The sequence below is a fragment of the Hordeum vulgare genome, chromosome 3H (assembly GCF_904849725.1).
Source record: "Hordeum vulgare subsp. vulgare chromosome 3H, MorexV3_pseudomolecules_assembly, whole genome shotgun sequence".
NCBI lineage: Eukaryota > Viridiplantae > Streptophyta > Magnoliopsida > Poales > Poaceae > Hordeum > Hordeum vulgare.
In genome coordinates, this window is record NC_058520.1 from 249,917,869 (window position 1) to 249,989,957 (window position 72,089).

The following is a 72,089-nucleotide window of genomic DNA, read 5'->3' on the forward strand; positions in this document are numbered from 1 at the left end:
CTGCTGCAAACACTCTTCGGCTCGCTGCCGATTGCCTGTGATGGTGATCACACCCTTCCGGCCTGGCATCTTCAGCTTCAGGTATACGTAAGATGGACGGGCCATGAAACGTGCATACGCTGGGCGGCCCAGAATTGCGTGATAAGCGCTCTGGAAGTCGACCACTTCGAACGTCAGCTTTTCCTTGCGGAAGTTCTTGTCGGAGCCGAAGACGACGTCCAACGCGATCTAGCCGAGTGACTTGGCCTTCTGTCCACGGACGACTCCATGGAACTGCATGCTGCTCTCGCTGAGTTTGGACATCGGGATGCCCATCCCTTGAGTGTGTCGGCGTACATGATGTTCAAGCCGCTGCCGCCATCCATGAGGACTTTGCGCAGTCGGACTCCTTCCACCACCGGGTCGACGACCAGAGCCTGTCTCCTCGGGGTGGGTATATGTGCCGGATGATCCGACTGGTCGAAGGTGATCGCAGTCTGAGACCATTTGAGGAACTTGGGGTTGGTAGGGGTGGCCATGTTCACCTCTCTGTTCACCAGCTTTAGTCGACTCTTGCTCTCGACTTCAGCAAAAATCATCAGGGTTGCATGGACTTGGGGGAACGGATCCTCCTTATCCTCCTCATCCTGTTCATGGTCCTTCTCACTCGGTTGCCCTTTGCTGAACCCCTGGATCAAGAGGCAACACTGTCGAGTGGTATGCTTCGCATATATGGGGTTGCCCTCTTCATCCATCTTCGTATGAACCGGACACGGCTGGTCCAGGATGGGGTTATTGAACTGCTTCTTCTTGGCGGTGAACTGAGCCTTCCCTTTGCCCTTGAACTTGGCATTGGTTACAGCTGCAGCTTCTGCTTGCGGAGCAGTCGGAGCTTTCTGCTTCTGCTTCCGAGTGTTGCCCCCATCCCCGTCAGCGACTGTTTTGTGCTTGCCGCTTCGGATGCGGTCCTCTTATTCGCCATTTGCATAGCGTGTTGCTATCTCCATCATCTTGCTCATGGAGATGTCGCCTGTTCGGCCGAACTTCAGGTACAGATCTCTATACCACACGCCTGCCTTGAAGGCGCAGACTGCTTGATACTCGGTGACGTTCTCCACCGTGTGGTAGAGAGTTGTCCAATGCTGAATGAAGTTTCGCAGGGGCTCATTCTGCTTCTGGACGCAGTGCTGGAGCTCCACGAGGCCAGCAGGGCGCTTGCACGTCCCTTCGAAGGTCCTGATGAACACTCGGGCCAGATCTGCCCAGCTGTAGATGCTTGAGGGGGCCAACTGGTTCAGCCACGCCCGTGCCGAGCCGTCGAGCATCAGAGGGAGGTGCTTCATGGCGACATGGTCGTCCCCTCCTCCGATCAGGACTGCCACTCGGTAGTCATCCAGCCACGTTTCTGGCTTGGACTCCCGTGTAAACTTGCTAATTCCCGTCGCCAATCGGAAGTTGGGAGGGATGTCAGGCGAACGGATGGCTCGGCCGAAACACTCGGGACCAGAAACGATGGCCCTGCTTCCACTCGGACGGTCAATATCTTAACCATCGCGGTGGGCTCGGCCCCTGTCGACCCTCCGCTGGGTGATATGCCCTCTTGCGTCGGGCCTTGGGTCGTAAGTGCCGCCGACTGAACGCCGATCATCATGATGTCGGGGCCCGTAGGGCCCACCCCGCGGAGGGGTGCGTGAACGGCGGCAATCTACGTGATTTATGGAACGGCTGCCTCCTCTGTGCCGCTGATGGGAACCAGGGCTGTGAACCGACCGATGCGTATTCGCATGAACGGAACTATTTTGGATCCTGTTATGCGACTGGGAGACTGCCGAATTCTGCTGCTGCGCCGTGTGCAACAGGGCTCGGATCTGATCGATTCCCCTACCAGCCTCTGAATCAGTCGGCTGGAGGGAATCGGCTATCTTGGCAGCCGCAGCTAAGTTGAGGAGGGGTGTGCGGAACAACTCCATGTTGCTACGCCGAGTGTGCCGACTGGCAGAACGGCGAGGCGGACGACGCGCGCCGGACGTTTCGCCGATCTCGTGCTCGTTCCGGCCAGCTTGACGGGGATCTTCATGGGAGTTGGCCATGTGTACTTCTGCTGCAGACCCGCGACCCGCGTACTCGGAAGGAAACTCAGTCGGAACCGAGCCCGAGCACTGGGACGGCGGGGCAACCACAACTGACTCTAGAACCGCCACTTGTGAAGACGCGTTCTGGCGCGCCTGGGCATGTTGCACCCAACGCTAGAGCCGCGGACGGCGAGACCGCTTGCTGTGGCGCATGACGGCGGTGTAGGTCGACACCGGAGCCGACTGCTGGAGAAGAAGAATGCCGCGGGCGCTGGCACGGAAGTGCGTAGCCCCGCAACGGGGAAGCGCCTCGACATCGAGAGGAGCATCCCGGAGCTACGCCGAATCGTCGACGATGAAGGAGAGAGCGCCGAAGAAGATCTGATGACCCATGCTCGAATCTCCACCGGATGACATGACGAAAGGAAGAAGTCACAAACTCGCCGGAAGTCGCTTAGACGCCTGCCCCACGGGGGGCGCCAACTGTCGTGGGTATAAGCCTGACAGTAGATGTGTAGGGTACAAAAAGGATGGGCAGAGTCCTAGCTACGACGAGGTTGTATGAGTTCAGGCCCCTCTGCGGTGGAGGTAATAGCCCTACGTCTCAGTGCTCAGGGAGTTTGTTGTCGAGTGGAAATATGGAATACAATGAGTTGCTAACCCCTCTGCCAGCGGGGGAGGGTGGCTTATATAGAGTGCGCTGCCCTCCACAACAGTTCCGGTACACGGGTGGAGTAGTGGCGATTGAATGCGTACGTTACAGGTAACGTACGCCCTAAATGCTAATAAATGCACCTGGAAACGTACGACCGTTTCCCTCCAGGGGGGTTATGATGTACCGAGTGGTAGCCAGTCGGTTAGCTTGATATCCTCCGAATGCTAGTCTCCGACTGGATGACTGAGGACCTGTTACCGACTGGATGATGGGGACTCCTTAATTCAGTCGGAGCTGACTAAGGGCCTTGTCCTTTGTGAGGGGTAGTCCTTGGGTAGGACCTATAGGGCAGGCCTATGACCCTACCCTAGGACTATAACCCCATCACTCGCCTTTATATACAGGTTGAGGCTTTAGAGGTTACAAAGTCCTGGCCTTATTACAAATCGTGGCCTTCCATATCTCTAAGTCGCCGTGTTGGCCAAGCGAGGAAACCTCCCTCACGTCTTATCTTCTCCATCAATCCTGAACCGCCATCTGGCTCATGGGCCTGGCAGCCCACCGATGAAGATCTCCCTACACGGCTCAGGCCCGAACCAAGGCTTCTACTAATCATGTATATATGAATCGCCGCTTTCCTGACCCGGCCCAACAGGGCGGGTCATACGGCAGGTAATATCCCCAACATTAGGCCCCAGTTTGACTTGAATTTATTCACGCCAACAAACCTTTATGCTTATCTTCGGTGACTCATATTACCTTCGTCCTTTCTTTAATAAGTGAAAAGCCGCCAACTTCCTCAATTTTCTTGAGTCGCCAGGTCATTTGTTGGTGACATTACCTTCTCCACTATTCCCTGGATTTTGGCGACATCACTTTCCAACGGATCTTTTTTGTCTTTATCCTGTCATCCTGAAAATCTAGGCATCATCATTTTCGGTTTTCGATTTGTCGCCTCGATTCCCGCACCTGCCATTTCGTCCTTGCCCTAGGCCTTTAAATAGCCGTAAGGGAATGGGGGGGGGGGCAGCACCACCTACCCCCATTCCATCTCTTTGGTCGCATCGTCTTCCTCAAGCTCGCGCCTCGACCACCTCGCCATCACCGACGCTCTATCGCAGGTCGTCATGGTCCAGCCTTTTCCCAGGCCAATTGGGGGTGCGGTCGCCGTCGCGGAACCTCCGCAACCTTCTTCCGGCATCTCCTTCCTTCTTCAGGTAAGTTCTCCTCCTCCATTAGGGATAGATCTCGAACCCCCGTATTTCTTGGGGCAACATCGGAATTCCATGAATGCCATATCCTCTTACCTATTAATCCGTCCGAGTACAACATTGTAGATCCTTCCACGTAGTAATAACCGCGGTAGTTCCGTCATGTTCCCGAGCGAGATGTATTCCTCCTCCATTGCTTATAGATCCACACACTGTTTTTCGTGGTGTTCTTAGCACCTGAATTTTTGGCCAACATTATTTTCTCAATTTGAACTACCAGTAGATCCGTAAATTATCTCTCGATGCTGGAAACATGTTTGTCCCCAATTAAGAATATTCTTAAGGAAACTTTTAGAGCCACATCCCACCCCTTTTGCTAGGGCGAGTACAACATCTTTGTAGATATGCTTCCCAATCGTTAGCCGACGAGTTACCATTCCGTACATCCTGACAACCCGCCAATCTCTTTCTTTTGTAGTTATGGGTACCATCTCGAAATGTAACTCGCTGCCAACAGAGGTCAATGACGCTTATCTTGATAAATTTGTAAAAGTGGGTAACCCTGATCCCAAGGAAGTCATTGGGTGGCGGACTCCCTTCGGGGAAACAATCCCTCAACCCGCTGAAGGGGAGGTATTCGTATTTGCTGATCACCTTGAGCGAGGCTTCAAGCTGCCCGGCTAAAAGTTTATTAGACACGCCTTGCACTTCTTCAACCTTCATCCCCAAGACTTGGGGCCAAATTCCATCAGTAACCTTTCTCAGTTCCAAGTGTTTTGTGAGGCTTATCTGCAAGTAGAGCCGAGTGTATTGTTGTTCCAGAAGTTTTTCTATCTGAACCGCCAAACCGAGTTTGCCAACGGGCCTAGCTTAGAGCTAGGGGGAGTCAATATCAAGCGGTGTCGTGAATGCGGGTTTCCGGCCCTTACATTGCCTAGTCATCCCAAAGGTCGGGTGAAGACTTGGTTCTACTGCCATGACGCCTCTCCATCCAATGAGAACCCTTTACCAGGGTTCAGGGAAGAACGCCTACCCATGGACTTCAAGTTGTCAGAAAAGATAACTGAAGAAGAGGAAGCCACATTTTTGTCCCTATCTTTGCAAAGCTCAAGGCCCTCACTGTCAATGGTCTTACCGGGATCGAATTGATCCACTGCTGGGTAGAGTGGAGAATTCTACCCTTAAGCCACCGAGATGGCCTGATGTGTGAATATAATGGCGACTTGGACGCCCTCATTGCTTTTACAATGTGAGGCTTTTGGAAGAAGACATTGTTGATATTGTGAAGAAACTATGTGGCGAGCCTATTGAGAATTGCTCCAAAATTGGGCTTAAACCTTTTTTGCGTCACCAACCCGGCTCTAAAGGTAAACAAACCGGGCCGCCCTTCTAACTTTTCCATATACTCATTCATGTTTCTGATCTTGAGCTTTTCATCATGTTTAATCAAAGGGATTCAGCGTTTTGGACCCGAAGACCCAAGACAGTTGTCAAGAAAACAACCAAACCCGCCCCCAAGACTAAGAAGAAGAGCAAAGGCAAAGCTGCAACAAAAGTGTCATCCGTCGTTGGCGAGTCTTGGGCCGCCGAAGAACAGTCAAAGGTAAAATTTCTCTTGTCTTTATTGCTTCATTCTGACTTCCACTTATGCTTTACTGCCTTTGTTTATAGGATGATGACTTTGAGAGCCATGATGAATACGTCGAGGTAATTTCCATTTCTTCTGACTCAACTTCTTCTCTCCCCAAGCTGGCCAGGCGAATTTGTAGAAAGTTCCCATGTCTCACCCAGATACTCATCTGGATCCCAATTTCCTTTTGAAGAAGGCGAGTTATACACCTAATGTCACACTCGAAGCCATTCTGGAGACCTAGTGTCCGGCTTGCCTGAGAGAACAACTAGTCGCAAACGGCAGAATGAGGTATGTTAACGCAAGCATCTTTTCGTTCTTGTGTAAGATATTCTCGTGATTTACCCAAGCTTTGAATCCTTGTCCATCAGGTTTCACCTCCTTCATCTGGCGACTTAGCAATGTCGACTCTCCCCCAATGTTTCGTCTTCAGGGGTAAGTTCCTTTACTAACATGTTCTTTCAAATGTCAATGTCTTTGTCCCAACATTGGTGCCGTTATTTCTCAGAGCGCAAGCAAAGAAAAGGAAAACTGACGACTCATCTTCTGCTCCCAAAGCGGCTGAAGCGTCTGGTATGGGTACCTCCGTCCCAGAGGCTCCAGCAGAACTAGTTGAAGTTCACGACAATATTTTTGATGATGTTCCTCATATCCGGGTCAACCCTTCAAGCCCTCAAAAGGAGGTTACTGAAAACATCAACCCGCCTGGTCCTTCTAAGGCGCCTGAAGACCCAGACTCAATCATCGTTACTGGTACTGGTTATTCTAAACCTGCAACCGCGGTGTTAACCAAACACACGCCAAAAGATGCCCAAATATTTGCAGAGAAGGATATCACCAAGCTGAAGCTTCATCATTATGAAAAATTGGAGTTCGAGGAACTACATTCTGGTTTTGTGAGCCGCCTCGAGAAAAGCCGCGAGATGGAAAAAAGCTTGGCCAACCTGATGCGGATAAAACATGAGGTATGACATCTTTTATCATTATTGATATATCCTCCCATTAGCCCTCAAAAGGACGGGTCATCCATGACGAATTGTGCATTTTTATCATCTTTCAATGTGTAGCCCCCAAGGGTCGGGTCATCTTTGTAAACATGATCTGGGTCTTGAACTTGTAATTGAAAAAATTGCTTGAACCTGTAGCCCCCAAGGGCCGGGTCATCTTCCTAAAGATGAGCTGGGTCTTGAACTTATAATTGGAAAATTTTCTTCAACCTGTAGCCCCCAAGGGGCGAGTCATATTTTGAAAAATGAGCCGGGTCTTTGAACTTATAATTTGAACAAAAAACTTCTTCAACCTGTAGCCCCCATGGGCCAGGTCAACTTTGTAAAGATGAGCCGGGTCTTGAACTTGTAATTGGAAAAATTTCTTCAACCAGTAGCCCCCAAGGGCCGGGTCATCTTTGTAAAGATGAGCCGGGTCTTTAACTTATAGTTGAACAAAAAATTCCTTCAACCTGTAGCCCCCAAGGGCCGGGTCATCTTTTGAAAGATGAGCCAGGTCTTGTTTGAAGGTACGACCTTAGAAGAATTGAGTCATACATTAGCCCCCAAGTGTCACGGGTGTTGCTTGCAATGGTCCTGAAACTTGCTTCCCAATGTTTCTTGCAGGAATCCTTAACTCAGGCCGACTCAACCGCGGCCGGCTTGAAGGAAAGCTTAGCTGAGCAGCAGGACGCTTGGGCTAAGTTTGAAGAAAAGTTTCGTCTTGCCCTTATTAACATGGAAAAAATGAAAGCTGAGCACAAAAGGTTTGAAGATAAAGCCCATGCTGAGCAAGCCGCCATTTTGAAATGGGCGGAACAAGACAAAGAGAAGCGGAAAGCCTCCTTGCAAGAACTTTCTGGCTTGAAGTGTCACATCTCCAACATGACCCAAGCCATATTTGGTAAGGGTCAATTACCTTCTTCTAAGAAGTGCTATGTACAATATTGCAACCATTAATTATCTTGTTTTTCCACCTGTAGGTGCAGGAGCTACCACCCTGCAGAATGACTGTGTTCCGAAGCTAAAAGCAATCTATACTTTGACAGAGCAACTATATACTGGCGGTATGATGACTATGAAGGATGTTATGGGAAACAGGGAACCCATAAAATCCATCAAGCATATGCTGGGTTGCTTGTCAACACTGCCACCCCAGATAGAGGAGCTAAAAAGGTCAGCCGCCCGTAAAGGAGTGCTAGCCACCCTAAGTCGGTGTTTGGCCTATGCTCTAGTACTTAAGCCGAAAGAGTTGGATGGTGGATTTCCAGAGCTGAAGGATGATGCGTGAGATTTCACTGAGGAAGACTACCACCATTGTGTCAAAGAGTCTCGCTTTGGGGCGACTCAGCTAGCGACCGGCCACACAGCTTATGATGAACACATCAAAAGGGTGACTCCCCCTTCGTATGAAGTCACTAGCCTGACTGTGCGATGCCATAAGAATCATTTCGATTTTGATGTTGATCTGACCACCGTCTTGACTGATGAAGATGAGTTCCTCGCCTTGACCAATTGCAATTGGAAATTGGGCGACTTATACATCGAAGATGGCGATAGCTCGAGCAGGATAATCCGGAGGTGGCTTGAGCCAAACTAACATGAAGTTGATACATAAAGAATACTTTGATCCTTTATGGCCGGGTTATGTTTCCTGGTATGGCCTCCTGAGCCATGTAATAGTCTAGGATTTTTGAAAACAGCATGGTAATTGTACCTTATGACGGTGTTGAAGGTTTCAGCCTTCATTAATATGAATCGCCTTTCCTAATGCTTTGCCATATTGGACAAGAAAGATCTTTGCCCTGTTTATCGGAGAAAAAATAATTGGCCGACTCAATGAGTCGCGGCGGGTTATAATAGAGTTTTATGAAACCTTCGGGTTGTGCCACAAAGATAGTCATAAAGTTCCTCGGCTCAATGAGTTACGACAAGATAGGACGAGTTTGCAGAACTCTAGAGCTACCCCAAGAAGGCTTTTGCAACCACCCAAGTTGTTTAGACCGGCTGATCTGGCGCGAGTCAAGATTTAGTGAAGTAGGTTCAGTGAACCCATGGTTTGTCTATTTTCCATGTGTGGGCTCCCGCTATCACCCTTCATGTTTTAACCAAGGCAAGTTCAGGGTCCAAAAAGTGGATTGACTCGCCAAGAGTACATGGGACCATAGGGCGAGTCGCCAAACACACAGTCCAGTATAAGCATTGTAATGCGTTAATTTTTGGCTAGCCAAGAGGTATTCAGGCTAAACTCAATGAGCAGAAGCCCCCAAGTGACCCATGATTAGGGAAAAGCCAGACATAGGATTGCAGAAGCGTATACACTCTTACTGAAAAACGACATGGGAGCTAGTATCCCCCAAGTAAGCTGGCTTAATTCTCAGAACCATATGGGGTGCCCATCTTTGAACCGTGCAACGTGGCAACTTTGGTCCTCTTTGGCGTATCAACATCGAGTTTTGAAATAAGCGCAGCGTGGCGACTTATGCTCTTTGATGCTGATAGCGTCCATGCTTGGACGACTTATGGAATAATAAAGATTCATGCTTTCAAGAAGCTGAAACGGTAGAACCCCGAAGTTAGTGGGCACCAGCTTTATTGCTTTATATATAAAAGGAGAGATTACAAAGAGTAAATTTTAGACATATATAAGGAGCCAGTGGCTCTAAGTATAGTATGGCCGTAAGTGGGCGATGTTCCACGGGCGGGTCGTCTTAACCTCTGTTGTTGGCCTATCCGGGCGAAGATCCGCCAGGTAGTATGAACCGTTGTGAAGAGTTTTGCTGATGACAAAAGGTCCTTCCCATGGAGGAGATAACTTATGCATACCAGTATGATCCTGAATCAACCGGAGCACTAAGTCGCCTTCTTCAAAGGCTCGGCTCTTGACTCGGCGGCTATGATAACGTCCTAAGTCATGTTGATAAATCTCCGATCGTGACGCGGCCAAGTCATGCTCTTCCTCCAGGGCATCCAACGAATCTTGACGTGCAAGCTCGTTGTCTTGTTCCACATAGGCGGCGACTCGTGGCGAGTCGTGTCTGATGTCACTTGGTAGAACTGCCTCTGCTCCATAGACCAGGAAAAAGAGCGTGTAACCGGTAGACCGATTAGGGGTGGTTCTAATGCTCCATAAAACGGAAGGCAACTCTTCAACCCAGCATCCCAGAGTACGTTCCAGAGGTACCATAAGTCGGGGCTTGATTCCCCGCAATATTTCTTGATTGGCCCTTTCTGCCTGTCCATTAGACTCGGCGTGTGCAACTGCAGAAACATTAAGCCGTATGTGCTCCTTTGCACAAAACTCTTGCATGTCGCCTTTGGATAAATTAGTACCATTATAAGTAATAATACTATGAGGATACCCGAAGCGAAAAATCAATTTCTTGAGGAACTTGATGGATGTGTCTGCATCGCAGCTACTAACCGGCTCTGCTTCAACCCACTTGGTAAAATTGTCAACTGCCACCAATAGTTGAGTCTTTTTATTGGACGACATCTTCAAGGGACCAACCATGTTCAGCCCCCCAAACCACAAAATACAATGTAATTGTAAACATCCGTAATTCCTGAGCCGGCACATGCATCTAACGCCCAAATTTTTGACAACCATCACATCTGCGTACTATATCCTTAGCATCCGCATGAGCTGTCAACCAGTAAAACCCATGCCTAAATGCTTTGGATACTAGGGAGCGTGACCCGGCGTGTTGACCACCGTCACCTGCATGTATCTCATTGACAATCTCACACCCTTCCTCAGAGGAGACACACCTTTGAAAAATTCCAGAAGTGCTTCGCTTGTGTAACTCGCCTTTATGTATGATCATGGACTTGCATCGACGGATGATTTGGCGGGCCAACAACTCATCAGTAGCTAACTCATCTCGTGCCAGATACGCCATGTAGGGGATTGCCCAATCCGGGGTAGCACGGAGAGCCACCACAAGTTGAGACTCAGGGTCAGGAACGGATAAGTCTTCCTCTGAAGGGAATTTATTGATGGGTTGTGCAATACATCCAAAAAGACGTTAGCGGGAACCGGCTTACGCTGTGAACCGAGTTGTGAAAGAGCATCAGCCGCCTCGTTGAGCCGACGGTCAATGTAATCAACCTGATAGCCATGAAAATGAGCCGCCACGTCTGACACAGCACGCCTATAAGCCGCCATCAGGGGATATCTGGAATCCCATGTGCCAGAAACTTGTTGCGCCACTAGATCTGAGTCGCCCAAGCATTTGACTCGACTTAGGTTCATCTCTTTGGCGATTCTCAACCCATGGAGCAAGGCCTCGTATTCCGCCGCATTATTGGGGAACATGAGTTGGAGGACATAACAAAACTTTTCACCTGAGGCGAAGTCAGTACCACGCCAGCCCCCTAGCCTTCCAGCTGCCTGGACCCGTTAAAATGGATAGTCCAGTACGTATGATCAGGTCTGTCTTCTGGAATTTGCAACTCGGTACAATCGTTGATGAAGTCCACTAAAGCTTCAGACTTAGTAGCTGTGCGAGGGGTATATTTCACTTGATGGGGTCCAAGCTCAATGGCCCACTTAGCAATCCGCCGAGTCGCCGGTCGGTTCTATATGATATCACCAAGTGGCGCAGAACTAACCATCGTGATAGGATGCTCTTGAAAGTAATGTTTCAATTTCTGACTCGCCATGAATACCCCAAACACTAGCTTGTGCCAATGCGGGTAGCGCTGTTTGGAGAGGGTTAGGACTCCGCTAACAAAGTAGACCAGTCTTTGAACCGGATATTCCTTCCCTTCCTCTTTGCGCTCGACGACCACTCTAATGCTTACCGCTTTAGAGTTGGAAGAAATGTACAGGAGCATAGGCTCTTTGTCAGTCGGAGCACCTAAGACACGCGGCTCAGCCAGTTGTTTCTTCAAGACTTCGAAAGCTTCATTGGTTTCATCCGTCCAAACAAAGCAATCAGTTTTCTTGAGCAGCTGATAAAGAGGGATGGCCTTCTCCCCAAGGCGACTTATGAAACGACTTAGAGTCGCAATACGACCCGCCATGCGATGAACTTGATTGACATTGGCCGCCTTGCCGAGTAAAGTGATCGCTTCAATTTTATCTGGGTTAACTTCGACGCCTCGCTCTGAAAGCAAGAAGCCCAATAAATTTCCCGCGGGAACACCAAAAACACACTTGGTAGGGTTAAGCCTCATCTGGTACACGCACAAATTGTCGAAAATTTCCTTGGGGTCCTCCAAAAGTGACACTTTCTTGTGGGAGCTGACCACTATATCGTCCACGTAAGCATGAACATTGCACCCAATCTAACTGTGTAGGCAATTCTAGATGCAGCGTTGATAAGTCGCCCCTGCGCTCTTGAGCCTGAACAGCATAGACACATAACAGAAGGCCCCAAAGGGAGATATAAATGACGTTTTCTCCTGATCCGCCAGAGCCATCTTGATCTGGTGGTTCCCCGAGTAAGCGTCCAGAAAACATAGTCGCTCGCAACCCGTCATAGAGTCAATGCGAGGGAGGGCGAAAGGGTCCTTTGGGCAGGCCCTGTTGAGGTCGGTGTAGTCAATGCACATGCGGAAAGTACCATTCTTCTTGAGTACAAAAACCGGATTAGCCAACCACTCAGGATGAAAAAGCTCAACAATGAACCCAGCGGCGAATAGTCGAGCGACTTCCTCCCCAATTGCTTTACGCCGTTCTTCGTTAAATCGACGAAGATACTGCCAAACCGGTTTTATTTTAGGGTAAATATTAAGGTGGTGCTCAGCGAATTCTCTCGGTACACCTGGCATGTTAGAAGGCTTCCATGCAAAGATGTCCCGGTTCTCACGGATGAATGCGATGAGCGCGCTTTCCTCTTTGGGATCTAGACCCGTCCCGATGGTGAACTACTTGGATGAGTCGCCAGGCGTGAAATCTATCAACTTCGTGTCATCTGTCGGTTTAAACTTGAGGGGTGGCTCTGAATCGATTGTGGGCCTCTTGAGCGGTGTCATATCTGCTGGGTCAACATTAGCTTGATGAAACTTGAGTTCCTCAGCTGCGCAAGCCGACTCAGCGTAAGCTGCATCTCCTTGCTCACATTCTTGAGCTATTTTCCTGTCACCATTGACCGTGATAGTCCCCTTAGGGCCCGACATTTTGAGGTTGAGGTAGACATAGCACGGGTGGGCCATGAAACAAGCATAAGCCGGCCTTCCGAACAACGCGTGGTAAGGACTCTTGATTTTGACCACCTCAAACATGAGGGACTCGCTCCTGTAATTAGACTCCGTGCTAGAAGCTATGTTAAGGTTGATCTGTCCAACAGGGTATGCTGACTTGCCCGGAACAATGCCGTGGAAGACCATGGAGGATGGCATCAAATCGCCCTCTCAGAAATTCATCCGCCGAAAGGTATCGAAATATAAGATATTGATGTTGCTGCCGCCATCCATAAGGACCTTGGAAAGGGTGTAGCCCCCAACCTGGGGCGCCACGACTAAAGCCAAGTCGCCAGGGTTGTCAACTCGGGGTGGGTGATCCTCCCTACTCCAAACAATTGGTTGCTCAGACCAATTGAGGTACCTCGGGAGCGCCGGCTCAATCACACTGAAGGCTCTGTGTTTTACCTTCCGGTCCCTTTTGGAAGTGCTGGTAGTGAACACATGATACTGCCCATTGTTTAACTACTTAGGATTATTCTGGAAGCCTCCATTGTCGTCCTGCCGCTGGGAGCCGCCTTGCGGAGGCGGTTGCTAAAAAATGCCATGCGCATTGTACTGCTGATTGTTCTGAACCTGGTACTGCCCTGCATTAGACAGCGACCCGCCCTGCGGGCCCGGGTTGGGAAATCCACCAAACGGGTTTCGGTGTGATCCGGGCGTGCCAAATTATTCCTGGTGTCCGCCCTGGTTGCCTCCTTGACCATTTTTGAGCGCCTCAACGCGGAACTCCTGCATCACATAGTAATCCTCCCAAGAGTGGGTAGACGGACCTTCCGCAGTGGCGTGTTGTGGGCAAGGGCCCTTGAGCATCTCATGATAGTTGCATGGTTTCTTCCCGCTGAAGCCCCTTTTCTTCTGACGCTGGTTCCCGTTGCCATCTTAGTGTTAGCGATGAAATATGTGAAGCCTTCCTGCTGCCTCCTTTTACCTTGTCCCGCGGGGTTGTGGTTGCCTCGCCCTTGGAACTGAGGGTGGCCCTTTGACGACTCGCCACCCCTGGCAGTGCTAACTTTGTTGCCATCCTCCCCAAGATCTTTATTGTCGTCTGATTCGGCATACCTGGTAAGGATGTCCATCAATTCTCCCATGTCCTGCACCTTACGTTTGAGTCGCCCAAGCTTCAGCACCAAAGGCTCGTAGTGACAATTTTTATTCATGATCAGTACGGCCTGAGCCGCCGAGATGCCATCCGATGAATGGATCACTTCCGCAACTCGCCGCATCCAGTGATGGGCCGACTCATCCGGATGTTGGACATAGTGTTGTAGGTCGAGATGGTCATCGGGCGCTTGCAAGTTCCTCTGAAATTTTTGATGAAGCGTTCCTTCAACTCAGCCCAGGTGTTGATGGAGTTGGGCGGCAGATTCTTCAACCACGTGTGCGCTGTTCCTTCGAGCATCATGGTGAAGTACTTAGCACAGACCGCCTCACTCACATCAAGCATATCCATCGCAAGCTCGTAACTCTCGATCCATGCACCTGGCTCGAGGTCCGGCGTGTAATTGGGTACCTTCCATGGTTCTTTGAAATCTTTCGGCATACGTTCGTTGCGAAGGGCGAGCACTAGAGAAGGCACCCCGATGTGCCTGCCACTTGTTTGGGCTAGCGCGGGAGAAGGCAAGGTGTAAGCCGGATAACCCTGGCCTGCCGCGGCCGCTGTTTCCATCAGGCGGGCGGCTCTCGCCGCATCCACAAGATCATGAGCCTGTGTGTCGGGCATCCCGGGCGGATTGATCCGTGGCAAACGCCGTTGCTCGCTTGTCACTGGGGGCGGGTCATCATGGCGACTCTTGGTGTGACTCGCCTGGGGCGTGGAGTGTAGCCGCTCGTGGCTATATGAATACTACGCGTGTTGCACTACCGCCGTTTTCAGCATCTCGATGGCGTTTCTCGCCTCCACTTCGGCCGGAGAGTTTCCGTGAATGGGGAGAGATTCAAGGTGGCGGGTTGCTGCTAGCATGTTGTCAATGGGGTTCGAGAAGTGACCCCGCGGTGTCTGGAAACGGGGTGCATGAGCCACCATTGGCTGAGGCAACTGTGGGTTGAGCGGTGTGCGAGCCGGATCGCCTCCTGGGGCAGCCTGGCATGGCCGATTGGGCTCCATCCCAGGGGTATGTGGGTTGTTGAAGAGCCGAGTTGGGTTTAAATCTGCCGGCACGTGGCCGTGATGCCTCCTCTGGTGGATCGCATCAGAGGCACGCTGTTGTCGCTCAAGCCGCCATCCCTTAGTATTCATCCGCTCTGTCTCTGCGGCGATCTGGGCCCCCTGTGTTGCCATCCTGGCAGCTTCTTCTTCTATGTCGCGTTGGATCTTGGCCATCTCCTCCCTTAGTTTCATCAGTTCGGCGTTGACCATTTCCTGGTTCTCCGCCATCATAGTGATCGCCATGAGTTTGGCCGTCTCTGCTACCAGATCCGCCATGGCTTGAGCCGGAGCCTTCCCCGATCTGCTGGCTTCATTGTTACCCGCCGCGTTGGGATGAGGCGGCGCTGCCCCCGCCATGTAGATGGTGACTTGACGGTGTGGACCCACAACATCCTCAGGGATTACTGCCTCCGGCAACCCCTCGAGTTGCCCTTCCTGGAGAGGGTAGATTGAATCTGTATCACCCATGGATGACTCATCATTCGAGTTGACGGGGGTGATCTCCTGGATTACCGGCTCGTCCGGTAGGTCGGTTCCCATCGTAAAACCAATGAAAGCGTGGTGTTTCCTGACCTAATGTTTGGTGGGATGGGCGTACCGGGACGGCTCGACGATGTCGGTGAAGGTGTCCGGCTCAGGTACGGGCGCCCCAATCTTGCAGATGAAAATATGGATCTTGCTGAAGGGGACCCTGTATCCAGATTTGATTGAATCGGCCTCAGGTCCCCGCTGAGAGTTGTCGATGTAGTACTTCCCACGGCGGCTCTTCGTCACGATGCTGATCGCGTAGCTTCCTGACCCTGGAAGGGCTCCCTTTCAGAATTCAACTCCACTGTGCGCAAGCCCCACAGTGGGTGCCAACCGTCGTGGTTTTGCCACGGCAGATGTCCACGTGAAAGGACTTAGTGATGGAGCCATCGCACCTTGGTGGCGACTCAAAGGGGGTGAGCGGAAGCGAGACTCAGATTTGCCTAGGTTTGGCCCCTCCTGTGGAGGTAAAAGCCTACATCCTCCTTTGTGTATATTGATGGTAGATTCGATTACAAGGAGGGTGTAACTCGCCTGACCTAGCTCTTGATGGATTCTAACTTAATCTATCTACCCTAGAGACTCGCCTTTATATACGGGTCGAGGCTCTAGAGGTTACAAAGTCGTGGCCTTACTTACAAATCGTGGCCTTCCATATCTCTAAGTTGCCGTGTTGGCCGAGCGAGGAAACCTCCCTCGCAACTTATCTTCCCCATCAATCCTGAACCGCCATCTGGCTCATGGGTCCTCGCAGCCCACCGACGAAGATCTCCCTGCACGCCTTAGGACCGAACCATGGCTTTTACTCGTCATGTATATATGAGTCGCCGCTTTCCTGACCCGGCCCAACAGTGCGGGTCATACCGCAGGTAATATCCCCAACAGCGCTCAAGCTGAATGTGAGATCGTTGCTGATGGACCTACAAGAGAATTCCATTGCATCATGGGATGACCTATGCAACGAGTTCATTGGCATTTTCATGGGTGGCCACGAGGAGCCATGACATCCAACGACATGTAGGTCCTCCTGCAGAAGGAGGGTGAAACCCTGCGAAAATAAATCCAGAGATTCAGTACAGTATACCGCAACATTCTGGAGATACACCTGCAACTGTGATTGTCGTGTTCCACTCGAACGGGCGCAACAGGAGAATGCGGGCCAAGATGAATGTCAAACTCCCAAATACAGTGAACGATCTGTACACGTTGGCGGACAAGTGTGGTCGCGCTGAAGAAGGAAGGCGACTCCCCTGAGAGGAAGCGGGAATCAAAGTCGACTACGATGAGGACAATGATGTCCCTGGATTGAAGGGGAGGAACCTCAAGTGCAATAAGAAGTGCATGGCAAGGCAGTGTTGGCCGTCGATGGCTCTCACAGTCTCATCACCGGCAAGAAGGCGAAAGCCAAGAGCCCCGACAAGGGAGCTACTTCTTGTGCTAATTGTTGGGTGGCCGCTGCGGCACAGAAGGCCGGAAGGTCTAACGGGCCATACTCTAAGATCCATCACACCAAGGGCCACAATCTCCATGAATGCCGCCAAGTCGAGCAGCTTGTTGAGAAGCAGAAGGCTGAATACGATAAGCATGACAAGGAGAAGGGACAAGATAATGCTGACGAGAAGGGCCGCGGCTACAAAGTAGGCCACCACGACAAGGCCTCGTAGCAGATAAAAAAGCCTGCCAGAGGCCAAAAGAGTAAAGAAGATGAAAACACAAGTGACGATGAAGACGATGGAGAGGATTACAGCGACATGGAGTTCCAGAAGGCAACCGATTCCATGTGTGTTGACGGGGGTGCATCCTTGCACTCCTCTAGCCACCAGCTCAAATAGTGGGTGCATGATATTAACGCCATGGAGCCAGCGGGAGAGCATCGAAGACCACTCGAGTTGTCCCGGACGCCTATCATCTTCGACGGAGAGGATCACCCTGACCGCGTTACCGTGGTCGGGTGTTTGCCGCTGTTGGTTTCCCCAATAGTTCGCAACCTCAAGGTCAGTAATATGTTAGTTGACGGTGGGGCAGGGATAAATCTTATTGCCCCCTAGGTGGTCAAGAGACTGCAGATCCCCAACAGCAAGCTCAAGCCAACGTGTTCATTCAAAGGGATCAACCACGGAGAGGCCATCTACAGGGTAAGATAACTTTTTCGGTTACATTCCATGCAGAGCTCAACTACTGGATCGAAAAGCTCATTTTTGATGTGGTCCAGCTCTCCCTGCCATACAATGGAATCCTTGGGTGCCCGACCTTGGCAAAATTCATGGCAGCATCGCACTATCCTTACAATATTTTGAAGATGTCAGGCCCCATGGGAATAATCCCCATCCCGTCTGGCAAAAAGGACGCCATTATTTGCGTATATTAGATGTACCAAGACGCGGTGGTAGCTGAAGCGGCAGGAGAATCCACTCCTGCTAGAAGCCAGAAGAAGGAGAAGAAGTCCATTGGAAGCACCGGTAAGGACCCCGAGAAGCGTGCCTCCATGGAGTGTGCTTCATCAGTCGATGACCTTCCGGAGAGCTCCGCCGATAGGAAGTCCAAGGTCTCCTACCCTACGACAATGAAGGTCCCAACAAGGGAGGATAGCTCTGATGGTACATTCACCATCAGCACCACCCTTAGTGACAAATAGGAAAGCATGCTCATTGCCTTTCTAAGGGCGAATGTCGATTTGTTTGCTTGGCAACCTTCCGACATCCTCGTTGTTCCTAGAGAGGTAATTGAGCACCACCTTGTTGTTTGCCCTCATGCCATACCCATCAAGCAAAAGGTTAGAAAGTAGACCTTGGAGAGGCAACAAATTATCACTGAGGAAATCGAGAAGGTGGAGGCGGCTGGTTTGGTCCGAGGATTATGACAACCAACGTGGTTAGCCAACCCGGTAGTGGTAGTCAAGGCGAATGGGAAATGGAGGCTTGGTGTTGATTTCATAGACTTAAACAAAGCATTCAGGAAGGACCCAGTTCCCTTGCCGCGCATCGATCAGATAGTTGACGCCACTTCCGGGTGCGACCGACTTTCCTTCCTGGACGTGTACTCCGGATATAATCAGATTTTAATGGCCAAAGAGGATGAGGCAAAGACCTTGTTCATAACCCCATGCGACACGTACTATTTTGTATGAATGCCCCTAGGGTTAAAGAGTGTTTGTTCTACCTTTTCTAGGGTTGTGCAAATTGGATTTGGACCCCAGCTACACATCAACGTGGAAGCATACATGGATGACACAGTGGTCAAGACCACGGACGAAGCTACCCTTGTGCAAGACCTAGAAGATACCTTTGCGAACCTGCGCAAGATCAACCTGAAGATCAACCCTAAGAAGTGTGTGTTTGGTGTCCCATTCGTCAAGATGCTTGGGTTCTCCATGTCTCAGCGAGGGATTATAGACAACCCAATAAGATCAAAGCTATCGAGCAAATATATGCCCCCAAGACAATGAAGGACGTGAGACGCCTGCCCGCATGTGTTGCCGCGTTGAGTAGATTCATCTCCAAATCCATCGAACGGGCCTTGCCGTTCTTCAAAATCCTGAACAAGGCTCGCCCGTTGAAGTGGACCTGGGAAGCAGACGCAGCGCTGCATGATCTGAAAACGTACCTCTCTTACGCTCCCACCTTGGTCGCTGCCAAACCGCAAGAGTCGTTGCTGCTGTACCTGGCGGCAACGAATCAAGTGGTTATCACGGCCTTGGTGGCGCAGCGGGAGATAGATAAGGATGCAACCTCCACGGCAGACGCTACCAGGGATGAAGCCAAAATATCCATGACAACGCCCAACAGTGGCTCAGAAGAAACCCCCCAGGCTAGCATTGCAAGTTCCAAGGAGTTGGCGAAGAAGAAGGTGGTGCAGCGGCCAGTGTACTTTGCCTGCTCCCTATTACAAGGGTCTAGATCAAGGTACTCTGGAGTACAAAAGCTGATCTTCGGCCTCATCATGGCATTGAGAAAGCTGTGCCACCACTTCTAAGCCCATGAGATCACGGTTGTCACCCGTTTCCCACTGCAGCGCATCTTGAGGAACCCCGAAGCTACAGGTAGGATAGTCGAGTGGGTGCTAGAGCTATCAAGATTTGGGATGAAGTACAAAAGCACGTCCACCATCCAGAGCAGAGCACTAGCGGAGTTCATTGCCTGATGGATTCACACAACAGATGAAGAAGTCCAAGAAACCACTCTCCACGATAGGGAAACACCCAAGGAATGGTTCATGTACTTTGATGGTGCCTTCTCTATCCAGGGTGCCGGGGCAGGTGTGCTCCTCATGGCCCCCACCAGAGAGCACCTCAAGTACGTGGTACGAATGCACTTTCCCGAGAAGAAGCTACCAAAAACACCGCTAACTATGAAGGGCTCCTTGCGAGACTCAGAATCATGGTGTAGTTGGGGATCAAGAAGGTGATCGTTGGAGGGGACTCCGAGCTTGTGGTGAACAAAGTCAATAAGGATTATCAAAGCCCGCTGATGGAGGCATACGTAGAGGAAGTGAGGAAGTTGGAGGAACACTTTGACGGGCTACAGGTAGAACATGAGCCGTGTGCGAAAAACAACAATGCTAATTACGTGTCAAAGTGTGTTGCTCAGAAGCTTCTTGTGGGACCAGGAGTCTTTATCCTTCACGTCACTCAACCCTCCATGTCCCCCTCGACGATGACCAAGAAGAGAAGAAAACTGAATCTGGCAAGCATTTCACGACAGAGCTGTGGGGACCCCGACTTACGAGTCGAGATCGCCGAATGTACGTGCTTAGTGATCCCAGAGATCAATGCTCATCGAACACATAGAAACTGAATAACAAGAGTCTTACATCCACACATACCATTTGATACAATAAATGACCCTTGCGGTCAAGTCTTACATATATAGGGCCTTGAAGGCCAACACACCAAACTTGACCAATAGGGGAGATATTGGTCGAAAGCGTGAACCCATGCCATCACCCTTAACCTACATGCATTTTGACTCGGAAGCGTCCTAGCTCGCAGGAATGTCACCAAGTTACTCTTCACCATTTCCTGTTCTCTCATACCTGGTCAATGAAATAACCAGTGGCAAGCCAATGAGTACTTTGAATGTACTCGCAAACAGCCCATGATGTGGAACAAGGTAATAAAGGAACATGAACTAGCATAAGAATGCAACCTTTGCGGAAAGCGGGTTTTACTTTAATTGCAGTAGCATGGTCAAGTGTAGGTATAATCATGCATCATAAGGTAGATGGTAATCATAAGAACAAGTTACATATATCAACATATCTGCCGAGGGCTGAACACGTCAGGTTCACCCTATATGCCAAGTCACCGGACTTGACAATATCATCTTTGTCAACCACACATACGCACACACTCGGTTTATGTGCAAATGACTCGACCTAGTTTAAGCAGCACCACCCAGCTGTCATTGACCATGGGCACGACTATTCGAATAGTTCTACACTTTACAGAGGTTGTACGTTGTCTCCACGAGATACGGGAAACTTCCGTGTCATCCATGACTCGTGGTATATAACATACCCGAGGTAAGTACCCGATCATTGCCTTTCCCCTGATGACATTAGACAAAGAGTCCACTCGATTGGTACCCAGCCCACATGATGTACATCTTACGAGCACCAACTCCAGACCGTATCATCCATGTGGGGACCAACGGTGTGCCCGGAACATGTAAAAATGGCATAGTCGACCTACCTGGTACGACCCCGTCAGGAGAGTGACCATATCACTCCTGCCACTAGTAATGCGAGCTCTTTGCTAGCACCGACCAAAGTAATCAACAAAGCCCCGTCTCATAAAGGTGTATTGTGGTCGCACATGTAAGGTTGGGATGGTCGACACATCATAAATCTAATACCATTTCTGAAACCACTCACACAAAACCTTTTCGGTACACCACTTCTTTCTCAAGTGGCTGTCCAGCTCAACACCATCACCCTCAGGCATTAGTGGCACCCGATGGGGTTTTTGTAACACCTTTGATATCAACTCTGTGTTACCATCATCATGCATATGCTCATCCTATGCGTAGCACTACTACTACTTGTCAACATTTATCACCGTGACCCTCATAGATGGTAGGGTCATGGTCAATGCAAGTGCTCTGGAGGAGCCATCGATAACACCCTGCCGGGGTGTACTGATTGATCTTGACTATATGCATAGGAATAAAATGATCAACGTGTCATGCATAGAACATTTTCTCAGACATGGTGAAAGGGCTGCTTGCCTTTGCTCACATAGGTCCTCGGGGTCTTCGAGGTCTTTCGGTCCAACTCCGAGTACTCCGTCTACTCATACAAATATCGTCGGAAAAAATCACAGTAAGCCACACAACAAGCAAAAACAAAAGTGCTACATAAATAGGAGTTTTATTTTTATTGGACCTCTCCGGTCATAAGAAAAATACTTGAAGCTTGCTCTAGGAGATTTGGACCATCAGGGATTTTTGAATGGACGAAAGGAGGAATAGGTGATCCTTTAAGAGGCCTACATAAGACATTCTACTAAAAATGAGTGGAGGCACTCATTTGACAGAGCATGATTTTATAAACATTTAGGAAGTTGTTTCACTAGATTTGTAGGTGGTATGAATATTCTAGAGATTTTACAATATGAAATAAATAGGAATATGCACTATCTATTTATTGCAACAGAAACAAGGCAGGGAAAAATGTTCACCTAGGCTAGGAAATTAGGGAATGATTTGATAGGCCAGTAGTTGGAATCACTCCAGTTGGAGTTAATTTGAATGCTATAGGAATTTACAAAGTGGGTTTTGAATAAATCAAATTTATGTTAGGATTTGATCTCTATAGAAAATGTTCGTGGAAAATTGTGCAAAGCAAAGATCCGGGTAGGCCTTGATTTAAGAAACCTGCAGAAACTTGAATCATCAAATTTGTAGGTCAAATAGATTAGATGTGAGTTTTTGAAGTTTCTGATATAAGGAAAAAAGCAAAAAGGGGGCTATACGAGAGAGTTAAACTATGCCCAAGGAGCTAAATAGGCCTCGGGCCAGCCCAATAGAGTAGCTCGCGTGCGAGGGGCCATGCAGGAGGTGCCTTCCATGAAATACGGCTTCGCCACGGGGTCGCGCAACCCAACAGGACCGGTGTCCACTCAAAAGGGTGGGGCCCGCCACTAGGAGGCCGACACGGGGGCCTTGCCGGTCAGGTCTTCCTCCTACCTCCCACTCGCACACAGAAGAGGCAGGGGAGGCCGACCCGACTGGTGCTCGCGCCCGCCCTGGTGGCTCCGACCATGCCCAGCAGCGCCCCGGTCACCGGTGCCCTCGTGGTGACGCATCGTGTCCTTGTAGAGCTTCGGCTCCGTCGAGGAGCGCCTAGGAAGAGGGGGCCTCGGCCGCGGCGGAGGCTGGCGACATCGGCTGCGGATAGGGCGCTCCAGTCATCGAGAGGAGGGATATGAGCCATGGGAAGAAGCCTCCGCAACTCTGGGAGGCCCTGGCGACCTCAAGGGGGGAGAAGGGGCTCGGGGCGTGCCAATTTGACAGGGGCCGCCGGCCACTGCGCTGGCCATTATTGCCACTTGAGAGATGGAAAGGGCGAGGGAGGAGGTTGAGGAGGCGATAATGCGGGAGTGGGGTGGAACAGGAGGGCTAGGGTGCTCGGGGGAGAAGGAAAACGAGGGGGAAGAGACCAGGGGAGCTCATGCTCACCTTAGATGTGCTAGCACAAGGGAGACATGCATGCCAGAGGAGTCTTGGAGGCAAGCTGGCGTCGGGGAGGGGCATGATCGGTCAAGGGGAGCTTTGTGGCGCGCTGAGACATGCTCCAACGGTCAGACACGGCCTGGAGGAAGAAGACAAGGTGCAGATCACTGTTTCTGCACGCCAGGGAGGAGGTCACCACCTCTCTACGTGTCCAAAGTCACCCCTTGGCCAGACCAAGGTGTCAAGCATGCAAGGCATGCATGCTCGAGATCACTCGTGAAGTTTGGACCCTAATGGGACTGGTTTGAATAAGTTTTGACTACATTTTAGTCTGCAACAGCAAACTTAAGGCTAACAATGAGGGCACTTACTGGAGAGATAATGGGGTGAAACCATGTCTAGTAGACTTAGGCATGGAAGGACTACGGTTCTGCAAAGTTTCAGCTCAGGGGGATGAGTTTAGCTAGCAGTTGTAGTCTAGGGCTACAATTTTGCGAGAAATCAAGTTTCACATGTGTTGCTCATTTTTCTCACATGAGCATGCTATATTTTGATTTGAAATGATGCATTAACATGCTAGAGATGCCCTGGAAGAATGTGGGGGCTTTGTCTTAAGGAGAAGTATAGCAAGAGGGGTGAAACAGTGCTGCCAGGGTAGAAATTGAGAGGTAGATACATGGATTCATCTGCCAATGATTGACCATTAGCCATGGAAAGGTTACTAGAGGTAAAAGGGAACTAGGGAAGGCTATGGTAAAAATCTAAGCCCAAGGAGATAAGTGGAAGGTGCCAATGTAGCTATTTTGGTATATGCACAGAAGGTGTTTGATGGAGGTTAGGGCTACCAGATGGATTCCAATTGATATGAAACTTAACAAGATCACATAATAGATGAAAATAAGCTTGGACACCAAATTTGGGATTTGGTGGAGAAAGTTTCCAGTGTAGACTTGAAAAACCCAGGAAATGGGCAGAAATGCCTTTCTGGTATGAGACCATGCAAATCAATTCCCACAAATCCACAACTTGGTGTGGGGGCATTATTTGAGAATTAAAGCATGCCCAAAAAGTTTGTCATCAATTGGAGAAACTTTATAATGTAAAGTTTCCCAAAGCTAGAAATCAACAGAGAAGGTTTTGAGGGGTTTGGGGCAAGTTCTCATATTCTCCTTGATGCACCACTTGGTGTGGATGCATTATAGGAGTACCAAAACATCTGCACCAAATGTGAGAACAATTGGAGACACTTGGCAATGTAGAGTTGCTCAAACTGGGATCTTGACATACACGATTTTGGAATATAACCAGGTGAAGCATATCATGCTGGATTGAGATGAAACTTGGCAAGATAATCATATATATCAAGTGCGACAAGATAGAATTTTATAGGAACTTACTGAGAATATTTCTTATAGAAACATTCCAAAAGCTTGAAATTGGCAGGAAGGGGTTTGAAGGATTTTGCCTAATATTTTGAACATGACCATGTGTTGAAACTCTTATATATGAAATATATATCTAGTGAGTTTTCCCTAAATTTTCTCAAATATTTTGAAAGCAATAAAAGTAACTTTCCTTCATAAGGGACCATTTCTGGCCTCGGAGAAAGGTATTTAAATAAAATAGTAAAATAACTTCTAAAATAATAAAATTGTGGCTTTGGGAAGTAAGTTTGATAATGATTTTTAAATAAAACATTTGGTGCATAATAACTTCCCTAATTTGAGGACTTGTAGTACAAATCCCAACTTAGGGGTTTTGAAAACCTTAAATCAAGGAAATGGTTTTGGTGAAAATAATATTTGGTAAAATAGTTTCTGGTCCTATACACATGGTATGATCATTAGGCAAGGTTTTGGGTCAAGGAGGTGAGTCTAGAGAGTAGCACGAACATTGAGAATCAAACACATGTATACAAGCAAGCAAGCAAGCAAACATCAATCACTTCAAGCATCACAAGCACTCATAATTTTTTTTAATAGGTCCTTATTTTTGAGAAAGTTTAATTAGTCAAGGGAGTTAAATACAAGGTGTTACAAACCTTACCCCTTAAGAAAATCTCGTCCTTGAGATCTCTAGGCTAGGCGTTGGAGAGACACTGAATTTCCAAGTTGGAGGCAGTCTTCACGTCCCCATGTTGCTGTTGTGGGACTTGAGGTGCTTGATGATTCAACTTCAAATTCTCTACACATCCTTGCCTGATCGTGAGTGGGGTTCTGGCAATAAGTGAGGCTTGACTGAGGGTCAAGGGTTTGGTGCTCTATATTCTCGCAAGTGTCTGACTTGCATGTGTATCCCAAGGTCGGAATACGTGGCAAGGTAACGTGCCTGGGTTGGGTTTCGTCCATGAGTCTAAGCTCATAGACTAAGTGTTTAGAACAGGTTCTACCATCTCGAAAGGTTTGTGAGGGGTCCTGGATGAGCTGGCTATCCAAGAGTATAGACCAGTCATTCACTCCCAAGGTCTATGGCTCGGCAAGCGGGTGAATCACCTTTAGCACGTGTTCACCATGATCCAATTAGGACTCTCGTCCTTAGTTTGGACCAAGAAGAAGCTCTCTGATTTCTCACGCTGTCCAAAGCCTTCATCGTCTTGAATCGTCGAGGCTTCTTGACATCGTTGATGTAGCCGGTGCAGGATCGGTGGTTGACTTCTACTACTTCTTCTTAATCGTCGTGGTTTCCCAACCATGGTGGTTCTTCGTCTTGTCTTGGGTAGGATAGACTTCCGCTGCCTTGAGGTTGCTTCGAGAAGCCCACCTTCTCGAGATAACACCTTACTTTCGAGGGGCATAGCGATCGACATTCCTGGGGCTCCTCCAAACATGATTAAGGTGCTCTTCCTCCAGTTGGATGAATAAGCATGTCATCCCCGAGGATAACAACATACTTCCCCAAGCATCACATAAGTACAGTGCTCATGAGACAGGTGAGGAGAGAGGGAACTCGCTATGGGTGGTCACTGGCCGAGGGGTTTGTGGTCCAAAATGATCTGGTACCTCATGCCCATGTTTGTCATAGACATGATGGGTGGCGGTCGGGCGGAGTACTGGCCATATTCCAACGAAACAGAGCCGTTTCCTATGGTCAAAATCCGATCACCTTATGGCTCGGTGAAGATTTGGGGTTTCAAGGAACTTAGGACGTGAGTGAACATCTATCATCTTATCCTAAGCACATTTCTTAGATGCCAATAGTCTGACCTCTCACTCTGGACAAAAATCACCCTATTTCATCAAAGATACCATCTCACATAAGTCAAATCCACACCACTCATGCTAGTCGAATCCAGGGTTGAGGGAGGGACTAAACCCAACACCACAAGTATGATATAGCATACGTTGCACATGCATTCCTATGCAAGAACCTCAAGGAGGCATACAAGCTCCTAAGCGTGAATGAAGACACCACAAATCCAAATGTCCAACTAGATCATCTAGTGGACATGGTACTGTATTCCTATATTAAGGAAACACGTAGTGTATCAATCCAAGGTCTTGTTTCCTTTCTATGAATCCGATCAAGTGGTCAATCAACTGTATCGATCATCACTCGACCCATCACTCCTACAAATCTAATATCGACGGGGTTCTACATGATCACATAGAGTCCTCGTAATCAACATATTACTACAAGGACTACATCACAGTATGTCCACTGACCTCCAATATCTTGGTCAACTAATCTCCAAGGCCATGCTTATATATGTTTGTAAATCAATTCGACAACTCCAATTACTTCTACTCATTATCCATCGAGAAACATGGTATCATGATCGAGATCGTCGGGCTAAATCCAACTTACTCCGAACCATGTGGCTTCATACAACATTGATACTCCATTAAGGTTACCTATTTAAACCTGAAACTCAAGCCCAACAAGAACTTTTACTTGTTACTCCAAGTCTTTATGGTAAAATCATCAAACCATGTCAACTACTTGATAAAGTCAATTATACCACCAAGAATTATTTCTTGTGATCATAATCGTCCAAACTTACTCTAGGAACATGTAGGTTATGCTACTTATCAACTTGTTCCACCAAGTTCACCTACCTTTATAAGGGTCTTACTATCCACCAAGATAGTCTAGCTATATCCTCAAGACACCTATCATCATCACAACAAACCATAGTTCAATATTATTATATCTGACAACGGCCCTTCTTATGGCATTGGGGTTTTGGTGCTAGCTTAAGATTGAAGGATACTTGTTCACCGTGATCACTTGTTCCATAAAGAACCCGGTGCTAAGTGGGGGTTTATCGGGGCTCAACAGGTGTTCTAGCAAATCTGTGTATTAGACAAGTGACCAAAAATTTGAGTTGGGAAGCTTGTGAGGGTTAGGTTGGTCTAGGGAGGGTCTGCCAATCTTGAGGGAGAAACATAATGCTATTGGTTGCGCCCGGTGGAATATGCTGCAGTCGGAGTCTTCAGTGTTAGTCGTCCTTCGAAGTGGATCCCTGGTTCATCTTGTCTTGCTGGTCTTGAGTTTGGAGAAAGGTGGGGAAGAGGGAGGAACATAGAGGGGAGTGCCAAAGGGGTGCTATAGTCCAGGTGCAATCAAAAAAGTGCCGCAAAGTCAACTCAAACATCAAGATGAGGCAGGTGATAACACTGCGTGCTTGTTGCCTAGAGAAAAAAGCGACTCATACCAAGGCAAAAACAACAAAAACAAGCAACACACGACATGGTTCCATCCGTACCATTCCAGAGACTCGACTTCGTATAGGGGATTCACGATTCATCCTACCCTAGGGGGTTTTAGACTCGACAGTCATTCTTTCTTTGTATCTTGGAGAGGGTCCGCTTAGTCTTCTCGATCTTCTCATGGTGTTGCCGTGTCTATTTTTGTTGTTTTCCGAAAGGACTCGGGTCGGGCTGAAAAGAGTTCTTGATGACTTCTTGTGTGGTGAGCTGCCGACCAAGGTGGTTCCTCATGGTTGTCGTTGACAGGGTCTTCTATGACTTTGCAGTTTTATCATTATCTTCCTGCCTTCTGAGGCTTCGATAGGTCCAAGTGGACAACCTTCATGTAATGACATTGGCAAGGCATGATAGAGTTCCAACCCGTCACTCATGTTGATCACAATATCGATACCTAGGGCGGGGGATGAAGAGAACCGGTTTCCTGCTCACTAGGGTGAGGTGGACCAATTGGCGAGGTTCTCATCCACCGGTGGTGGTAGACACAACATTAATATTGACATGGTCGCTCTATTAGCGATGCAGATCATGGTCTTGCACATATTACATCCTGATCATCGCAGGTGAAGGTGGCATCACTCCAGAACAGTGTCAAGGGTGTCGCCATCTTCTAGGTCTCGATGTCCTTGTCCCTCATGGAGGTACTTCTGTTGGTGTCGTCTGGTCGTAGCGTTGCCATCATTGCCTTCCAAGTACGTGGGTGATTGCTCGGAAAGTTTGCTTCCTTCCAAGTTACTGATACGTCCATTTTGCATCATGTTTTCATGTTGATATTTATCGCTTCTTTGGATGTTATTTCACTTCATGGTATAATTCTTATGCCTTTTCTCTCTTATTTTGCAAGGTTTACATGAACAAGGAGAATACTGGCAACTGGAATTCTGGCCTGAAAGTGGAGCAAAGTTGAGATACCTATTATGCGCAACTCCAAACGCTGTAAAAATTAACGAGGAATTGTTTTCCCGGTTTATCAAAAATACTGGGCCAAAGAAGTGCAAGAGGGGGGCGTGCAGGTGGCCACAAGCCTGCACGGTGCGACCACCCTCAGGCCGCGCCATGAGGGCTTGTGGGCACCCTGTAGGCCCACTTGCCCCCTCTTTTGCTATATGAAGGGTTTCGTCCAGGAAAAAATCAAGGAGGAGATTTTTCGTGGATTCGCCGCCGCCACGAGGCGGAACTTGAGGAGAACCAATCTAGAGCTCCAGCAGGACAATCCTGCCGGGGAAACTTCCCTCCCGGAGGGGGAAATCGTCGCCATCGTCATCACCAACACTCCTCTCATCGGAGGGGGCTGTTCACCATCAACATCTTCATCAACACCATCTCATCTCCAAACCCTAGTTCATCACTTGTAACCAATCTCCGTCTCGCGACTCCGATTGGTACTTGTAAGCTTGCTAGTAGTGTTGTTACTCTTTGTAGTTGATGCTCGTTGGATTATTTGGTGGAAGAGTTTATGTTCAGATCCTTGATGCTACTCATTACCTCTCTGGTCATGAATAAGATTATGCTTTGTGAGTAGTTACTTTTGTTCCTGAGGACATGGGATAAGTCATGCTAATAGTAGTCATGTGAATTTGGTATTCCTTCGGTAATTTGATATGTTGTATGTTGTTTTTCCTCTAGTGGTGTTATGTGAACGTCGACTACATAACACTTCACCATTATTTGGGCCTAGAGGAAGGCATTGGGAAGTAGTAAGTAGATGATGGGTTGCTAGAGTGACATCAGCTTAAACCCTAGTTTATGCGTTGCTTCGTAAGGGACTGATTTGGATCCACTATTTTAATGCTATGGTTAGAATTTGTCTTAATTCTTCTTTCGTAGTTGCGGATGCTTGCGAGAGGGGTTAATCATAAGTGGGATGCTTGTCCAAGTAAGGGAAGTACCCAAGCGCTGGTCCACCCACATATCAAACTATCAAAGTAACGAACGTGAATCATATGAACATGATGAAACTAGCATGACAAAAATTCCCGTGTGTCCTCGGGAGCGTTTTTCCTCCTATAAGACTTTGTCCAGGCTTGTCCCTTGCTACAAAAGGGATTGGACCACTTTTCTGCACCGTTGCTACTTTTGTTACTTGTTGCTCGCTATGAATCATCTCACCACACAATCACTTGTTACCGACAATTTCAGTGCTTGCAGATATTTCCTTGCTGAAAACCACTTGTCAGATCCTTCTGCTCCTCGTTGGGTTCGACACTCTTACTTATCAAAAGGACTACGAATGACCCCCTATACTTGTGGGTCATCAAGACTCTTTTCTGGCGCCGTTGCCGGGGAGTGAAGTGCCTTTGGTAAGTGGAACTTGGTATGGAAACATTCATATAGTGTGCTGAAATTTGTTGTCACTTGTCACTATGGATACTAATGCTTTGAGGGGCTTGTTCGGGGTATCTTCACCTCGAACGGAAGCACAAAGCGTTTCTCCTCAACCTGCTGCACCTACTGAAAATATTTGCTTTGAATTTCCTTCGGGTATGCTTGAGAAACTGCTGGCTAATCCTTTTACACGAGATGGAACATCACATCCAGACTTGCATCTGATCTATGTAGATGAAGTTTGTGGTTTATTTAAGCTTGCAGGTGTTCCCGAGGATGAGGTCAAGAAGAAGTTCTTTCCTTTATCTTTGAAGGATAAGGAGTTGACATGGTATAGGCTATGTGATGATACTGGATCATGGGACTACAATCGGTTGAAATTGGAATTTCATCAAAAGTTTTATCCTATGCATTTAGTACATCGTGATCAGAATTATATTTATAATTTTTGGCCTCGTGACAGAGAAAGCATCGCTCAAGCTTGGGGGAGGCTTAAATCAATGTTATATTCATGCCCCAATCATGAGCTCTCGAGAGAAATTATCATTCAGAACTTCTATGTTCGGCTTTCTCATGATGATCGCACCATGCTTGACACTTCTTGTACTGGTTCTTTTATGAAGAGATATATTGACTTCAAATGGAATTTATTGGAGAGAATTAAATGCAACTCTAAAGATTGGGAGCTTGAAGAAGGTAAGGAGTCAGGTATGAATTTCACGTTTGATTGCCTTAAATCCTTTGTTGAGACAAATACCTTTAGTGATTTTAGCGCTAAGTATGGACTTGACTCTGAGATAGTAGCTTCACTGTGTGAATCCTTTGCTACTCATATTGATCTCCCCAAAGAGAAGTGGTTTAAATATCCTCCTCCTTTAGAAGTCAATGTAGTTAAACCCACTCCAGTTGAAGAGAAAGTCATTGCCTATAATGATCCTGTTGTTCCCAGTGCTTACATTGAGAAACCACCTTTCCCTATTAGGATAAAGGATCATTCTAAAGCTTCAACTGTGATACATAGAGGCTATATTAGAACACCTACACCCCAAAGCAAATTAGAGTTGAACATAGCATTGCTATTATCAAAGATCTTCTGTCTGAAGAAATTGAGGGGCATAATATTCACTTCTGTGAAGATGCTGCTAGAATTGCTAAACCTCACGTTAGAGACAAACATAGGCCTGTTGTTGGCATGCCTGTGGTTTCTGTTAAGATAGGAGATCATTGTTATCATGGCTTATGTGACGTGGGTTCTAGTGTTAGTGCAATACCTCAATCCTTATACGATGAAATCAAAGATGAGATTGCACCTGTTGAGATAGAGCCTATTGATGTCACTATTCAGCTTGCCAATAGAGATACTATCTGCCCTGTGGGAGTTGTTAGGGATGTTGAAGTCTTGTGTGGTAAAACGAAGTATCCTACTGATTTGCTCGTTCTTGCTACCGCAGAAGATAGCTTTTGTCCCATCATATTTGGTAGACCTCTTCTCAATACTGTCAATGCTCATATTGATTGTGAGAAGCAAACTGTCACTATTGGCTTTGAAGGAGTGTCACATGAGTTCAATTTCTCTAAGTTTGGTAGACAACCTCATGAAAAGGAGTTGCCTAGTAGGGATGAAACTATTGCCTTAGCCTCTATTGTCGTGCCTCCTACTGATCCCTTAGAGCAATACTTGCTTGAGCATGCAAATGATATGCATATGGATGAAATGATATAGATAGAGTTGTCTTAGAACAATATCCTATCCTTAAGAATAACTTGCATGTTGAACTGCTTGGGGATCCACCCCCACCAAAGGGTGATCCTGTGTTCGAGCTTAAACAGTTGCCATAAACTATTAAGTATGCCTATCTTGATGAAAAGGAGATATATCCTGACATAATAAGTGCTAGCCTCTCAGAGCATGAAGAAAACAAGTTACTAAAACTCTAAGGAAGCACCGTGCTGCTATTGGATATACTCTTGATGATCTTAAGGGCATTAGTCCTACCCTATGCCAGCACAAGATTAAAACCGATCCTGATTTCAAACCAGTTGCTGATCATCAAAGGAGTTTGAATCCTAAGATGAAAGAAGTAGTGAGAAAAGAAATACTAAGGCTCCTGGAAGCGGGTATTATCTATCCTGTTGCTCATAGCGATTGGGTGAGTTCGGTGCATTGCGTACCTAAGAGGGCAGGCATTACCGTTGTCCCTAATGATAAGGATGAATTGATCCCACAGGGGATTATTACTGGCTATAGGATGGTGATCGATTTTAGGAAATTGATAAAGCCACTAGGAAAGATCATTACCCTTTGCCTTTTATCGACCAAATGCTAGAAAGGCTGTCCAAACACACACACTTCTGCTTTCTAGACGGTTACTCTGGTTTCTCCCAAATACCAGTTGCACAATCTAATTAGGAGAAAACCACTTTCACCTGTCCTTTTGGTACCTTTGCTTATAGACGTATGCCTTTTGGCTTATGTAATGCACCTGCCACCTTTCAAAGATGTATGATGGCTATATTCTCTGACTTTTGTGAAAAGATTGTTGAGGTTTTCATGGATGACTTTTCCGTTTACGGGTCTTCCTTTGATGATTGCCTCAGCAACCTTGATCGAGTCTTACACAGATGTAAAGACACCAATCTTGTCTTGAATTGGGGGAAGTGCCACTTTATGATTAATGAATGCATCGTCTTAGGACATCAAATTTCTGAAAGAGGTATTGAAGTCGATAAGGCTAAGGTTGATGCAATCGAGAAAATGCCATACCCCACAGATATCAAAGGTATAAGAAGTTTCCTTGGTCATGCTGGTTTCTATAGAAGGTTTATTAAAGACTTCTCTAAGATTTCTAGGCCTCTTACCAATCTCTTGCAAAAGGATATCCCTTTTGTCTTTGATGGTGATTGTGAGGAAGCCTTCGAAATAATTAAGAGGGCTTTGATAACCGCACCTATTGTTCAACCACCTGATTGGAACTTGCCTTTTGAGATCATGTGTGATGCTAGCGATTATGCTGTTGGTGCTGTTCTAGGGAAAATAGTTGATAAGAAGTTGAATGTTATTCACTATGCTTGTAAAACTCTAGACAGTGCCAGAGAAACTATGCTACTACGGAGAAGGAATTTTTAACAGTCGTGTTTGCATGTGAAAAGTTCAGGTCTTACATAATTGATTCCAAAGTCACTATTTACACTGATCATGCTGCTATTAAGTACCTCATGGAGAAGAAGGACGCTAAACCTAGACTTATCAGATGGGTTCTCTTGCTACAAGAATTTGATTTGCACGTTGTTGACAGAAAGGGTGCTGATAACCCAGTAGCAGATAACTTGTCTAGGTTGGAGAACGTTCTTGATGACCCACAACCTATTGATGATAGCTTTCCCGATGAGCAACTGAATGTCATCAATGCTTCACGTAGTGCACCGTGGTATGCTGATTATGCAAATTATATTGTTGCCAAATACATACCACCTAGTTTCACGTACCAGCAAAAGAAGAAGTTCTTCTTTGACTTAAGACACTACTTTTGGGATGATCCTCACCTTTATAAGGAAGGAGTAGATGGTGTTATTAGACATTGTGTACCTGAAGATGAACTGGGACAGATCCTACAAAAGTGTCACTCCGAGGCCGACGGAGGACACCATGCGGGAGATAGAACTGCACACAAGGTATTACAATCAGGTTTCTATTGGCCCACTCTCTTCAAGGATGCCCGTAAGTTTGTCTTGTCTTGTGACGAATGTCAAAGAATAGGTAATATTAAGAAACGTCAGGAAATGCCTATGAACTATTCACTTGTCATTGAACCATTTGATGTCTGGGCTTTGATTATATGGGGCCTTTTCCAAAATCCAACGGGTATACTCATATCCTAGTTGCTGTTGATTACGTCACTAAGTGGGTAGAAGATATCCCCACTAGTAGTGTTGATCACAACACCTCTATCAGGATGCTGAAAGAAGTTATCTTCCCTAGATTTGGAGTCCCTAGATATCTAATGACCGACGGTGGTTCACACTTCATTCATGGTGCTTTCCGTAAAACGCTTGCTAAGTACGATGTCAACCATAGAATTGCGTCTCCCTATCACCCTCAGTCCAGTGGTCAAGTAGAGCTAAGTAATAGAGAGATTAAACTAATTCTGCAAAAGACTGTCAACGGGTCTAGAAAGAATTGGTCTAAGAAGCTCGATAATGCACTGTGGGCTTATAGAACTGCCTATAAGAATCTCATGGGCATGTCTCCGTGAAAAAAGGTGTACGGTAAAGCATGTCATTTACCTCTTGAGCTAGAGCATAAAGCTTATTGGGCAATCAAAGATCTCAACTTTGATTTCAAACTTGCCGGTGAGAAGAGGTTATTTGATATTGGCTCGCTTGATGAGTGGAGAACTCAGGCATATGAGAATGCCAAGCTGTTCAAAGAGAAGGTTAAGAGGTGGCATGATAAGAGGATACAAAAGCGTGAGTTCAACGTAGGTGAATATGTATTGCTATATAACTCTCGTTTAAGATTCTTTGCAGGCAAGCTTCTCTCTAAATGAGAAGGTCCCTATGTTGTTGAGGAAGTATATCATTCCGGTGCTATCAAGATCAACAACACGGAAGGTAATTGTCCGAGAGTTGTAAATGGGCAGAGAATCAAGCATTATATCTCAGGTACTCCTATAAATGTTGAAAGCAATGTCATCAATACCATAACTCCGGAAGAATACCTAAGGGATATTTATCAGCCTGTTTCAGACTCCGAAAACGAAGAGGTATGTGATTTGGTAAGAAAACAGAGTCCAAAACTTTTCCAGTAGGAAATTTTCTCCTTTTGGAATTTTTGAAAAAAAATACAAAAATTGGAAGTAGTCCGGAAAGTGCGCGAGGAGGCGACAAGCCTGCATGGCGCGGGCCCATCCCCTGGCCGCGCCGTGAGGGCTTGTGGCCACCTCGTGCGCCTCCCGGACTCCGTTTTCGTGCGGGGCACCCCTTATGGTTTGGAAAAATCATTATATATACTTTCGTTCGGTCTGACCCCTGCATCACGCAGATTTCCTCTGTTTTTCGTTTCGAGCCTGTTTGTGTTTTAGATCTAGATCGCCATGACTTCCCCAAAAGCTCCGAAGGACAAGATCTTTGAGAAGGTGATCAATCCCTACCTCACGGTAGTGCTGCAACACCCTCAATCTATCGAGATGCGTGAGGGGATGTTGCACATCCATGATGTTGAGGGGCCTAAGAAGACCAGAAGCATGGAGACGAGGCTCGAAGCAATGGACCAACAATTCTTCAAGTGCCAAGGGATGGTGGAGCGTGGACTCAACGCCAACCACATGATGATCAAGGAGTTCATCAACAAGCACAGGATTGATGCCAATGACATTGGGAAGCACCTCTCCAGGCTCTATGACAGGATTGATCAACTCCAAGCCCATATCTATGACCTCCAGAACTAAAACTGTGAGTATGAGTATAGATTTAAATCCATAAGGTTGGCTGCAGATTTGAGGATTCCAGAGACTCGTTCATCCTTCCATGATGGAGCACCTATGCCTTGGAAGACGGAGGATCAAACTCATGTTGCAACAACTCCACCATCACCACCAAAGGAAGACAACTGAGCATTGGTATGGGCAATCCCCTTGGAATGTGCCAAGCTTGGGGGAGTTGCCCCGGTATCGTATCACCTTCACATCTTTTGCCTTTACCTTTGTTTTAGTTTTCCTTTTCAGTTTTCTCTTTCTCTAGTAGATTAAAAGTCTTAGTGTTTTAGTCTTGAGTTTTGCTTTGCGTCACCCCCGATGTATTCTTGCTCGTGAGCCATATAATAAAGAGTGTCTTAGTTGAAGGGCTTTGCCTCTTGCCATGATCAAAAGAGTGAGAATAGAACAAAAGCATGAAAGATAATATAATGATCTTATGGGAAGTGATGCCTTCACATATAAAAAGAATGAGGATTGAAACTTGGTGAGGGTAGGCAAACTTAGACCTTGGTCATGGTTGCAATTAATAGGAAGTGATAAGGAAGGAGAGGTTCACATATAAATATATCATCTCTGACACCATCTATGATTCTGAACACTCACCAAACTATTGCATGCCTAGAAGTAGATGTTGGACAAGGAAGAAAACATAATGAATTTTGTTTGCTTGGCTCTGAACAATGTTATATGACTAGCGATCCCTTAGCACGTGACGATTGCTTCCACCTCACATTAGCCAAAAAACCCCGCACCAAGTAGAGATACTACTTGTGCATCCATAAACCTTCAAACCAGTTTTGCCATGAGAGTCCACCATACCTACCGATGGAAAGATCCCTCAAGTAAGTTGTCATCGGTGCAAGCAACAAAAATTGCTCTCTAATATGTATGATCTATTAGTGTGTGGAAAATAAGCTTTATACGAACCTGTGATGAGGAAGACATAAAAGCGACAGACTGCATAATAAAGTTCTTTATCATAGGAGGCAATATAAAGTGACGTTCCTCCGCACTAAGAGGATATGCATCCAAACCTCAAAAGCGCATGACAACCTCTGCTTCCCTCTGCGAAGGGCCTATCTTGTACCTTTACTTTTTACCCTTGAAAGAGTCATGGTGATCTTCACCAATTCCCTAGTTTGCCTTTATCTTGGCTACCGTTATATGCTTGGGAAAGATCTATATTGATATGTCAACTTGGAGGTAGGCATTCATGAATTATTATTGTTGACTTTACCCTTGAGGTGAGCAGTTGGGAGGCAAAACTATAAGCCCCTATCTTTCTCTATGTCCAGCTGAAACTTTGATCTCATGAGTACCACATGAGTTGTAGCAATTGTACAAAACGAAAGAATGATTGAGTATGTGGATTTGTTTTTACAAGCTCTTATTTGACCCTTTCTGATGTTGTGATAAATTGCAATTGCTTCAGTGACTAAATGCTATCGATTATTACTTCTCGGTAAGGTTCTTGATCCATGCTTTACCTTGTGAAGGAATTATCACTTTAGCATGAGAGATTATATGTTGGTATTGTTGTTCTGATCATGATCATGATGCATGCATGTTCGTATCCTGTTTTGTCGACACCTCTCTCCCTAAACATGTGGACATATTTAGTGAGCTAGGCTTTCACTTGAGGACAAGCGAGGTCTAAGCTTGGGGGAGTTGATACGTCCATTTTGCATCATGTTTTCATGTTGATATTTATCGTTTCTTTGGCTGTTATTTCACTTCACGGTACAATTCTTATGCCTTTTCTCTCTTATTTTGCAAGGTTTACATGAAGAGGGAGAATGCCGGCAACTGGAATTCTGGCATAAAAAAGGAGCAAAGTTGAGATACCTATTCTGCACAACTCCAAACGCCGTAAAAATCAACGAGGATTTTTTTCCCGATTTATGAGAAATACTGGGCCTAAGAAGTGCCACAGTGGGGCATGCAGGTGGCCACAAGCCTACACGGTGCGGCCACCCCCCAGGCCGCGCCATGAGGGCTTGTGGGCACCCTGCAGGCCCACTTGCCCCCTCTTTTGCTATATGAAGGGTTTCGTCCAGGAAAAAAGCACGGAGGATCTTTTTCGTGGATTCGCCACCGCCACGAGGCGGAACTTGAGCAGAACCAATCTAGAGCTCTGGCAGACGATCCTGCCGGGGAAACTTCCCTCCTGGAGGGGGAAATCGTCGCCATCATCATCACCAACACTCCTCTCATCGGAGGGGACTCTTCACCATCAACATCTTCATCAACACCATCTCCTCTCCAAACCCTAGTTCATCACGTGTAACAATCTCCGTCTCGTGACTCCGATTGGTACTTGTAAGGTTGCTAGTAGTGTTGATTACTCTTTGTAGTTGATGCTAGTTCGATTATTTGGTGGAAGAGTTTATGTTTAGATCCTTGATGCTACTCATTACCTCTCTGGTCATGAAAATGATTATGCTTTGTGAGTAGTTACTTTTCTTCCTTAGGACATGGGATAAGTCATGCTAATAGTAGTCATGTGAATTTGGTATTCGTTCAGTAATTTGATATGGTGTATGTTGTTTTTCCTCCAGTGGTGTTATGTGAACGTCGACTACATAACACTTCACCATTATTTGGGCCTAGAGGAAGACATTGGGAAGTAGTAAGTAGATGATGGGTTGCTAGAGTGACAGAAGCTTAAACCCTAGTTTATGCGTTGCTTCGTAAGGGGCTGATTTGGATCCACTAGTTTAATGCTTTGGTTAGACTTTGTCTTAATTCTTCTTTCGTAGTTACGGATGCTTGCGAGAGGGGTTAATCATAAGTGGGATGCTTGTCCAAGTAAGGGCAGTACCCAAGCGCTGGTCCACCCACATATCAAACTATCAAAGTAACGAACGCGGATCATATGAACATGATGAAACTAGCATGACAGAAATTCCCGTCTGTCCTTGGGAACGTTTTTCCTCCTATAAACCTTTGTCCAGGCTTGCCTCTTCCTACAAAATGGATTGGGCCACTTTGCTGCATCGTTGCTACTTTTGTTACTTGTTGCTCGCTACGAATCATCTCACCACACAATCACTTGTTACCGACAATTTCAGTGCTTGCAGATATTTCCTTGCTGAAAACCACTTGTCAGATCCTTCTGCTCCTCGTTGGGTTCGACACTCTTACTTATCAAAAGGACTACGATTGATCTCCTATACTTGTGGGTCATCAGTTACCCACGAGGATTTTGAGTAACCCGGTGATCAGAGGGCATAAGGGTGGTAGCGACCATTTGTAGGTTTTGAAAAAGCAAACGAGGAGTGTCAAGAGAATAAGAGTGGATGTGCTAAGGAAAAAATATTGCTTCCTTTGAAATTTAGGAGAGGTGAGAAAGATACAGGTTTTGCAAGTACTTTTGAAAGTTTTGGAAAGCAGTTTTGTCCTAACTAATGTTCGTGCCAACTAAGGGCTCCCTACAGTCAGGATGGCTCTGATACCAGCTCTGTGGGGACCCCGACTTATGATTTGAGATCGCCGAATGTACGTGCTCAGTGATCCCAGAGATCAATGCTCACCGAACACATATAAACTAAATAACAAGAGTCTTACATCCAAACATATCGTCTGATACAATAAATTACCCTTGCGTTCAAGTCTTACATATATAGGGCCTTGAAGGCCAACACACCAAACTTGACCAATAGTGGAGATATTGGTCGAAAGCGTGAACCCATGCCATCAGCCTTAACCTACATGCATTCTAATTGGGAAGCGTCCTAGCTCGTAAGAACGTCACCATGTTATTCTTCACCATTTCCTGTTCTTTCACACCTGGTCAATGAAATATCCACCGGCAAGCCAATGAGTAGTTTGAATCTACTCGCAAACATCCAATGATGTGGAACAAGGTAATAATGGAACATGAACTAGCATAAAAATGCAGCCTTTGTGGTCAAGTGTACGTAGAATCGTGCATCATAAGGTTGGTGGTAATCATAATAGTAGGTTACATATATCAACATATGTGCTGACGGCTTAACACCTCAGGTTCACCCTATATGCCAAGTCACCGGACTTGACAATATCATCTTTCTCAACCACACACACACACTTGGTTTATGCGGAAACGACTAAACATAGTTTAAGTAGCACAACTCAACTGTCCTTGACCGTGGACACAGCTATTAGAATAGTTTTACACTCTACAGAAGTTGTACGATGTACCCACGAGATCCGGGAAACTTTCGTGTCATCCATGACTCGCGTTTTGTAACATACTGTCGGCGATGCTAGGTCGACACCTATGGGAATCAACATGAAGCCCTTGTGATCATAGGGCGGGGAAAGATGACGTCAAGAGGAGAGCTAACAATCAACGGTCGGCAAGCCTTTTTACCCAGGTTCGGGCCGCTTACGCGTAAAACCCTATGTCCTGCTTGTCTGATCGTGTTAAGCGTTCTGTTGTTACTTATAGTGATTAATGATAACCGTCTTCTGGACAATGTCCAAAAAGTCTAACCCTTTGTGAATGAGCTAAGGGCCTTCTTTCACAGTGAACCTAGAGTGGTGCTTATCCATCTACCGCTATGAGGTGCATTAAATTCACGTCTTGTCCTTTTTAACAACGTGCTGGTGAAGACATGTGTACAGGCGTTTCGACACGTGGATGCCGCGCTGGCGCATGCGGAATGCGCTGGAACTTGGGGGCGGTGGCACTGTGGGAAGGGCGGTTGCCCTCCAGTGCCTAGCCTGTCATCCCGGCAAGGGAGCTTGCCGGGGCCTTCGGTCTTCGTCCCGGCAAGGAAGCTTGTCGGGGGCTTCAGTTGTCGTCCCAGCGAAGGAGGCTTGCTGAGGTCTTGTGCTTGGTGAGTTCATCACGCCCACTAAACATGCATGGCCTTGGTTATCTTCCCGGCAAGGCACGCTTGTCGGGGCCTTGGTAACCTTGGGGGTGTATCTTGTCTGGATCCTGCCACGTCCTGCCGTCAAGGGCTCTTTGCGCCCGTGCAGAAGTCTCAGGCACTAGGGACCCTAGTATTTAGTGCACCGATGATACGTCTCCATTTTATCTACTTCTCCAAATTCTTTTGCCCTTGTTTTGGACTCTAATTTTCATGATTTGAATGGAACTAACTCGGACTAACGCTTTTTCAACAGAATTGCCATGGTGTTGTTTTTGCGCAGAAATAAAACTTCTCGGAATGACCTGGAAATTTACGAGGATTTTTGTGGAATATATAAAAAATACTGGCGCAAGAATCAACCAAAGAAGTTGAGCGTGGAGCCCACAAGCCCACCAGGCGCGCCCCCCTGGTTGCGCCTAGTAGGCTTGTGGGGCCCACGGAGCTCCACCACCTCCAATTCCAACTCTATTTAGTCCCTTTCGTCCAGAAAAAAATCAAGGATAAGAGTTCATCGCGTTCTATGATACGGAGGTGCCGCCACCTCCTATTCTTCCTCTAGAGGGCAGATCTGGAGTCTGTTCTGGGCTCCGGGGAGGGGAGATCGTCGCCATCGTCATCACCAACCTTCCTTCATCGCCAATTCCATGATGCTCTTCACCATTCGTGAGTAATCTCATCGTAGGCTTGCTGGACGGTGATGGGTTGGATGAGATCTTTCATGTAATCGAGTTAGTTTTGATGGGGATTGATCCCTAGTATCCACTATGTTCTGAGATTGATGTTGCTATTACTTTGCCATGCTTAATGCTTGTCACTAGGGCCCGAGTGCCATGATTTCAGATCTGAACCTATTATGTTCTCATTAATATATGTGTGTTCTAGATCCTATCTTGCAAGTTGTAGTCACCTACTATGTGTTATGACCCGGCAACCCCGGAGTGACAATAGCCGGAACCACTCCCGGAGATGACCATAGTATGAGGAGTTCATGTATTCACTAAGTGCTAATGCGTTGTTCCGGTTCTCTATTAAAAGGAGAACCTTAATATCCCGTAGTTTCCATTAGGACCCCGCTGCCACGGGAGGGATGGACAATAGATGTCATGCAAGTTCTCTTCCCTAAGCACGTATGACTACATAAGGAATACATGCCTTACATTGACGAACTGGAGCTAGTTACATATCACTCCGTGTTATAACTGTTGCATGATGAATACCATCCTGCATAATCATCCATCACCGATCCAATGCCTAATAGTTTTTCCTACTGGTCCTTGCTAGGTTACATTGCCCCTACTGCTATCACTACTGCTACTGTTACTCTGTCGCTATTGATGTCGCTGCTGCTACTATTACTCTGTTGCTACTGTTGCCACTGCTGCTATTGTTACCGTTGCTACTATTGCTATCACACTACTCTGCTACTGATACTTTACTGCAAATACTAAGTCTTTCAGGTGTGGTTGAATTGACAACTCAACTGCTAATACTTGAGAATATTCTTTGGCTTCCCCTTGTGTCGAATCAACAAATTTGGGTTGAATACTCTACCCTCGAAAACTGTTGCGATCCCCTATACTTGTGGGTTGTCAAGACCTTTTCCTGGCACCGTTGCCGAGGAAGCATAGCTCTATTCTCTGAGTCACTTGGGATTTACATCTGCTAATCATTATGAGGAATCCGAGAGATCCAAAAACTAAAGCCTTGCCCTCAACTACGAGGACAGGTAAGGAACTGCCATCTAGCTCTGCTCTTGATTCACCTTCAGTTATGAGTAAGTTTGCGACACCACCTCCTGCTAGAAATTTTGATGTGTCGCCTGTGCTTGATGATGCTACATCTGCTATCCATGATGCTTGTGATGATGCTTTGCTTGATACTGCTTTGCCACTAGGTGCATTCCTTGATGCACAAATTGCTAGAGTTGCTGCTAGATGTGATGATACTTCTGAAACTGCTGAGATTATTGAAGTAGAACCTGCTATTTCGCCTATAAGAACTAGCTCTCCTAGATATTAATTGCCTGATATGCCTGAGGGTTATGTTATGGAGGGAGAGATAGCTGAGGACTTTCTTGCTTGTAAGGATAGCTATGATGTTGAGAATTTACTGCACAAGTGGAAAGAAAAATCTTTGAACGCTAGGATGAAATACGACCCAAGGTTTGCTACTTCGCCTATCTTTGTGACCGATAAGGATTATGAATACTTTGTCGACCCTGAGATAATCACTCTGGTCGAATCTGATCCTTTTCATGGTTATGAGTCTGAAACGGTTGTAGCACATTGCTGCCTCTTGAGCTTTCCTTGGTTTTTCCCTTGAAGAGGAAAGGGTGATGCAACACAGGAGTAGTAAGTATTTCCCTCAGTTTGAGAACCAAGGTATCGATCCAGTAGGAGAATCGCGTCAAGTCTAGAGTACCTACACAAACACAAAAGAGCTTGCACCCAACGCTATAAAGGGGTTGTCAATCCCTTCAAGATTGATTGCAAAGTGAGATCTGAAGGCGGAAAGTGCAACGAAGTAAAAGAGTAAGGCTGAAAATATGGTGTGAAGTAGACCCGGGGGCCATAGTGTTCACTAGAGGCTTCTCTCAAAATAGAAAATATTACGGTGGGTGAACAAATTACTGTCGAGCAATTGATAAAACCGTGCAAAATCATGACGATATCTAAGGCAATGATCATACATATAGGCATCATGTCGGAGATAAGTAGACCGATACTTTCTGCATCTACTACTATTACTCCACACATCGACCTCTATCCAGCATGCATCTAGTGTAGTGAGTTCATGACGAACAGAGTAACACCTTAAGCAAGATGACATGATGTAGAGGGATAAACTCAAACAAATGATGAAAACCCCATCTTTTTACCCTTGATGGCAACATCACGATGCGTGCCTCGCTACCCCTTCTGTCACTGGGTGAGGTCACCGCACGGTATGAACCCAAAACCAAGAACTTCTCCCATTGGAAGAATCATAGATCAAGTTGGCCAAACAAAACCCACAACTCTAAGAGAATTACAAGGATATGAAATCATGCATAAAAGAGATCAGAAGAAACTCAAATAAGATTCATAGATAATCTGATCATAAATCCACTATTCATCGGATCTCGACAAACACACCGCAAAAGAAGATTACATCGGATAGATCTCCATGAAGATCATGGAGAACTTTGTATTGAAGATCCAAGAGAGAGAAGAAGCCATCTAGCTACTAGCTATGGACCCGAAGGTCTATGGTGAACTACTCACGCATCATCTGAGAGGTCATGGTGTTGATGAAGAAGCCCTCCGTATCCGAATCCCCCCTCCGACAGGGCACCAGAACATGCCCCAGATGGGATCTTGCGAAGACCGAAGCTTGCGGCAGCAGAAAAGTATTTTCGTTGATCTCTCTCGCAGTTTTGGAATTTTTCTAGATTTATAGGCGGAAGAGGTAGGGCAGACATGCCAGAGGGGGCTCACAAGCCTGCTAGGCGCGGCCCCTCTGGCCACGCCTAGGGGGCTTGTGGGGTCCCCTGCTGGCCCCTGCCTTGGTTCTCAAGTCTGGCGCGTATCTTCTGTTCCGGAAAAAAATCTTTTCGGAAGTTTTATTCCGTTTGGACACCGTTGAAAATCCTCCTCTGAAAAGGGTCAATAACACGGAAAAAACACGAACTGGCACTTGGCACTGAGTTAATAAATTAGTCCCAAAAAATATATAAAAGGCATACAAAACATCCAAAGCTTGACAAGATAATAGCATGGAACTATCAAAAATTATAGATACGTTGGAGACGTATCAAGCATCCCCAAGCTTAACTCCTGCTCGTCCTCGAGTAGGGAAGTGATAAAGACTGAATTTTCGATGTGGAATTCTACCTAGCATAGTTTTCCTTTTTAACTTCTTTCATGTGACATGAATGTTCAGATCCGTAAGATTCAAAACAATAGTTTGTTATTGACATGAAAACAATAATACTTCAAGCAAACTAGCAAGGTAATCATGAACTTTCGAAATAACAAGGCCAAAGAAAGTTATCCCTACAAAACCATATAGTCTCGCAATGCTCCATCATCCTCACACAACTAATTTAAATCATGCACAACCCCTGTATTGGCCAAGTAATTGTTTTCGCACTCTTACTTTCTCAAACCTTTGACAACTATCATGCAATACATGAGCGTGACCATGGCTATAGCATTATAGGTGGAATAGAGTGTGGTGGTGGTTGTGAGACAAAAAAGGAGGAGATGGTCACATTGACTCAGCGTATCAAAGGGCTATGGAGATGCCCATTAATAGATATCAATGTGAATGAGTAGGGATTGCCATACAAAGGATGCACTAGAGCTATAAGTGTGTGAAATCTCAAAAGGAGTACTAGTGGGTGTGCATCCAACTTGCTTGCTCACGAAGACCTAGTGCAATTTGAGGAAGCCCATCCTTGGAATATACAAGCCAAGTTATATAGTAAAGATTCCCACTAGTATATGGTGGTGACAAAGCAAGAAGCTCTCAATCATGAAGAACATGGTGCTATTATGAAGCACAAGTGTGGAAAAAGATAGTAGCATTGTCCCTTCTCTCTTTTTCTCTTTTTTTATTTGGGCTCTTTGGCCTCTCTTTTTTATTTCCTCACATGGGACAATGCTCTAATAATGATGATCATCACACTTCTATTTACTCATACAGTACTAGGAAAAGGGCTATAGATAATATAGACACTAATGGCGCACCAGACAAGTGGTGCGCCACTACTATATAGCAGTGGCGCACCATGTGCAGGTGCGCCATTAGTGTGATGGACACTAATGGCGCACCACACACACGGTGCGCCACTACTAACAAACTTTTTTACCAAAAGAACTAATGGCGCACCGGGGCAGAGTGCGCCATTACTAGTTTAACTAGTAATGGCGCACCACTCACCCAGTGCGCCACTACTATAATTTTTTTTGCAAAACTACTAATGGCGCACCACATACCAGGTGCGCCATTAGTAAGCCTGGTTACCAATGGCACATTCCTGGAAGGTGCGCCATTAATAACCCGGTCTTACCACCACTGCCAGCACAGCACCGCACCGCTCCACCCCCCGACCCACCCTCCCGTTCCCCTCTCCCATGGACGACCTCTCGCCGCGCGTGGAGATGGCCGAATCTGACGCGGCGGCCGAGAAGATGGCCAACGGCGAGGCCTCCGACGACAACAGCACACGCCACCACCGCAGCGAGCGCCAAGCCAGAGAAGAAGCCTATACCTAGACCCAGACCAAGCCTCTCCTCTCCGGCGATGCAGGTACCGCTCACCGCCTCCCCTCTCCTCTCCTCTCTCTGCCACCGCGAATCGCCCCCTTCCAGGCGTTGGTTTTGACCCCTCGCGACCCGACCCGAACCCTCTCCTTGACGCGTGCAGGCAGGCAGGGTCTCGGATCGGATCTCGTTGGCGGAGATGAGGCCCGTGTTCGTGGGGAACCTGTACTACGACACCCGCCACTCGGAGCTCGACCACCTCTTCTACGCTACGGCAGGATCCAATGCATCGACATGAAGTGAGGTCCGCACTCTACCATCCCCACCCCTCCCTTCCCCTCCCCTCCGCCGTCACATCTTTTAACCTCTAATTTATTCTGAATTGATTATTACAGAATAATCCTCGACATAACATGTCTGCTTTATAGATTTTCTATTATCTGTGCATGTTTATTGGCACCCTCACACGAAACACAATTAGTTTCTAGAGATGATCTGAAATCCGAATGTCAGTCATGTTAATCTGTGCTGCAACCACTGTGGTATGTGGTTGCTTTGCTGCTTCGCTGATATTCGTTAGCTATGTGACACTCATGTCAAGTTGTGAGGTTGCATGTTGGTCTAGCCGTATGTGGTTTCGATTTCAAGATGACCACAAAGGTGGAGAAACGAATTTAACCTGTAATTATTAGCTTTGAATTGATTATCAGGGAATAATCCTCGAGATAATCGGTTTTCTTAACATTTTTTTATCTGTGCATAATTTCTACAGATGATCTGAAATCCGAATATTAGTCATACTAATCAGTAATGCAACTCTTGTGATTATAGTGCTTCACTAATCTCTGTTAGAAATTTATATATGTCGTGGGACACTTATGTGAAGTTGTATAAGGTTTTCATTTCGTGATGGCCACCCCTGTTTTGACGCCTATGCGCATCGCCAGTGTTTCATGGTCGGTCAGATGCTTTCGTGCCCCACCGGTGCTCATCACCTCGGGCCGATCTGTTCATATGCTAAGTTTCTAGTGTAGAGAGCTGTAAGAACGAATTTAACTCTGCTTGTAATGTTTGGCTCATTAGAGTGTGCAATTTGTTTCAATTGATCAAGAGAACAATCCTGGAGATAATTTGTTTTCTTACGGTTTTTATTTGTGCATGATTCTTTTCACCTTACACCTGGCATGATCTCTCAAGATGATCTGAAATCTGAATGCTGGTCGTATTAACCCATGATTCAATCATCATGGTAATTTTCTTTGTCAATCTCTGTTAGCTATACTTCTGTAAAATTTGTGGCGGTGTCTCAACATATATATGGTGGTCCATGATTTCTGTGTGTGTTTTTGCACCTTAGACGAAGCATAATCTGTACAGAGGATCTGAGTATTAGTCATGCCCCAAATTGGGGTGTTAATCTCTGTTAGCTATGCTTCTGTAAAGTTTATGGCGTGGAACACATATTTGAAATTATATGGTGGTCCATGTCATGTAAAAAAAGTAGTTGCAAGCAATGTATGCATAGCTGGCAGCAACGATGTTTAAATGTTTACTCTGACGCAGGAACCACCGAGGGAACCATACATAGCTCCCCCCGGAGCTCCTCAACTCACCCTCCATTCACTCCTGACTCATCCCGCCACCACTCCCTGCACTTGACCATGTTTTTGATGCACAATGACACTTTCTTTTAAAAACGTTGCACAACAATCTGGTTTAAGTTTTCGGAGCTAATAAACTATTTCTGATTTCTACATGTGCTTTTTTCTATGAAACGTGGGAACCTTTTTACCTCCTTAAAGGCCGTCTCGGTGCCGCCCCCGTCGCCGCCGCACCACCCGGTGGTCTCTGCCGCCTCCGCCCCCACCTTCATGGAGCAGGAGGAGCTGCCTGAGTCCTCCTCCTCTTTGGATGATGATGTCAGCCCTAAACCTCGTACCCCCCTGTTCTTTCTCCCCCTTTTACTGCTCAAGTAACCTGTATATTACCTATGTTGGTACAATCATGCTGGTTAGAACTATTTCTAATATCTCTTTCGGTAAACCTGCACATGTCGCTTCATGTTGTAGGTAACTATGGGTTAGTTGAGCATTTCAGTTCATAATTCTATTTCATGTAACCTAGACTAATGTTTGTTGTATTTGCTCATCAGAATGGCGAGGAGTTCTTGATACAGAAGAACACACTGATGCGTCTGAGATCCCCGGATGATGACCACGGCCTAGCTCTTGGAAATTTTGAGGTGTGATCTTCTGGCATGAATTGGATAGAATTAAACACGGACAATTCTATTTTGCACTAGCTTTCCATTCCTTGTAATAAAAATTCTGTCTGGTGCGTTCTTTCATGATTGTGAATTCCAGGAATTAGCTAATGCGGCAGCAAAAGTACTAGATGTCGCGGACGCAGGACTGCCTTCGGAAAAGCCAAACAGGAAAAAGCAAGGCCGTGGAAGGGGACGTGGTGGAACGGGCCGAGGGTGTGGCTCAAAGACGGTTGATCAAACACGCCATACTTCGGCTTCCTCAGTAACTGTATCAAATGGTCAACATGACAAATTAACCAACATGGTAGGCTGTGCAATTTTATCCTTGAGATCTTGATATATCTTCTAGCTTTTCACCCATCAATGGGGCAGTGGTGAGTAATGTACAATCTTGCACTTGACTAGATCACGTCATTGCCTGCGCTCTTCTGTTGTAATCTCATAAAGGATTGTACATTCTGTGATCAAGTGATACAAGGCTTGGTCGATGTCGATACATTTGATGGCTTCATTTGTTGTAATCTATACACATATGTATACAATACCAGTATGCTATTTCCTTATCTGCTGAATTATCAGCTTACATACCATTTACTCAATATATAGGATTCCCGAACAAGTGTTCTACCTGGGAATGATGACACGACTGCTTTACACGTAAGACTTATTTATTTGCACCGTTATCAATGAGATACACACCATCTTGGTCTGCTAATGCTAATGCATCATTTTATTTCCTTACATACCATTTCCCTGCCTGCTTTCAAATGTGTTTGTGGGCTTAGCTTGTACATACACTTGAAAATATTTCTGAGGGTGTTCATACATGCATCTAGGACCTTTCCTTCAAGCAAAAGTGTCTCTGTTAGTTCAATACTTCGACTTGACTCTAGCATCTAGGCATCTTAACTAAATAAGTAATATTTCTGTTGGCTTTCGTACATCCAGGCCCTTTCCTTCAAGTAAAAGTGTTTCTGTTTCGTTCAGTACTTCTGTTCGAGTCTAGCACCTAGGCAACTTATAACTACATAGAGTAATAGAATGTGTTTGAGATATCGTTGTGAAAGCATGAACAACTTTGGTGAATACTGTGCTGGACAAGCCATATCTCATAGGGAATCAGTCAATTGGAGATATGAAGTATAGTGTACCATATAAACATGTTCTAGGATACTTTCTTTCGTTTTGAAGCTTACATTCTTAAGCAGTCCCAATTGAATAGGAGACACCTGGAACATGACTGCATTATTTTGATGTTGACAGTGCCTTTCAAGTTTGATATACCATCTCCTGATGACATGGTCTCCACGGGCTTAAAATCGTCCAGACATTTGCAAAAAGGCAGTCTTCGTAGCATTTCTCTTATTCTCTCGACTACTTAAAAGATGCATCTAAACATTTACTTCAAGAGAACTTCATGTTGTATTACCTTTTTGTTTGCAAGCTCATGTGGAACTTTTGTAGTTGATAATGATTTGACTAATCTTACATCTTTAAGCATAACCAGTGAGTCTGGTTATCATGTAGAGAGCAACTATTTACCATTGTCACCAAAGAACCTTATGAAATCTATTCATTTTACATCTTACATCTTTTGTTCTATTCATTTCACCATAGATTTGGTAGCATTTTTAGGTTGATGCCATTAAACAAGATATTAAGTTTTTCATATACTGTAAGCTAAAAAAGTGAACTCTCTTTTGTACTGTTGTTCTCATGGTCCACGGATGCCACGTAATCTTCATGATTTAAAGTGTTAAATTTGACATGTTGATGATTTCATCTTGTAGGTTGCCACGCGGATGCTCTTTGGACTACGATATGGACATGAAGGCATTTGTTTTAGTGCCAAACATTACTTACTAATGCCCGCAAAGTATCGTTGTGTATTATATTTGCTATGGAGCTATGTATGTATGGATGCTATGGAACTATATGTATATATGGATGCTATGGAATTTTGGATGTATGGATGCTATGGAATTTGGATATATGGATCATGAAATTTGTTATGCAACTTTGCATATATGTTATGTGTTGTGGATCAGTAAAACTATTGGGCACATATTATGTATTATATATTTGATATATTTGTTATGTGTTGTTGAATTTGTGGTTTTGAAACAAAACATAGATATGCCAGAATCTTTGATGTCATGGGGCTCTCAGCAAAGATTTCATACTAGTGGCGCACCACTCAGCACTTTAGTGGCGCACTGCAAAAAGCACACTAGTGGCGCATCGTCAATTAGTGCGCCATTAGTAAGCCAGAGCACATGGGTAAATATGGCCCCCTTGGAGGCATACTAATGGAGCACCATGGGCTATACTAATGGTGCACTGCCTGGTGCGCCATTAGTAAAAAATTCTAATGGCGTGATGCTAGTGGCGCACCTGTAGTGTGCCATTAGTAGAGCAAACAGGTGCGCCACTAGTAGGCCTTTTCCTAGTAGTGATAGCTCAAAGCTTAGAATGATGATGACTCTATAGGAAATGCCTCCGGCAGTGTACCGGGATGTGCAACTATCTAGCTTGGCATATGGCGTTGAAACATCTCGCTAGATATCTTACGATCATGCAATGGAAATATGAGAGTGACGGCACAAGTCATGAGATGGAACGGTGGGAGTTGCATGGTAATATATATCAGAATGGCTATGAAAATGCCATAGTAGGTAGGTATGGTGGCTGTTTTGAGGAACGCATATGGTCGGTTTGTGCATCGGCAAAAATTGCGCGGTACTAGAGAGGCTAGCAATGGTGGAAGGTGAAAGTGCATCTATACCATGGACTCACATTAGTCATGAAGAACTCACATACTTGTTGCGAAAGTTTTTATTAGTAATCAAAACAAAGTGCTAAACGCAAACTCCTAGGGGAAGGGTTGGTAGGTGTTAACCATCGCGCGATCCCGACCGCAACACAAAGGATGACAATCAATAGATCAATTATGATCCGACTTCCTAACATAGCGGTTCACCATATGTGCATGTTACGGGAATCACTAACTTCAACACAAGTATTTCTGGATTCACAACACCCTACTAACATAACTCTTAATATTACCAAATCCACGTCTCAAAACTAATTGAGAGGAATCAAACTTTTCTTTCTACTCAATGCACATGAAGATGGAGGTTTTTGTATCCTCTTTGGGTACCTATCACCTTTGGGACTACTTTCATAGCACAAACCAACTACCAAGTCACGCACCGCCGTGCTCTAAAAGATCTAAGTGAAGCACATAGAGCAAAATTATCTAGCTCAAAACGATATAGGTGAAGCACGATGAGCATTCTAGCAAATCCACGATCAGTGCATATCTCTCTCAAAAGGTGTGCAGCAACGATGATTGTGACACAACAAAAAGAAAATACTCCTACGATACAAGATGCTCCAAGCAAAACACATATCATGTGGTGAATAAAAATATAGCTCCAAGTAATGTTACCGATGGATTGAAGACGAAAGAGGGGATGCCTTCCCGGGGCATCCCCAAGCTTAGGCTTTTTGGTGTCCTTGAATTTGGCTTGGGATGCCTTGGGCATACCCAAGCTTGAGCGCTTTACACTCTTTATCCCTTTTTCCATGAGAACATCACCCAAAACTTGAAAACTTCACAACACAAAACTTAAACAGAAACTCGTGATATCATTAGCACAAGAAAACAAACTACCACCTCTTTAGGTACTGTAGCAAACTTGAATTATATTCATATTGGTGTTAGATTACTGTATTCTCACTTTTCCATGTGTAGTACCCCCCCCCCCCCGATACTATCCATAGTTTCATCAAAACAAGCAACCAACTCAATAAAAACAGAATCTGTCAAAAACAGACCAGTATGTAGCAATCTGTATACTTCATATACTTCTGGTACCTCAAAAATTTTGAAAAATTACGACTGCCTGGGCAAAAGGCATATCAACCAGCAGCAAAAAGAATCAACTCAAAAGCGCTTTCTGAATAAAAATGAAAAATAATTTCATTAGCGAAAAGTTTCTGTCTTTTTCCAGCAGGATCAAACAACCAACACCAAACTAGTCATAAAGGTTTTGCTTGGCTCAAACACAAAAAGAAACTTAAAAGACACAATCATAAAAGAATTATGATTGTGTGGACGCAACAAAACAGAAAGAAAAATATAAATTCATTGGGTTGCCTCCCAACAAGCGCTATTGTTTAACGCCCTTAGCTAGGCATTGATAACTCAATGATGCTCACACAAAGGACTAGAATTGAAGCACAACGAGAGCATCATAAAGCATGTGAAAATCAGATCTAAGTCTAACATACTTCCTATGCATAGGCATTTTATGGAAAAACAGATTGTCAAGACAACCAATAGTTACCATATGCAATTAAGAAGAAAGAGACAATAGCAATCTCAACAAAACGAGAGGTGGTTTAGTAACATGAAAGTTCCTACCACAATATTTTCCTCTCTCATAGTAATTACATGTGGGATCCTATTCAAATTCAACAATATAGCTATCCCATAGGGTATTCTTTTCATGATCCACATGCATGCAAAGTTGATGCTCTTCAAAAATAGTGGGATTATCATCAACTAAAGTCATGACTTCTCCAAACCCACTTTCAATAGTATTGCAAATATCATATTCATCATGAGGTTTAAACAATTTTTCAAGATCATAAGAAAAATTATCACCCCATTGATGATCATTGCAACAAGTAGTGGATATAGCAAAACTAGCATCCGCAAGCTTAGGGTTTTGCATATTTTTAGCATGATTGACACTAATAGAATTTATAGTGAAACCATTGCAATCATGCTTTTCATTCAAGGAGCCCTCGTGAATCACTTCATGAATTTCTTCATCACGATTTTCAGATTCACGCATCTCAAGAAAAACTCCATAGATAAAGTCAAGTGCACTCAACTCACTAGCAATTGGTTCAACATAATTGGATCTCCTAAAGAGATTAACAAGTGCATGAGGATCCATATCAATAGATTTTCAGCAAGCGAAGATGCAAGCATATTGAAGGCACAAAACACACAAGCGGACAGAAAGCAATCGAGAGAAAAGGGCGAACGAAAAAGGCAAACGAAAAAGGCAAATATTTTTGTAATTTTTTGTTTTTCAGAAGTGGGGGAGAGGAAAACGAGAGGCGAAAAAGTAAATGCAAGAGATGAGTTTGCGACACTTACTTGGATGAATTCTTGACTTGATCCTCCCCGGCAATGGCGCCAGAAATCCTTCTGCTGCCTCTTGAGCTTGCATTGGTTTTTCCCTTGAAGAGGAAAGGGTGATGCAGCACAGGAGCAGTAAGTATTTCCCTCACTTTGAGAACCAAGGTATCAATCCTGTAGGAGAATCACGTGAAGTCCAGAGTACCTGCGCAAACACAAAAGAGCTTGCACCCAACGCTATAAAGGGGTTGTCAATCCCTTCAAGATTGATTGCAAAGTGAGATTTGAAGGCGGAAAGTGCAACGAAGTAAAAGAGTAAGGCTGAAAATATGGTGTGAAGTAGACCCGGGGGCCATAATGTTCACTAGAGGCTTCTCTCAAAATAGCAAATATTACGGTGGGTGAACAAATTACTGTCGAGCAATTGATAGAACCACGCAAAGTAATGACGATATCTAAGGCAATGATCATACATATATGCATCACGTCCAAGACAAGTAGACCGATACTTTCTCCATCTACTACTATTACTCCACACATCGACCGCTATCCAGCATGCATCTAGTGTATTGAATTCATGACGAACAGAGTAACGCCTTAAGCAAGATGACATGATGTAGAGGGATAAACTCAAACCAATGATGAAAACCCCATCTTTTTACCCTTGATGGGAACAACACGATGCGTGCCTCGCTACTCCTTCTGTCACTAGGTGAGGTCACCGCACGGTATGAACACAAAACCAAGCACTTCTCCCATTGCAAGAATCATAGATCAAGTTGGCCAAATAAAACCCACAACTCGAAGAGAATTACAAGGATATGAAATCATGCATAAAAGAGATCAGAAGAAACTCAAATAAGATTAATATATAATCTGATCATAAATCCACTATTCATCGGATCTCGACAAACACACCGCAAAAGAAGATTACATCGGATAGATCTCCATGAAGATCATGGAGAACTTTGTATTGAAGATCCAAGAGAGAGAAGAAGCCATCTAGCTACTAGCTATGGACCCGAAGGTCTATGGTGAACTACTCACGCATCATCGGAGAGGTCATGTTGTTGATGAAGAAGCCCTCCGTATCCGAATCCCCCCTCCGGCAGGGCACTAGAACGTGCCCAGATGGGATCTTGCGGAGACAGAAGCTTGCGGCGGCGAAAAAGTATTTTCATTGATCTCTCTCACAGTTTCAGAATTTTTCTGGATTTATAGGCGAAAGAGGTAGGGAAGGCGTGCCACAGGGGGCCCACAAGCCTGCTAGGCACGACCCACCTGGCCGCGCATAGGGGGCTTGTGGGGTCCCCTGCTGGCCCCTGCCTTGGTTCTCAAGTCTGGCGCGTATCTTCTGTTCCAGAAAAATTCTTTTCAGAAGTTCTATTCCGTTTGGACACCATTTAAAATCCTCCTCTGAAAAGGGTCAAAAACATGGAAAAACAGGACCTGGCACTTGGCACTGAGTTAATAAGTTAGTCCCAAAAAAGATATAAAAGGCATACAAAACATCCAATGTTTGACAAGATAATAGCATGTAACTATCAAAAGTTATAGATACGTTGGAGACGTATCACACATCTTACCAAACTGCACAATATAGCCACCCTATTCACGAGTGAGGAAAAGATCCGCCACTACCATATCCTTAAGTTGTTTCCTTTCTCGCTAAAGGATGATGCTAAGACTTGGTTCACTTCTCTTGCTCCTGGTTGTGTGCGTAGCCCCCAGGATATGATCCACTACTTCTCTGAGAAATATTTCCCTGCCCATAAGAAGCAAGCTGCCTTGCAGGAAATATACAACTTTGTGCAAGTTGAAGAAGAGAGTCTCCCACAAGATTGGGGGAGGCTCGTCCAGCTACTGAATGCTTTGCCTGATCACCCTCTTGAGAAGAATGAAATACTTGATATCTTCTATAATGGACTAATCGATGCTTCTAAGGACCAACTAGATAGTTGTGTCGGTTGTGTTTTTAGGGAACGAACCGTAGAACAAGCTGAGATCCTATTGAATAATATCTTGTGCAATGAGAATGCTTGGACTATTCCCGAACCACCTCCAAATCCAACTCCTAAGAAAAGAGGTATCCTATTCCTCAGTCCTGAAGATATGCAAGAAGCTAAGAAATCTATGGAAGAGAAAGGCATTAAATCTGAAGATGTCAAAAATCTACCACCTATTGAAGAGATTTATGGTATTGATAACCCGGTATAGGTAGTAGAGGTAAATTCTCTTCATAGATTCGATGAGAGTGATATTCCTTTTGATAAACCTGCTAGCTTATGCTTGGATGAATTTGATAACTTTGTTGCCAAACAACAAAGTTTCAATGATTATGTTAGTAGACAATTGGAACAGAATGCTCGTATGCTTAGTCATTTAAGTGCTTGTGTGGGCAGAAATGTCAATGATCTTAAGCTCTTGAGTAAACATGCCTCTATGGTTACTAATCAAATAGAACAAGTACATAAAGCTCAGAATGACTTGCTCAATGAGTTGAATGACAATTCTGTCAGAGTCGTCACTAGAGGCGGTAGAATGACCCAGGAACCTTTGTATCCCGAGGGTCATCCTAAGAGAATTGAACAAGATTCTCAAGGAGTTAGCAATGATGCACCTAGGCATACTAGAAAGAAAAACAAAGATGATAGGAACTTGCACGCTAGAAACCCTGTTACACCTGAGAATCCAAATGATGTCTCTGTCTCCGATGCCGAAACACAATCTGGTGATCAACATGAGCCTAATCATAATATCAATAGTGATGTTCATGTTGATGCTCAACCTAGCAACGATATGTTGCAAATATGCCCTAGAGTCAATAATAAATTAGTTATTATTATATTTCCTTGTTCAAAATAATCGTTTATTATCCATGCTAGAATTGTACTGATTGGAAACTCAAATACATGTGTGGATACATAGACAACACACTGTCCCTAGTGAGCCTCTAGTTGACTAGTTCGTTGATCAAAGATGGTCAAGGTTTCCTGGCCATAGGCAAGTGTTGTCACTTGATAACGGGATCACATCATTAGGAGAATCATGTGATGGACTAGACCCCAAACTAATGAACGTAGCATGTTGATCGTGTCATTTTGTTGCTACTGTTTTTTCTACGTGTCAAGTATTTATTCCTATGACCATGAGATCATATAACTCACTGGCACCGGAGGAATACCTTGTGTTTATCAAACGTCGCAACGTAACTGGGTGACTATAAAGATGCTCTACAGGTATCTCCGAAGGTGTCCGTTGAGTTAGTATGGATCAAGACTAGGATTTTTCACTCCGTGTAAAGGAGAGGTATCTCAGGGCCCACTCGGTAATACAACATCACACACAAGCCTTGCAAGCAATGTGACTTAGTGTAAGTCACGGGATCTAGTATTATGGAACGAGTAAAGAGACTTGCCGGTAAACGAGATTGAAATAGCTATGCGGATAATGACGATCGAATCTCGGGCAAGTAACATACCGAAGGACAAAGGGAATGACATACGGGATTATATGAATCCCTATCACTAAGGTTCAAATGATAAGATCTTCGTAGAATATGTAGGATCCAATATGGGCATCCAGGTCCCGCTATTGGATATAGACCGAGGAGTCCCTCGGGTCATGTCTACATAGTTCTCGAACCCGCAGGGTCTGCACACTTAAGGTCCGGCGTTGTTTTATGCGTATTTGAGTTATATGGTTGGTTATAGAATGTTGTTCGGAGTCCCGGATGAGATCACGGACGTCACGAGGGTTTCCATAATGGTCCGGAGATGAAGATTGATATATAGGATAACCTCATTTGATTACCGGAAAGTTTTCGGCATTACCGGGAATGTACCGGGAGTGACGAATGGGTTCCGGATGTTCACCGAGGGGGGGCAGCCCACCCTAGGGAAGCACATAGGCCTTAGGGGTGCCGCACCAGCCCTTAGTGGGCTGGTGGGCAAGCCCAAGAAGGCCCCTGCACAGGAGATAAAAAAATCAAAGAGAAAGGAAAAAAGGGGAAGTGGGAAGGAAGGGAAGGAATCCACCTTCCAATCCTAGTTGGACTAGGATTGGAGGAGGATTCCTCCTCCCCCCCTTCGGCCGACCCCCTTGGGGCTCCTTGATCCTCAAGGCAAGGCCCCTCCCCTCCCTCCTATATATACTGAGGTATTAGGGCTGATTTGACACAACTTTGCCATGGCAGCCCGACCACGTACCTCCACGGTTTTTCCTCTAGATCGTGTTTCTGCGGAGCTCGGGCGGAGCCCTGCTGAGATAAGATCACCACCAACCTATGGAGCGCCGTCACGCTGCCGGAGAACTCATCTACCTCTCCGTATCTCTTGCTGGATCAAGAAGGCCGAGATCATCGTCGAGCTGTACGTGTGCTGAACGCGGAGGTGTCGTCCGTTCGGCACTAGATCGAGCGGATCGTGGGACGGTTCGTGGGACGGTTGGCGGGGCGGATCGAGGGACGTGAGAACGTTCCAGTACATCAACCATGTTTATTAACGCTTCCTGTTGTGCGATCTACAAGGGTATGTAGATCCAAATCTCCTCTCATAGATGGACATCACCATGATAGGTCTTCGTGCGCGTAGGAAATTTTTTGTTTCTCGTGCGACGTTCCCCAACAGTGGCATCATGAGCTAGGTTCATGCGTAGATGTTATCACAGGTAGAACACAAAAGTTTTTGTGGGCGGTGATGTGCGATTTGCTGCCCTCCTTAGTCTTTTCTTGATTCCGCGGTATTGTTGGATCGAAGCGGCTCGGACTGACATTATTCGTACGCTTACGAGAGACTGGTTTCATCGCTACGAGGAACCCCGTTGCTCAAAGATGACTGGCGAGTGTCGGTTTCTCCAACTTTAGTTGAATCGGATTTGACCGAGGAGGTCCTTGGAGAGAGGTTAAATAGCAATTCATACATCCACGTTGTGGTGTTTGCGTAAGTAAGATGCGATCCTACTAGATACCCATGGCAACCACGTAAAACATGCAACAACAATTAGAGGACGTCTAACTTGTTTTTGCAGGGTATGCTTGATATGTGATATGGCCAACGGCGTGATGTGATATATTGGATGTATGAGATGATCATGTTGTAATAGTTAATATCGACTTGCATGTCGATGGTACGGCAACCGGCAGGAGCCTTAGGGTTGTCTTTAAACTAACGTTTGTGCTTGCAGATGCGTTTACTATATTGCTAGGACGTAGCTTTAGTAGTAATAGCATGAGTAGCACGACAACCCTGATGGCGACACGTTGATGGAGATCATGATGATGGAGATCATGGTGTGACGCCGGTGACAAGAAGATCGTGCCGGTGCTTTGGTGATGGAGATCAAGAAGCACATGATGATGTCCATATCATGTCGCTTATGAATTGCATGTGATGTTAATCCTTTATGCACCTTATCTTGCTTAGAACGACGGTAGCATTATGAGGTGATCTCTCACTAAAATTTCAAGACGAAATTGTGTTCTCCCCGACTGTGCACCGTTGCGACAGTTCATCGTTTCGAGACACCACGTGAGGATCGGGTGTGATAGACTCAACGTTCACATAAAACGGGTGCAAAATAGTTGCAGACGCGGAACACTCGGGTTAAGCTTGACGAGCTTAGCATGTGAAGACATGGCCTCGGAACACATGAGACCGAAAGGTCGAGCATGAATCGTATAGTTGATATGATTAGCATAGAGAAGCTTACCACTGAAACTATTCTCGACTCACGTGCTGATCGGACTTTAGATAGTGGATTTGGATCATGTACCACTCAAATGACTAGAGAGATGTACTTTTTGAGTGGGAGTTCTTAAGTAATATGATTAATTGAACTAATTTTCATGAACATAGTCTAATGGTCTTTGCGAATTACGATGTAGCTTGCGCTATAGCTCTACTGTTTTATATGTTCCTAGAGAATATTTAGTTGAAAGTTGATAGTAGCAAACTTTGCGGACTGAGTCTGTAAAACTGATGATTGTTCTCGTTGCTACGCAGAAAGCTTATGTAGTTAATGCACCACTCGGTATGCTGCACCTCGAGCGTCGTCTGTGGATGTTGTGAACATCCGACATACACGTTTCTGATGACTATGCGATAGTTCAGTGCAAAATACTTATTGGCTTAGAAGCAAGGCGCTGAAGACGTTTTGTAATGTCACGGAACATAAGAGATGTTCTAAAGAGATGAAATTGTGATTTCATGCTTGTGCCCTTGTTAAGAGGTATGAGACCTCCGAGAAGATTCTTTGTCCACGAAGTAAAGGAGAAAAGCTCAATCGTTGAGCGTGTGCTCAGATTGTCTGAGTACGACAATCGCTTGAATCAAGTGGGAGTTAATCTTCCAGATGTGATAGTGATGGTTCTCCAAAGTCACTGCCACCAAGCTGTGAAGAGCTTCGTGATGAACTATAACATATCAAGGATAGATACAATGGTCCTTGAGCGATTCGCGATGTTTGACACTGCGAAAGTAGAAATCAAGAAGGAGCATCAATAGTTGATGGTTAGTAAAACCACTAAGTTTCGAGAAAGGCAAGGGCTAGAAGGGATACTTCGTGGAACGGCAAAACAGGTGCTGCACTAATGAAGAGACCCAAGATTAAACCAAGCCCAAGACTAAGTGCTTCTGTTATGAGGGGAACGGTCACTAAGGTGGAGCCACCCTAGATGTTTGGTAGATAAAGAAGGCTGGCAAAGTCGAAAGAAGTATATTTGATATACATGATGTTGATGTGTACTTTACTAGTACTCCTAGTAGCGCGAGGGTATTGGATACCGGTTCGGTTGCTAAGTGATTAGTAACACGAAATGAAAGCTACGAATAAACGGAGACTAGCTAAAGGCGAGGTGACGATAAGTGTTGGAAGTGTTTCCAAGGTTGATGTGATCAAACGTCGCACACTCCCTCTATCATCGGGATTCGTGGTAAAACCTAAATAATTGTTATTTGGTGTTTGCGTTGAGCATGAACATGATTGGATCGTGTTTATTGCAATACGATTATTCATTTAAAGATAATAATAGTTATTATATTTGCTTGAATAATTACTCGCAATGGTTTATTGAATCTCGATCGTAGTGGTACACATGTTCATGTTAATAGTGCCAAAAGATACAAAATAATAATGATAGTACCACTTAGTTGTGGAACTACCACTTGAGTCATGTTGGTGTAAAATGCATGAAGAAGCTCCATGCTGATGGATCTTAGTACTCACTCATTTTTTAAACGTTTGAGACATGCAAACCATACCTGTTGGTATAAAACGCATGAAGAAACTCCATGCAGATCGATCATTTGGACTCACTTGATTTTGAATCACTTGAGACATGCAGATCATACCACATGAGCAAGGCCTTGTTTTGATTGAGATGAGACAAGATAGTAACTTGTTAAAAGTAATACATTTTGATGTATGCAGTCCAATGGGTGCTGAGGCACGCAGTGGATATCATTATGTTCTTACTTCAATGACGATTTGAGTAGATACACGAGTATTTACTTAATGAATCACAAGTCTGAAATATTGAAAAGTTCAATTCTGTTTCAGAGTGAAGTTCGTCGTAACAAGAGGATAAACCATCTACGATATGATCATAGAGATGAATATCTAAGTTACGAGTTTTGGTACGCAGTTAAGACAATGTGGAAATTGTTTCAAAGTTCATGCCACCTGGAACACCATAGTGTGATAATGTGTCTGAACGTCATAGCCACGCACTATTTGATATGATGCATACTATGATGTCTCTTATCGAATTACCACTATCGTTTATGGGTTATGCATTAGAGACAACCGCATTCACTTTAAATAGGGCACCGCGTATTTCCGTTGAGATGACACAGTATAGATTGAGGTTTAGAGAAATCTAAAGATGTCGTTTCTTGAAAGTTTGGGGCTGCGATGCTTATGTGAAAAAGTTTAAGTCTGGTAAAGCTCGAACCCAAAGCGGATAAAATCATCTTCATAGGATATCCAAAATAGTTGGATACATCTCCTATCTCAGATTCGGAAGCGAAGTGTTTGTTTCTAGAAATGGATCCTTTCTTGAGGAAAGGTTTCTCTCGAAAGAATTGAGTGGGAGAGTGGTGGAACTTGATGAGGTTATTGAACCGTCACTTCAACCAGTGTGTAGCAGGGCGCAGGAAGTTGTTCCTGTGACGCCTACACCAATTGAAGTGGAAGCTGATGATAGTGATCATTGGAGCTTCGGATCAAGCTACTACAAACCTCGTAGGTCGACAAAGGTCGCGTACTACTACGGAGTGGTATGGTAACCCTGTCTTGGAGGTCATGTTGTTGAGCAACAATGAACCTACGAGTTATGGAGAAGCAATGGTGGGCCTGGATTCCGACAAATGGCTGGAGGCATTAAATCCGAGAGAGGATCCATGTATGAAAACAAAGTGTAGACTTTGGAAGAACTACTTGATGGTAGTAAGACTATTAAGTAAAGATGGATCTTTATAAGGAAGACAGACGCTGATGGTGATAAGTCACTATTAAGAAAAGCTCAACTTGTCGCAAAGATGCTTTCGACAAGATCAAAGAGTTGACTATGATGTGACTTTCTCACTCGTAGCGATGCTAAAAGTCTGTTGGAATTATGTTAGTAGTTGCTGCATTATTTGTGAAATATTGCACATAGGAGGTCAAAATGTTGTTTCCTCGACGGTTTCCTTGAGAAAAGATTGTATGTGATACAATCAGAATGTTTTGTCGATCCTAAGGATACTAACAAGTCTGCAAGCTCCAGCGATCCTTCAATGGACTGGTGCAAGCATCTCGGAGTTGGAATATACACTTTGATGAAGATGATAAAAGATTTTGGGTTTGTACAAGGTTTATGAGAAACTTGTATTTCCAAAGAAGTGAGTGGGAGCACTGTAGAATTTCTGATAAGTATATGTGGTGGACATATTGTGGATCAGAAGTAATGTAGAATTTCTATAAAGCATAAAAGGTTGTTTGAAAGGAGTTTTTCAAAGGAATACCTGGATTGCGCTACTTGAACGATGAGCATCAAGATCTATGGAGATAGATCGAAACGCTTAATAGAAGTTTCAACAAAATGCATGCCTTGACAAGTTTTTGAAGGAGTTCAAAATAGATCAGCAAAGAAGGAGTTCTTGGTTGCGTTGTAAGGTGTGAATTTGAGTGAGACTCAAAACCCGACCACGGCAGAAGAAAGATAAAGGACGAAGGTCGTCCCCTATGCCTTAGCCATAGACTCTACAGTATGCCATGCTGTGTACCGCACCTGATGTGTGCCTTGCCACAAGTCTGTTAAGAGGTACAGAGAGTGATCCAGGATCGAATCACTGAACAGCGGTCAAAGTTATCCTTACTAACTAATGGACTAAGGAATTTTTCTCGATTATGGAGGTGGTTGAAGAGTTCGTCGTAAAGGGTTATGTTGATGCAAGCTTTGACACTAATCCGAATAACTATGAGTAGTAAAACGGATTCGTATAGTAGAGTAGATATTTGGAGTATTTCCGAATAGCACGTAGTAGCAGCATCTATAAGATGACATAAAGATTTATAAAGCACACACGGATCTGAAAGATTCAGAACCGTTGACTAAAACCTCTCTCACGAGCAAGACGTGATCAGACCCAGAACTATTTGGGTGTTGGATTCGTTAAAATCACATGGTGATGTAATCTAGATTATTAACTCTAGTGCAAGTGGGAGACTGTTGGAAATATGCCCTAGAGTCAATAATAAATTAGTTATTATTATATTTCCTTGTTCATAATAATCGTTTATTATCCATGCTAGAATTGTATTGATTGGAAACTCAAATACATGTGTGGATACATAGACAACACACTGTCGCTAGTGAGCCTCTAGTTGACTAGTTCGTTGATCAAAGATGGTCAAGGTTTCCTGGCCATAGGCAAGTGTTGTCACTAGATAACGGGATCACATCATTAGGAGAATCATGTGATGGACTAGACCCCAAACTAATGAACGTAGCATGTTGATCGTGTCATTTTGTTGCTACTGTTTTTTCTGCATGTCAAGTATTTATTCCTATGACCATGAGATCATATAACTCACTGGCACCGGAGGAATACCTTGTGTGTATCAAACGTCGCAACGTAACTGGGTGACTATAAAGATGCTCTACCAGGTCTCTCCGAAGGTGTCCGTTGAGTTAGTATGGATCAAGACTGGGATTTGTCACTCCGTGTGACGGAGAGGTATCTCGGGGCCCACTCGGTAATACAACATCACACACAAGCCTTGCAAGCAATGTGACTTAGTGTAATTCACGGGATCTTGTATTATGGAATGATTAAAGAGACTTGCCGGTAAACGAGATTGAAATAGGTATGCGGATACTGACGATCGAATGTCGGGCAAGTAACATACCGAAGGACAAAGGGAATGACATACGGGATTATATGAATCCCTGGCACTGAGGTTCAAACGATAAGATCTTCGTAGAATATGTAGGATCCAATATGGGAATTGAGGTCCCGCTATTGGATATTGACCGAGGAGTCCCTCGGGTCATGTCTACATAGTTCTCGAACCCGCAGGGTCTGCACACTTAAGGTTCGGCGTTGTTTTATGCGTATTTGAGTTATATGGTTGGTTACCGAATGTCTTTCGGAGTCCCGGATGAGATCACGGACGTCACGAGGGTTTCCGAAATGGTCCAGAGACGAAGATTGATATATAGGATGACCTCATTTGATTACCAGAAAGTTTTCGTCATTACCGGGAATGTACCGGGAGTGACGAATGGGTTCCAGATGTACACCAGGGGGGGCAGCCCACCCCGGGGAAGCCCATAGGCCTTAGGGGTGCCGCACCATCCCTTAGAGGGCTGGTGGGCAAGCCCAAGAAGGCCCCTGCGCAGGAGATAAGGAAAATCAAAGAGAAAGGAAAAAAAAGGGGAAGTGGGAAGGAAGGGAAGGACTCCTCCTTCCAATCCTACTTGGACTAGGATTGGAGGAGGATTCCTCCTCCCCCCCCTTTGGCTGATCCCCTTGGGACTCCTTGAGCCTCAAGGCAAGGCCCATCCCCTCCCTTCTATATATACTGAGGTATTAGGGCTGATTTGACACAACTTTGCCACGGCAGCCCGACCACATACCTCCACGGTTTTTCCTCTAGATCGCGTTTCTGTGGAGCTCGGGGGGAGCCCTGCTGAGATAAGATCACCACCAACCTCCGGAGCGCCATCATGCTGCCGGAGAACTCATCTACCTCTCTGTCTCTCTTGCTGGATCAAGAAGGTCGAGATCATCGTCGAGCTGTACGTGTGCTGAACGCGGAGGTGCCGTCCGTTCGGCACTAGATCGGAGCGGGTCGTGGGATGAATCGCGGGACGGTTCGTGGGATGGTTCGCAGGGCGGATCGAGCGACGTGAGGACGTTCCACTACATCAACCGCGTTTATTAACGCTTCTTGCTGTGCGATCTACAAGGGTACATAGATCCAAATCTCCTCTCGTAGATGGACATCACCATGATAGGTCTTCGTGCGCGTAGGAATTTTTTTGTTTCCCATGCGACGTTCCCCAACACGATAAGGATGTGGAGATTGAACCTGTTGATCTTGATAACCCACAGCCTAAAAATAAGAGATACGATAAGAACGACTTCGCTGCTAGGAAGCATGGTAAAGAAAGGGAACCATGGGTTCAGAAACCCATGCCCTTTCCTCCCAAACTATCCAAGAAAAAGGATGATGAGGATTTTGAGCGATTTGTTGAAATGATTAGACCTGTCTTTCTGCAAATGCGTTTGACAGATATGCTCAAAATGTCTCCGTATGCTAAGTACATGAAGGATATGTGACTAATAAGAGGAGGATACCTGAGGTTGAGATTTCCACCGTGCTTGCTAACTATACCTTCAAGGGTGGAACTCCTAAGAAACTAGGTGATCCCGGAGTGCCCACTATACCTTGCTCCATTAAAGGAAACTATGTTAGAACCGCTTTATGCGACCTTGAAGCCGGTGTTAGTGTTATGCCTCTCTCTCTCTTTATCGTAGACTCGAACTGGATAAGTTGACACCCACTGAAATCTCTCTGCAAATGGCCGACAAATCAATTACTTTCCCTATTGGCATTTGCTAGGATGTGCCTGTTGTGGTTGCTAACGTCACTATCTTAACAGACTTTGTTATCCTGGATATTCCCGAGGATGATGCCATGGCGGTCATCCTTGGAATACCCTTTTTAAACACTGTAGGGGCTGTTATTGATTGCATCAAAGGCAATGTCACTTTCCATGTCAATGGTAGCGAGCATACGGTGCACTTTCCGAAGAAACAATATCGAGTACATTGCATCAATGCTATCGAAAAAACTTCATCGATTCTTATTGGGAGCTTCGAATGCCCTATACCTACTGTTAAGATGAAGTATGATTTCCTTGTTGGGGATATGCACATCCCATTGAGGTAACCTAGTGACTATTCGAAAATTCTCCGTTTTTATGCGTTTCAAAAAAGTTTGTCAAGGAGACTTGATCAACCTCATTGACGGATTTCTTTCGATGACCATGGGATGGATGAATCGAGGAGTCACAACCCTTTGTTCAAAGCTTTCACCTTCAGTTGCTTAGAAGAAAACTGATAGATTTAGCTTTAATTTTTCCTGTTTTTTGTTTTTGCGTCCCGTAGAAAAGTGTCCCGAAAATGAAAGTTCTCCGAATGTCCTGAAAATCAAGTATGATTTTTTTCGGAATTTTGAAAAATGCTGAGACGGAGAGCTAGTCAGGGGCTGCACCAGTGGGCCACAAGCCCTGAAGGTGCGGGCACCCCCTGGCCGCGCCTACAGGCTTGTGGGGCCCACGTGTACCACCTCCACTTATTCTAGCTCCCATCTGCTTCTCCTACCTCCAGAAAAAATCGTTTCGCAGCTCAACCCCATGTTCTTTCTCTTCTTGCTGCGATTTTAGATCTCCTTGTGCAAAGCCCCATTCACCAAACTGTTTTGCGGAAATTGCTCCTTGGTATGTGACTCCTCCATTGGTCCAATTAGTTTTTGCTCTAGTGCCTTATACGTTGCGTATTTTTGCTGCCTTAGTGACCCTGTTCTTGAGCTTTGCATGCTAATTTTAGCTGGTCCCAAGTAGTTTTGATGCGTGATACGACCTCTAGGCACTTGTCGGAGTAGTTGATATGAGTTTCGTTGAGCCTTGTTCACTTTTCCTTAGATTCACTAAAAATTTCAGAAATTTTCAGAGATAGAAAAAGGAAAAGATGAGGAGGTTCTTAAGAGGCTCTTCAAGCCGTGACCCCAAGGATGATGAACATGAGAAGAATAAACCCAAGTATCCGGTCCCCCGAGTTGCAGAAGTTCGAGCGTGCGAGTGGCCAAGCGATGTGTTCTTACGCGCCGCCGGACTTTATGAGGACTTCTACTACTTGGTGGAGAACGCAGGCCTTACCGCCTTCGTTGAAGATAAGTGTCCACAATACCTCCTCCTCACTAATATTTTCGTGCAAAGCTTTAATATCTATCCAAGGAAGAGTCCCCAATGGTTGAGTTCAAGTTATATGATATTCCCCAGAGCATGTCACTTCAGGATTTTTGCAATGTTTGGAAATTACCTTATGTTGGGGATATTTATGAACCTCGTCCACGGGACTTGGAGGCTTTCATCGATACTATTGTTGTAGGAGAGGAGAGAGGAGTGTCTTGCGCTAGAGCTGCTAGCATACATTTTCCCGTGCTTCGGTACTTCTCATTATTCATGGGAAAATGTTTGATTGGCCGTGGGAAAGCTGGGGCCCTTAGCTCCCCAGATCTTGCGGTTTTGCGTGAAGCCCTTTATAATGATAAAACTTATAGCTTGTGCGCCATAGTACCTCAACGGTTGAACACGAACCGTTCTAAAGGCATTGTTTATGGAGGTATCTACGCTACCCGTCTTGCTAGACATTTTGAGATACCCATTAGACTGGACGAGGAAGAAGAGATTCTTCTTCCTGAGAGATATCTAGATTATGATAGAATGGTTCGCCATGACTTTCTTGATAAAGATATAAATAAGAGGATGATTTATAACCTGGTATTTAGTCAGGGTACTCGTGAGACTATTATCTTGCTTGCTCCTTCTTTGTTCAATCTTCATCTAGGCAGGTACATTATTATGCCCTCGTACATCTATGCATATTGGGGCATAGCTCAACCATAGGCACCCGTGCCCGAGCTACCAGTCGAGTACCAGACGCCAGTTTATCAGTGGGAGCCAGAGGAGCTCCCACCGTAGTGGCACCCTTAGTACACTCCGGAGTATCCCGGAGACGGTTACTTCCCTCCGTGGGAGTAGACCAACTTAGGCCAAAAGCCTAAGCGTGGGGTAGTACGTGTTTCTCACCGAATTTATATTCATGCTTACACTTTCACTTTGATAGTCGGTGTTCACACGTTGCCACTGTATCATCCATGCTAGTTTTTTTTTCTCGCTTTCTTCTCGTGTGTTTGTCTAGTTTGAGAAAACCCAAAAATATTTCCCGTTCTTCTTTTGCTTGTTGGGAGCTTTCCCGTGTAAATAGTTTTATTTTTCTTTGGGTCAAGGTAGAAGACCATGGTTACGATGTTTAGTGGCTCTCGCATGCATATTTGTTTATTTGTCAAAGAGCCATATTACTTTGTCTTCCCCTTTGTGTTTGATTGCAGATTCCAGCTTAGTCCAATGCACGAGAACTCTTATTATTGTTCACATCATTCGGTCGTGCAAGTGAAAGGCAATAATGACGATATATGATGAAGTGACTGAGCCTGGAAAAGCTGGTATGAACTCGATCTATTTTGTTTTTGTAAATATGACTAGCTCATCATTCTAGATTCAGCTTTGCTGTGAGGGAAACATGTTTGCAATGACAACATAGAGATCATAGTTTATGATGCCATTCTTAATTAGCTAGGAGCTTATAATGCTTTGTCTTGGATGCCAACATGAATTTTGAGATGCTTATGATGTAGTATGATAGGATGGTATCCTCCTTTGAATGATTCAAGTGGCTTGACTTGGCGCATGTTTACGCATGTAATTGAAACAAAATCAACATAGCCTCTATGATATTCATGTTCATGGTGATTTATGTCCTACTCATGCTTGCACTCAATGTTGGTTAATCTCAATGCATTTTGATGACTGTTGTCGCTCTCTAGTTGGTCGCTTCCCAGTCTTTTGCTAGCCTTCACTTGTACTTAGCATGAATAGTGCTTGTGCGTCCACTTCCATAAACCCAAAGTTGTTCCATATGAGTCCACCATACCTACCTATATGCAGTATCTACCTGCCGTTCCAAGTAAATTTGCATGTGCCACTCTCTAAACCTTCAAGAAATAATCTGTTTTGCATGCCCGAACCGCTCATGTGGTGACAAGGGGCGATCAGTATCTTCCATGCTAGGCGTGTTATCCTTGATATGTGTTTATTCACTATTATTCACGAGAAAGGGGCCGGCAATTGGAATGCCCAGTTCCATGCTCAAGTTGAAAAGATAATTGCAAACAAAACTCCCCATGGATTGATGTTGGTATGGACGACACCCGAGTATTCAGCTAGCCGTGGAGTGTGATTGATCGGTGGTGGGGGAGTCAAAACTTTACTTTTCTGTTTGGGAACCGCCTATAGTATGTGTAGCATGGAAGATGGTGAAAACTCTTGGTCATTGCGTTGACAATGAAAGCATGCCACCCGAAATTATTCTCTCTGTTTTAAAATCTTGAGCTCTGGCACCTCTGCAAATCAATGCTTCCCTCTACGAAGGGCCTGTCTATTTATGTTCCTGTTGAGTCATCCTCTTCTTATAAACGCACCAATTAGAGAGCACCTCTGTCATTCTTATGCTTTGCTTTTGACTGATATTGAGTATGGCTGTGACTAGATCTTCTTTGCCATGAATTTCAATGTTCAGCCAGCCCTTAGCCTTTGAAGCTGTCCGAGCCCTTGGCAAGCAGAGAACCACCGCTCCTGGCGGCTTTTTCCTCTAGCAAAGTCGTCTTGGCGATAGTCCTTGACCGCCGTTTGGAGGAAAAGTCGGCCAGGGTGAAACCCCTTTGCTTTTCTATTGCTTGGCTGTGCTTGCGGAGCCCCCGAGCGCGTCTTTGGGCGACGATGCGACGCTCTCACGGGCGTAACACTCGCACTGGAGTGCGCGCCGGGGCTTCAGAACCGTGTGGCGCATCCTCAACAATTATGCATCGCTCCGTGGAGGATCGTCCGCCGAAGTACGCGCCGGGGCCTCTGTGAAGCACCCAGGTACGCCCTCGACAGGTGCGCATTGGCCCCCGAGTGATGCATTGGCCTAATGATGTTGCTCTTGGAGCCTCCGCCTCCCTGCCCCGCGCGCGCATGTACTAACGCGCTTGCGTAGGCTTTGGGAAGCCCTAGCAGAACACGTACCCCGTTTCCGGGGGAATGCGACGTAGCGCCCAAACTTCGATGGAGCCGGTGCTGAGTTTTCTCTAATTCACGCACAACTCCGCACCCCCTACCTGACATGCCGAAGATGTCAGTGATGCTAGGTCAACACCTATGGGAATCAATATGAAACCCTTGTGATCGTAGGGCAGGGAAAGATGACATCAAGAGCAGAGCTAACGATTAACGCCCGACAAGCCTTTTTACCCAGGTTCGGGATGCTTACGCGTAAAACCCTACGTCCTGCTTGTCGGATCGTGTTAAGTGTTCTTTCGTTCCTTACAGTGATTGATGATAATCGTCTTCTGGCCAATGTCCAAAAAGTCTAACCCTTTGTGAATGATCTAAGGGCCTCCTTATATAGGCAAAGGGGTAACCTACAGTGCTTGGTCGTAGGTTCACGAGAGATTAAAGTGAACCTAGAGCGGTGTTTATCCATCTACCACTGTCATGTGCATTAAATGCACATCTTGTCCTTGTTGGTAACGTGCTGATGAAGACATCTGTCCAGGCGTTTCAACAACTGGACGCCGCATTGGCACATGCGAAATGCGCTGGAACTTGGGGGTGGTGGCACTATGGCAAGGGGGGTTGCCCTCTAGTGCGTAGTCCGTCATCCCGGCAAGGGAGCTTGCCGAGGCCTTGGGTCTTCGTCCCGAGAAGGAAGCTTGTCGGGTGCTTCGGTTGTCGTCCCGGCAAGGGAGGCTTGCCGAGGTCTTGTGCTTGGTGAGTTCATCACGCCCACTAAACGGGTGGGGCCTTGGTTATCTTCCCGACAAGGCATGTTTGTTGGGGCCTTGGTAACCTTGGGGGTGTATCTTGTCTGGATCCTACCACGTCCTGCCGTCAGGGGCTCTTTGCGCCCGTGCACAAGTCTGGGGCACTAGGGACCCTAGTCTTTAGTGCACCGACACATACCCAAGGTAAGTACCCGATCATTGCCTTTCCCCTGACGACACTAGACAAAGAGTCCACTCGATTGGTACCCAACCCACATGATGTACGTCTTACGAGCACCAACTCTAGACTGTATCATCCATGTGGGGACCAGCGGTGTACCCGAAACACGTAAAAATGGCATAGTCGACCTACCTGGTACGACCCCATCACGAAAGTGACCATATCGCTCCCACCACTAGTAATGCGGGCTCATTGCTAGCACCGACCAAAGTAATCAACAAAGCTCCGTCCCATAAAGGGGTATCGTGGTCGCACATGTAAGGTTCGGACGGTCGACACATCATAAATCTAATCCCAATTCCGAAAACAATCAGACAAAACCTTTCCGGTACACCCCTTCTTTCTCAAGTGGCCATCCATCTCAACACCATCACCCTCGGGCATTAGTGGCACCCGACGGGGTTTTCGTAAAACCTTTGATATCAACTCTGTCTTACCATCATCATGCATATGCTTATCCTATGTGTAGCACTACTACTACTTGTCAACATTTGTGAGCGTGACCCTCATAGATGGTAGGGTCATGCTCAATGCAAGTGATCCAGAGGAGCCACCGGTCACAACATGCTCGGGGTGTACCGATTGATCTTGACTATATGCATCGGAATAAAATAATCAACATATCATGCATAAAATATTTTCTCATACATGGTCAAAGGGTTGCTTTCCTTTGCTCACATAATTCCTCGGGGTCTTCCAGTCCAACTCCGAGTACTCCATCTACTCCGTCAACTATCATCGGAAACAATCAGAGTAAGCCACACAGCAAGGAGAAACAAAAGTGCTATGTAAAGAGGAGTTTTATTTTTCTTGGACCTCTCTGGTCGTAAGAAAAATACCTGAAGCTTGCTCTAGGAGATTTGTACCATCATGGATTTTTGAATGAACAAAAGTAGGAATAGGTGATTCTTTATAAGGCCTATAGAATACATTCTGCTAAAACTGAGTGGATGGAATCATTTGACATAGCATGATTTTAGAAACATTTAGGAAATTGTTTCACTGGATTTGGAGGTGGTATGAATATTCTAAGGATTTTACAATACGGAATAAATAGGAATAGGCACTATTTATTTAATGAAACAAAAACAAGGCACGGAAAATGTTCACCTAGGCTATGAAATTAGCGAATGATTTTATATGCCTCCAGAAATTGGAATCACTCCACTTGGAGTTGATGTGAATGCTATAGGAATTTACAAAGTGGAGTTTGAATAAATCAAATTCATGTTTGGATTTGATCTCTACAGAAATGGTTCCTGGAAAATTGTGCAAGGCACAGATCCGGGTAGGTCTTGATTTAAGGAACCTGCAGAAACTTGAATCATCAAATTTGGAGGTCAAATGTATTAGATGCGAGTTTATTTCAGTTTCTAATCAAAGGAAAAAGCAAAAAGGGGGCTATACGAGAGAATTAAACTGTGCCCAAAGCGCTAAATAGGCCTCGAGCCGGCCCAGCAGAGCGGCTGTCGCGCGAGGGGCCATGTCGGAGGCACCTACCGCAAAAGAAGCTTCGCCACGGGGTCCCACTGCCCAACATGACCCGTGTCCACTTAAAAGGGCTGGGCCCGGCCACTGGGAGGCTCACACTGGGGCCCGGCCGGTTGGG